At 39.8% G+C, this 62,500-nt stretch overlaps 4 protein-coding genes across 7 annotated transcripts; 2 read left to right on the forward strand and 2 right to left on the reverse strand.

Moving 5' to 3' along the window:
- The first annotated feature begins 10,340 nt into the window (after window positions 1-10,340).
- Window positions 10,341-14,366, forward strand: LOC105189354 (mini-chromosome maintenance complex-binding protein). 3 transcript variants are annotated; one of them, XM_019844290.2, is made up of 9 exons: window positions 10,341-10,404; window positions 10,487-10,562; window positions 10,818-11,092; window positions 11,687-12,058; window positions 12,196-12,521; window positions 12,602-12,781; window positions 12,880-13,123; window positions 13,200-13,370; window positions 13,504-14,366. In XM_019844290.2, the coding sequence occupies exons 2-9, from the start codon at window positions 10,556-10,558 to the stop codon at window positions 13,693-13,695; spliced, it is 1,767 nt and encodes a 588-aa protein (XP_019699849.1). In that variant the 5' UTR covers window positions 10,341-10,404; window positions 10,487-10,555; the 3' UTR covers window positions 13,696-14,366. The 3 variants fall into 3 exon arrangements, with proteins under 3 accessions (XP_019699849.1, XP_011149707.1, XP_011149706.1); XM_011151405.3 differs by having other exon boundaries at window positions 10,345-10,562; XM_011151404.3 differs by lacking the exons at window positions 10,341-10,404; window positions 10,487-10,562 and having other exon boundaries at window positions 10,808-11,092.
- A 240-nt stretch (window positions 14,367-14,606) lies between these two features.
- On the reverse strand, window positions 14,607-20,412 carry Ip6k (Inositol hexakisphosphate kinase). The gene is made up of 5 exons (XM_025298083.1): window positions 18,657-20,412; window positions 16,332-16,407; window positions 16,037-16,193; window positions 15,156-15,380; window positions 14,607-15,008 (listed from the first exon to the last, which is right to left on the reverse strand). Exons 1-5 carry the CDS (start codon window positions 18,728-18,730, stop codon window positions 14,779-14,781), a joined length of 762 nt encoding a protein of 253 aa, XP_025153868.1. The 5' UTR covers window positions 18,731-20,412; the 3' UTR covers window positions 14,607-14,778.
- Window positions 20,413-24,098: 3,686 nt separating this feature from the next.
- On the forward strand, window positions 24,099-36,306 carry LOC105189356 (uncharacterized). 2 transcript variants are annotated; one of them, XM_011151407.3, is made up of 3 exons: window positions 24,099-25,261; window positions 26,299-26,373; window positions 32,550-36,306. In XM_011151407.3, the coding sequence occupies exons 1-3, from the start codon at window positions 25,154-25,156 to the stop codon at window positions 32,841-32,843; spliced, it is 477 nt and encodes a 158-aa protein (XP_011149709.1). In that variant the 5' UTR covers window positions 24,099-25,153; the 3' UTR covers window positions 32,844-36,306. The 2 variants fall into 2 exon arrangements, with proteins under 2 accessions (XP_011149709.1, XP_011149710.1); XM_011151408.3 differs by lacking the exon at window positions 26,299-26,373 and having other exon boundaries at window positions 24,162-25,261.
- Window positions 36,307-39,095: 2,789 nt separating this feature from the next.
- Window positions 39,096-40,164, reverse strand: LOC112588375 (uncharacterized). Its single transcript, XM_025298076.1, has 2 exons — window positions 40,123-40,164; window positions 39,096-40,027 (listed from the first exon to the last, which is right to left on the reverse strand). The coding sequence occupies exons 1-2, from the start codon at window positions 40,130-40,132 to the stop codon at window positions 39,471-39,473; spliced, it is 567 nt and encodes a 188-aa protein (XP_025153861.1). The 5' UTR covers window positions 40,133-40,164; the 3' UTR covers window positions 39,096-39,470.
- Between the last annotated feature and the right edge of the window lie 22,336 nt (window positions 40,165-62,500).

Genomic DNA, 62,500 nt, shown 5'->3' on the forward strand with positions numbered 1-62,500 from the left:
TCTCCTGAGTTTAAGAATAAAAAAAGGAGAATGAATTATATTCATATGATACTATATATCTTTAGGAATATCTCATATATCATAAATGTAATTGTCCATATTATGTCCATATTACGTAATCTTGTGATAATCGTAAATTGTAAAGTTAATGACGCATTAAACATTCAAATTTATTAAATGAATGACAAAGAAAACACAGTCAATATCCTAGTATTTATCAATTCTCTTGATACGCTATAAGAATTTCGTAGTATTCTGATAGCAGTCAACGTTAGCGGTTACGGACGGCCGAATCAAAGGCACATGATTGGTCAGAACCTTACTGTTACGTGTGTGATAGCTTTTACTTTTCTCTTAATACGAGGTTACTCACCGATTGCTAAAAAAGTCGACCGTTATTTCGCGCAGCTTCTGCCGTTTAATTGTATTTGTCACAAGTCATCTTTATATATTGAAAACAGCCTTTCCATACAATTTTCTATTGACTCGTTAATAATCGCCCAGTAGATGGAAATACTATTTGTAAAGTTTTAGATTTTTAGCTTAAATTCGATAACTGAGTGAGAAATTATCCACTCACCTTCTGGTCTTTTTCGCATGACAACCAAATTGTATCAATGTGTAAATTTCTTTAAGACTCTTTCACCTCCTCGTGTCTTTAAAATTATAGCCATTGTACTACGAAAACACAGTTTGAACCTGCCTGACGTTTGCTCTCTCTCTCTCTTCTCTCCTCTCTCTCTATCTCTCTCTCTTCTCTCTCCCCTTCCCTATTTCCGTCCTTTCCCTTTCCTGCTCTCGCTCCTCGCTCTCCACTCTCACTCTAATCCCTCTCTTTATTCTCTCTCACTCATTCCGTCGCTCGTTCATTCTTTCTCTTTTTTCCCATACTAAAGCCCAGCGGCACACGTGTCCTGTTTTCGTGCTGGATGCTTGCTGGATGAAAATACTGCATTCTGATTTGGTACATTTCGAAGATGGATGAAATGCACCAATTCAGATACGCAGTATTTTCATCCAGAAGCAATCCAGCACGAAACAAGCACCGTGTGCCGACTGGCTTTAAGTTTTAATTTCATATGTTAATATTCGGTTGATGCATTAGTGTGCATTCTGCCAGGACGAACAATATTTATTCATAGTCCGCTTTACTTTTATGATTATTTTAAATAGAGAGAAACTCGAGAGTACGACGTATACTGTGGCCATGTTCCAAAATCACTTGCCAGCGCGAAAAGTTATGAGTTAAGCCAGTGGCACAGGTTGCTGTTTTCGTTGCTGGATTGCTCTGGATGAAAATACTGCGTTCTGATGGTGAATTTCCACCCATTCTTCAGAAATGCTACCAATCACAACGCAATATTTTCATCCAGCAAGCAATCCAGCACGAAAGACAAGCACCGGTTGTGCCCGCTGGCTTTATAGCAGAAAGAAAACGTTGAGAGCGCCAACATGTGTTTTTCGACGACATCGACTTTCCGCGCCATCTGCTATCTATTTTTGAAGGAGGAACTAACGATGCTACATCCATTTTCAGGTTTGGCGGTAAACCTGTATGTGGTGGCAGTCCGTGCTACATTCCATTCCTTAGGCGTTTTAATGTCGTACTACAACCATAAATAGCGTACATGACAAGCACGTGTCGCACATTGTACACGTTATAAACATTGACTTAACATGTTAACATGTGCAAAAAAAAAGAATTGACATTGTGCTATGATTCAAATATCATAAAATCATACGAAGTCTGTCCGGTAATTAAGCTGCCAACCACCGAAGTGTGGAGATAGATTGGGTTCAGACAAACAATAAAAAGTCCATACCATTTTACGAGAATTCGCTAATAATATCGAGTTATTAATGACAGAAATCTGAGAAGTAAAAGCGCGCCGACATAGATGACTCGAAAGCATTGGCAGCTGCTTCGGGGGTACGATCATGAATCTTTTCCCTTAGCGTAAAACTAATAAAAAAGTGAGAAGACTTCTGGTGAAAATCAGCTGAAAAAATTAAAAATTTTATAGAATTTGTGAAAATCAAAAGTTTTCACACGACAATTGAATTGAATCGTTCAACATGGCAGTTGCGCGTTCTCGATAATTCAATGAATACCAAAGAAATCAAAATGATCAAAATAATAATGTCCGTGTAGTTCGAAGGATATTACGTGACACGTAAAATCCGTTTGATATAATATCCAAAGAAAATGTTTCAAAATATGTATGTACAGGTAATATAAACCTTATGCACCGACGAGATATACTACAAAGACTGATGGCCTTACGGGATTTAGCGTACCAGAGAAATTTCCTGGTGAGGCACCCGGGCGAAAGAGACCGTCTCGCATTTAGCGCAGTAAAATTTAATGGAAACTAATACTTTTCAATCCTTTTCTTCGGATCAAAAAGATTCAGAATTCAAACATATTCAAAATGTCAATACTTTTTAATACGTTTCAATTCGACATTTTATAAAGGGAAACAGGACGAAGGGAATGGGATGCGGGCAACGATACATCATGCGTCTCCAGACGTGTCAAATCGTTTATTATAGAGGAGACTTTGATACGGCAACATGTATTCGAATATTTAATCGTCCCATGGACCACTTATATATAATAAAAAATAAATTAACGCTGATAAATGAACGACTCGTATCAATTTTTCCTTTTCTTATAGAGCAATGAAAGAGTAAATCAGTATCGAAAATCGAATACCGATTAATACCATAAATCAGAAAAGTGTCAGTGTCAGAATCAGTGTCAGAAAATTGTCCAATGACAATTTGTTCACATTTTTCAGGTAGTTACCGCTGTAATTTACACAACAAATTAACTCGGTTAAACGAACGATTCGTACCAATTTTTCTTCTTTTATAAAGAAATGAGAGAATAAATCAGTACCGAAAATCGAAGGCCGATCAATACCTAATTTATTCATCAAATTAACGCGGATTAATGGACGATTCGTATTAATTTTCTGTTTTCTTATAGAGAAATGAAAGACTAAATCAGTATCGAAAATCGAATATCGATTAATACCATAAATCAGTGTCAAAAAATTGCACACGTGCAATGATAATTTGTTCTTATTTTTCAGGTACATACCCCTCTAATCTTATTCAACAAATTAACTCAGATAAACGAACGATTCGTATCAATTTTTCTCTTTTTATAGAGAAATGAAAGAGTACATCAGTACCGAAATCGAAGACCGATTAATATCTAACTTATTTATCAAATTAACTCGGATAAACGAACGATTCGTATCAATTTTTCTCTTCTTATAGAAAAATGAAAGAGTAAATCAGCACCAAAAATCGAATATCGATTAATATCGTAAATCAACATCACAAAATTGTCCACGTGCAACTATAATTTGTTCTTATTTTTTAGGTACTTACCTCTCTAATTTACTCAACAAATTAACTTCAATAAACGAATGATTCGTATCAATTTTTCTTCTCTTATAAAGAAATGAAAAAATAAATCAGTACCGAAAATTGAAGACCGATCAATATTTAATTGTATGTATACTTTATTGATTCCCCTGGCGGGGTTACAAATTCCAATATAATCTCTCCTCCTTACTTCCTATCACAGTCGCTCCTCTCCCCTCGCACACACACACATACACACACTCTCCCATCCCCCGCCCCACCTTAAATCTACTTTACAAATATCTTACATCTACTCGCTCGCTTATCTCTTATAATTCATTGTTCTCTTATCATCTATTCTTATACATATGTATATATCTATATTTCTATGCCGCTCCTATAATTCTTATTTCCTACCGCCGATTTTCGCTTTCCTCCATTCATTCCATTCCTTCACACTTTCTTCCTCGCTCTCTCTCTCTCATCCTTTTAATCCTTCTCGTCCTCCCTCTCGCCCCCTCCACTCCTCCTACTCTCTTAACCCCCCTCTCCCTCCCCCCTCTCTTAGCAGTCTTCCTACCATCTATACCCATTCTTCTCCCTCTCCCCCCATCGTGCACGATCAATATTTAATTTATTCATCAAATTAACGCGGATAAATGAACGATTCGTATCAATTTTTCCTCTTCTTATAGTACAATGAAAGATTAAATCAGTATCGAAAATTGAATATTGATTAATACCATAAATCAGTGTCAGAAAATTGTCCAAGTGACAATTTGTCCTTATTTTTCAGGTACTTACCCCTCTAATTTACTCAACAAATTAACTCTGTTAAACGAACGATCCGTATCAATTTTTTTCTTATAAAGAAATAAGAGAATAATCAGTACCGAAAACCGAACACCGATCAATACCTAATTTTTTCATCAAATTAACGCGGATTAATGAACGATTCGTATTAATTTTCTGTTTTCTTATAGAGAAATGAAAGAGTAAATCAGTACCGAAAATCGAATATCAATTAATACCATAAATCAGTGTCAAAAAATTGCACACGTGCAATGACAATTTGTTCTTATTTTTCAGGTATATACCCCTCTAATCTTATTCAACAAATTAACTTAAATGAACGAATGATTCGTATTAATATTTCTTGTCTTATAAAAAAATAAATAAATCAGTACCGAAAATCGAAGACTGTTCAATATCTAATTTTTTTATCAAATTAATGCGGATAAATGAACAATTCGTCTGAATTTTTTCTTTTCTTATAGAAAAATAAAAGGAGAAATCAGTACCGAAAATCGAATACCGATCAATATCGAAATTATTCATCAAACTAACGTGGATAAACAAATGATTTGTATCAATCTTTTTTTCTTTTATAGAGAAACCAAAGACAAAATCAGTACTGAAAACCGGATATTGATCAATACTATAAATCAGTGTTAGAAAATTGTCCAAGTACAATGACAATTTGTTCTCATTTTTCAGGTATTTATCCCTCTAATTTACTCAACAAATTAACTCGAATAAACGGATGATTCGTATCAATTTTTCTTGTCTTATAAAGAAATTAGAGAATAAATCATTACCAAAAATTGAAGACCGATCAATATTTAATTTATTCATCAAAATAACGCGGATAAATGAACGATTCGTATGAATTTTTTTTCTTAAAGAAAAATGAAAGAGTAAATCAGTACCGAAAATCGAATATCGATTAATACCATAAATCAGAAAATTGTCCAAGTGCAATGACAATTTGTTCTCATTTTTCAGGTACTTACTCCTCTAATCTTATTCAACAAATTAACTCGGATAAACGAACGATTCGTATCAATTCTTTTGGTCTTTTAAAAAAATGAGAAAAAAAATCAGTACCGAAAACTGAATATCGATTAATACCATAAATCAGTGTCAGAAAATTGTCCAAGTGCAATGACAATTTGTTCTCATTTTTCAGATACTTACCCCCTAATCTTATTCAACAAATTAACTCGGATAAACGAACGATTCGTATCAATTTTTTTTGTCTTATAAAAAAATGAGAAAATAAATCTGTACCGAAAATCGAAGACTGATCAATACCATAAATCAATGTCAAGAGAATTGTCCAAGTGCAATAACAAGTTGTTTTCATCTTGCAGGTACTTACCCCACTAATTTACTCAACAAATTAAGTCGGATAAAAGAACGATTCGTATCAATTTTTATTCTCTTATAAAGAAATTAGAGAATCAGTCAGTACCGAAAATTGAAGACCGATTAATATTTAATTTATTCATAAAATTAACGTGGATAAATGAACGATTCGTATCAATTTTTTTTCTTATTTGAATCTTATTGATAAATGAAAGAGTAAATCAGCACGAAAAATCGAATATCGATTAATACCATAAATCAGTGTCAAAAAATTGTCCAAGTGCAATGACAGTTTGTTCTCATTTTTCAAGTACTTACCCCTCTAATCTTATTCAACAAATTAACTCGGATAAACGAACGATTCGTATCCATTTTTTTTGTCTGATAAAACAATGAGGAAATAAATCAGTACCGAAAATCGAAGACCGTACAATATCTAATTTTTTATCAAATTAACGCGGATAAATGAACAATTTGTATCAATCTTTTTTTCTTTTATAGAGAAATCAAAGACTAAATCAGTATCGAAAACCGGATATTGATTAATACTATAAATCAGTGTTAGAAAACTGTCCAAGTGCAATGACAAGTTGTTTTCATCTTGCAGGTACTTACCCCACTAATTTACTCAACAAATTAAGTCGGATAAAAGAACGATTCGTATCAGTTTTTATTCTCTTATAAAGAAATTAGAGAATCAGTCAGTACCGAAAATTGAAGACCGATCAATATTTAATTTATTCATAAAATTAACGCGGATAAATGAACGAATCGTACCAATTTCTTTTGTCTTTTAAAAAAATTAGAAAATAAATCAGTATCGAAAATCGAATATCGATTAATACCATAAATCAGTGTCAGAAAATTGTCCAAGTGCAATGACAATTTGTTCTCATTTTTCAGGTACTTACCCCTCTAATCTTATTCAACAAATTAACTCGGATAAACGAACGATTCGTATCAATTTTTTTGTTTGATAAAACAATGAGGAAATAAATCAGTACCGAAAATCGAAGACCGTACAATATCTAATTTTTTATCAAATTAACGCGGATAAATGAACAATTTGTATCAATCTTTTTTTCTTTTATAGAGAAATCAAAGACTAAATTAGTATCGAAAACCGGATATTGATTAATACTATAAATCAATGTCAAGAAAATTGTCCAAGTTGCAATGACAAGTTGTTTTTTATCTTGCAGGTACTTACCCCACTAATTTATTCAAATTAAGTCGGATAAAAGAACGATTCGTATCAATTTTTATTCTCTTATAAAGAAATTAGAGAATCAGTCAGTACCGAAAATTGGAGACCGATCAATATTTAATTTATTCATCAAATTAACGCGGATAAATGAACGATTCATATGAATTTTTTTTCTTAAAGAGAAATGAAAGAATAAATCAGTACCGAAAATCGAATATCGATCAATACCGTAAATCAGTGTCAGAAAATTGTCCAAGTACAATGACAATTTGTTCTCATTTTTCAGATATTTATCTTTCTAATTTACTCAACAAATTAACTCGAATAAACGAATGATTCTTATCAATTTTTCTTGTCTTATAAAGAAATGAGAGAATAAATCAGTACCGAAGATTGAAGACCGATCAATATTTAATTTATTCATCAAAATAACGCGGATAAATGAACGAGTCGTATTAATTTTTTTTCTTATAGAGAAATGAAAGAGTAAATCAGTAACGAAAATCGAATATCGATCAATATCATAAATCAGTGTCAGAAGATTGTCCAAGTGCAATGACAATTTGTTCTCATTTTTCAGGTACTTACCCCTCTAATTTATTCAACAAATTAACTCCGTTTTTTTCTTGCAGACATTCAAATCGGTATTTTTCTACAAGTTAGGATTTGATAAAAGAAATCTTTTCCGAGTCGAAATATTAATTCTACATTAATCCTGCAAATTGCATCCAATTTGAAAAATCAATGCAAAATATCTAGATGCGCAATAGTGAACAAACTTTGTCCTACCTGAACGTTACATCTTGCTACTCTTGTAGTCTTGCCCATGATGAGTCTTCAACAGCAACGTATTCCGCAGTTATTTAATACTCGTTTATCTCGATAATGTATATGTACTTAATCCTTATATTCTTAATTAATAAATGAGCAATTTTTGTTGATGTTGATTATATATTCGCTTAACAGCGTAAGAAAGAGAACAAAGATAAAAACGTAAATAGAACTGCCTTTTTTAGAACTTCGCGTGAGATAAATATATAAGGATTAAATAATCATATAAGAATTGGAGGAAATGGGGAGATGGAAAACACTTTTTATTCTTATCATTCTTAAAGTTCCTTTTCCTTTTTTCTTCTCTTTTTTTCTTTTCTTTTTTCTAATGAGAATGATGAGAATTGTAGCTCTCAAAAGAGCTGAAGCTGCAAAGGCAAAGACAACGGTTATGTCTAATAATGCTGTTTTACTAATAGAGATTTTAATTCAGATTCGGTACAATAAGAAAGATAAACAAGAATGAGAAACGGACATTCTAGCAGATTCTAAACGAAAACAGCAATCTGAGCATTATTAGACGAATAAAAATCAACACTTGCAAAATTTATATCAGATTCTAAGATCATTATTCATAGTTTTCTAAATTATGTGCAACTTTTTATTGAGAACATAATTAAAAATTTGTATTCATAAACCTTAGCTTGCTTCAGCAACCTTGCTTGAATAGACATTCATATTTTATGAGAAAAGAAAAGTAGAACTCATGTTACGTGAAATTAGGTGAACGAATAATCAAATCTCAAGCTATTTTATCATTTTTCAGATGATAAACTATGAATGCCGATCTAATTTCGACTCGGGTATGTCCTTACTTCGAGTAAGGTCCGTTAAAATCAGAAAAATCCTGCGTAATAATAATGACTCGAGGTACCTCGAATACCATACATGATGTATCGCTGTCCACGTCTCTCGGCGCGCTCCAAGTCCTCTCTCCATCCTGACTTCTCGATCCGACGTCCTCCTTCTGGTTATTCCGTCGCAGCACCCCCGGATACTCCATCGTAGCACTAGCGACGACACTGACTCTAGCTCTAACACTCGCGCAAGTAAGATTTGTACAAAGAAACGCGTATTAACCGACACTCGTACTACTCTGCGTCGCGATATGCGCGTCGTTCGTCGGCCCGAGGCGCAATGTCCTTTCCGCAATCACGGAATCATATATAAGCGTACGAAAACAAACAATCGGGAAGGCACGGTTACCCCCCATCAGTCACTGACCTTGCCGATCAGTGTTGATGCCTGCGTCGTCCGTTAGCTGAAAATGAAAACAACTCATGTTTTCAAAGCATGTCTGTGAGAGACTCGCTTTAAACTTCACAATACTTATTTACGTCTGTTCCAAGAATCATATTATGCCGAATTCAAACTGTCTCTATTGACATGACATACACGAGATCTGCGATCGCATCATTGATCTTTCTTTGGACAAGAAAATCTGGAGAGGAACGCTATTCGAGAATATCACATTTTATGTTTCAGATGCCTTGCGGATTATCGAATCCGATGTAACAGATCAGGGAAAGTATGAATGCGTCGCTATGAATAACACCGTGGGCACGGAGTACTCCAAGTCAATTACGTTATACGTGAAACGTATGTATATTTGATATTATATAAAACTTACCTTTTTAAACAAAAAGGTAAAAAAAGGCGCCAAGTACAAGCGCAACACGTATTGTTGTTTGTACTTTTTAGAGGTATCAAACTCAAATTATTTTTTTTATTTTATATATTATATGTGTACATAAGTTTTTACAAATAAAACTTATAACTATAATAAAACTCTGCAACACTTTTCTACTGCACAAAAGAAGTGATATATTAGAACAGTAGCGCCAACTGAGAAACCTAACATATATATATATATGATTATTGTATACTTAACTTAATATTTTTAGAAATCTCAAATTCAAATTATTTTCTTTTTTAAGATATATATTATGTACATAACATATATTTTTATAATATATTTACATAAACTTTTAAAAGTAAAAATTATATCGTGTTATAAAAATTTAACACGTTTGTTAATAGTGCCCAATATTTAAAAAAAATATCTTTTTTCAAATATCTTTTTAAATATCTTTTTAAATATCTTTTTAAATATTTTGTCGACTCGCGGGATATTTATAATCGGAGTCTCGTCGCGTTAATTAACATGTGCTCCTCCAAGCGGATCGAATGCTCACCGACGGCCATTGTCAGTGCCACGAGCGAATGTCCGGAGCGGACGGGATGCTGAATTGAGAAGCAGGACGAAGGGAACGGGACGCGAGCAACGATACATCATGCGTCTCCAGACGTATCAATTCGTTTATTATACAGGAGACTTTGATACGGCAACATGTATGTAGAGGATTTAATATTTAATATGTACTTTGATTTTTCCTGCTCCCCCCCCCGCCGCTCTTTTTAGTCCTTCTGGCATAAGGCCTGTTCGTTTTGTCTGCACTGCTGAATTAGTGCATTAAGTTAAAGTGAAACAAACGTAGATTTTCTCACTTCAACTTGTTGCACCAGTTCAGCAGTGCAGACAAAACGAACAGGCCCATTGTCTGGCATAGAGATAGTAACTATGGTTGCAGCACGGACATAAACCGCCTGAAAGTGGATGTAGCACGGACTTCCACCACATGCAGATTTTACCACCAAGACGTAAAAGTGGATGTAGCATCGTAGTTCCCCTCTCAAAATGGATGCAGATGGCGCCCTTTCACAGTGCGGAAAGTCGGTGTCGCCGAAAATGCCGTGTTGGCCGCTCTCATGTTTCTCTCTGCCGATACTTTCCCTCCTGTTCCTCTCTGCTATCTTTGGATGTTCTGTTAGTTTGTACGGTATGACAATTTTGTTTCTGTGAAAAATAAACATTAAAAATAGAAGGGAAAGTTAAAGAGTGATATTTTCTATTTCTGACAGAAAATACTTAAAGTAAGAATTCCAGCTGAAAGAAAGTGCTGATAAATATTAAAATATTTTATTTCTAAAATGACTGGTATGTATAATTGCATTTTATATATGCATAATATTTGGAATGAATATTTGAATAAATTTTGAACTTTCAATTATATTTTTTTATAATTTGTGTATTTTGTTATTAAATAAATGCACTTTTGAGCATTGAAGGAGGTTTATCAGAGATAAAAATGTACAATAAACGATTGGATAAAAGCTAATGAATCTTAAAAATTTTATGTATTGTTATGATTGTTTATCTGTTTATCATTTTGTTTTTGGTACATGATTTTAGCTACTGAATTGAGGGATTGGACTTCGGAATATTATATTACAAATGAATCATCTTGTCAGCAGATTTTAAAAAATTCTGATATATTGAGAGAAATACCTTTATTAAATGATGTTCAACTACACAATATAAAAGACAAGCAATTGGTCCGATTCCAAGGTATGGTTCAAGATATGTATGATCCTGAGTATTACTTTAAACAATATGAAGTAAAGAATATCAGAACTGGAGAAGGCAGTATTAGATGTGGAATGTATACAGATATAGCTTATTGCTTGGTAAGTTATGCTATATTTTTTAATGTTAAGTCTTGTTTTTACATATATAAGGATTTAGGAAAGTTTTAGAAATTTTTGAAAGTTCCTTATATACTTCCTTATGTGTATATTTATATGTGTATATGTATGTGTATATGTATATTTATGTAGTTTCTTTAAAAATTGCTTTTTTCTTAATTTAAATGTAATTGACCTTGCTATCATTACTGCTAGTTTTATTAGGTTATTTCTAGAGAAACAAATTTTATGGAAATTGCAAAATTTTAAAGTTTTCCTTCTGTATATTCAGTATAATTTATTTTGACCCTGTACAAATATTAGATATAAGACATTCGATATTACTTATGCATTGTATTTCGAATGATACAATTGATAAGTTGTATTTTGAATATTTATATCATTATCCTTGTTTCTGTGATATGAACAAATTGGATATAATATAGGGTCTAGATAAAAATCGTGCAGTACAGGTGTGGGATACTGTAAGAATAGTTTATCTCATGTATGATATTGCATACATTTATTCTCAGGAATTTAAAATTTATATGGCATTGTTATATACAAGATTCTTAACCTCTACTTTGTTGCACATAGCCACATGAAGAAATTTTATTTGAGTCCAACAAGAATGAAAATTCAGAAAGACAAACTTATATTATAATTTCTACACCTGGTCTAAACCAGTGGGCAAAGGAAAGAAATACATGTATAGAACAGTCTGATATGAGTACAATACACAACAATAGTATAGGTAAAAGAAGTCTAATTGATCAAGATGATAATGATACAGAAGAAATGGATTGCTCAGAGCCAACTCCAAAGAGAGAAAAAACTCTGGCAGATACTACTGATATAAATATAAGTGATGACAATGATTATAGTGCAAAAATTCAAAGTATAGTTTCAGAAGATCATATATTAAATTTTCCTATTCCAATCGATGGAGGAAAAGCTTGCATAGTAAAGGTATGATATTAAGGGAGAATATATCAGACGATATATACATTCCTTTTTCTTATAGATTTTAAGAGAATTTATTTTTCTTTTTTCTTTTTCATTGAAAGTCTAGCAAAGAATATTATGTTCTAATTTCTACTTTTTAGATTTATGATGGGACAAGTTTGAAGTTGAACCAGGTTGTTGATATAGTAGGTTTTGTATCATTAGATCCAATGTTAAGTACAATTCATGCTTCAGAAAACGAAATGAATGAGGCCGAAATAAACACTCATAATCCGCCAGCTTCTCTGGTACCTCGATTACACGCAGTAAAGATAATAGAACTTAACAGACTCGAAATCGCAAATGCTCCGGAAATTATATCAAAGGCACAGCTCATCAGGGGCGATTTACACATAATATTGAGTCAATTATTGTTTGGTGATCATTTAGCTGCAGATTATTTAATATGCCACTTGTTGTCCACCATGTATGTGTTTTTTGTTCGAATATTTCCTTTCTAAAGTTTACACGTATACAGAACACTTTATTTTGTAAAATTTTCTTCAGATATATCAGGAAAGATTACTTTTGTCTCGGCACGTTTCCATTAAACATAACAAATTTCCCGTCCAGCAAACTCAGGACATTCCCGAAAGAATTGTACAACTTTTTAACGTTATTTGTTAAGAAAAGTCATTTTTTAGAAATAACTTTGGAAAATTTGAACGAACTAGCCTTGATTCCCAAGTAAGTTGGTATCATTGCATGTATAGGTATATCATTGGAGTCATCTTTGTAATGTGATAAATAACTTTACATCGTTTTTGTCCTTTTTCTTTTTGTAGGAAAGATTATGAATGCAACAGATTGACAAGCGGTATCCTTCAATTAAGCAACAACACACATCTGGTGTTGGACGAGACAGGTTTAACCGCCGGTGAACTCACCGTGACTGGTAAAGAAAACTACAAAGCGCTCTCCGATCTACTTATATTTCAAAAATTGAAATACGACTTTAAGTATTACACGGTAGATTACGAAACGGATATTCCAATGTTAATCTTCTCTGATGTAAAATCTTTTGTTCCGGTAAATGTTTTCTCGTGTTTAAAATATATTATATCTTACCTGTGAATCTATTAAGCAGTGAAATATTTGTCCGCAGTGTCCCATGCAAGTTGTTCTAAATGTCGATGCAGAATCGGAAAATTTATACAGTCAGGTTCTTGAAGCTGCGTGTCAATATTTAAAAGAAGACGATCGATTAGCGAATATCCGTCAATATTTGGAAGTATTGAGGCACATGGAATTCGTTTTTGATGAACAAATCACGGAGGTGTGTTAAGTATCATTAGTTCCTGATATTATTTGATCTAATTAGCATGAGTTCGAAGATATCGCAATTAATATTACACTCTTCAATTTTTACATTTATATTATATTTTTTTCTTTTTATATTTATGTTTTAGGCCGTTCAAAATTATTTTGTAGAAATGCGAAGCTCAAACAGGAATATAAATACGGACGATCTACACGCATTGATTGTCTTCGCTAGACTGATGTCCATGTCATATGGGAAAACAACACTGGATACAGAATGCTGGAACAGAACTGTACAATTAGAAACTGAGAGAATGAGTAGGCTTCCGCAGCGCGGATGAATGTCGATGATGCAGTAAAGAAGAAAGCTATCATAACATCTAATCTATTTTAAGCACTGCACTGCAAAATGCAAATATTTATTTGGTTTAAATATCTCTGTAACTATTTTATTACCGATTAGAAAAAAAATTATACCATTTTATACATTTGTATTGTGATTATAAAGCAGGACGGATCAATTTTTATTTATACAGACAATCGTTACACACTTATATCTCGAAATATAAGAGTTCGCTAGTAGGAGTATCTTGTAAGTGTAATGTTGTTTGGACTGTTTATACATCGGCTACGATCCGTTTCACAAATTCTGAAGCTGGGACGTACGTCTGTTTGTATGTCTGTGTTCATTTCGTCCGAAATGGAAGTAGCACGCGTATCGATGTTCCTCTGTTTCTTTGAAGATATTTCCGGTAGAAATATCTCCAAGAATTTACACTCCTTTTGTGTTAAGTACGAAACATAGATGCTAGTGTGCGCACAATCCTAGTGAACATTGGAAGCTCAAAGCATGTTAAGTAATTTACGTACATTACATAGATTTATTTTTACGATTACATTTACGAACGAGAGCATTAGATACGCTAGTGTCTGATCTGCGTGTTTGTTGCCTAAAAAGAATTGTTAGACAACAATTTAGTGTAAAATATAAATTAAATTGTTTTTTCTCGTTTGTCATACTTCGAAATTAGTCAAAAGTCTATAATGGTTCGAAGATCTATTTAGACATGTTCAGCGAACATTCCTTCAGCGAACAGCGCGTTCCTTTTCTTTATTATAAGCATACTAAGAGAAAAAATATATAAAGAATAAAAAAAATATTCAGTAGGTATTAATAAAATACTTAAATTTAATTTTTTTTTTTTATTTAAATGGAATGAACAGTTACGGTTTCAAGATAGAAATATATATTTTCTAATTAAAAAAAATAAGCAAAATTTTTCACAGCAAAAATATGTACATTAGTTTAAGTAACTATGTTGATAATATCTATTGAATGAGTATTTCTTAGATATTTTTTCCCTCAGTATAATTAAAGTTGATTAAGAGAATATCAGGTTCGACATACATAGTAAACACGTAAATTATGCTCGTGTGTGTCCCGTCTCGTCGAGATGCGCATTATCGAGGACCCTCTGCACGGCTGACATGTCTTTAGCTCTGTTCAGTCTCTCCTCACGTTCTCTTTGAACGCGTTCCAACCCTTTCCTGGCGGCCTGAGCGTACCTCTTGGACAGCGCGACTTCTCCTCTCGCACCCGGGATGTGGCCTGTGTAACCAACAATCGGCGGTCTTTCCGGTGAGACATGATAATCTGCAATGACAACGAACAAATTTTATGCAGTCACGTCATAAAGCCAACAGCTTTTCTTTGGACTAGTGATGTGATTCTGTTGCAGTGGCTATATTATATCGAAAGCAGTTAGCGGACAACCGGAACGTGACTGTATGATGATAATACCGAAGATCTTTCTGTCTTCATCATGACCGTGATCGATTTCGATGTTCACATTGTCTGCCCTTGCTCGGGATAGAAGGTTTCTCGGATCTGTTCGTTCAGCATGGGCTCTCATCGCGTCTCGCCGCGCTCGCAGCTTCATTTGCGCCTCGTGCCACTCCTTGGCGCCGACTTCCACGGCTCTCATGAAAGGTAGCCCGTACTTGCTACTGAAGCCCGGGATATATCCTGGAGAGAGGCGCAATACTGGCTTCATCAAATCAAACGATCATTTCGGAAGAGGTATGTGCCGCATTAGAAATTGTTTTATCAGACACACAAATTGAACGACTTTTCATTATTATTAATATCTATATTTTTAACACAACCATATCAGAGATAATCTGTTTCTGCTAGCAATGTTTTATGCTTATCATTACTTTCAATGTTTTATGCTTATCATTACTTTCAAAGAACATTTATATAGACGTGGAGTTTTTGTTGCGCGCGCCGAGCAAACTGCTAATTGCAGGCGATTTAAGTTGGTCAATTAGTACTCACTAATCGCGTATGCTGAAGGTCGCGCCAAGGCAATCTCAGTTTCTAATGTCAGAATTTTTCATCGCTACTTCGTATTTTCCTTTTTTTTTCTTTTCTTTTTTTATCGCACACTTTTGTGTGACACTGATCGTTTTGTGACACAAAAATTAATGAATCTGAGGTTATTATTTGTCGAACATGCGGCGTATAATTCGATCGCAATTAAGCTTCAAATTGAATATTTTATGACGGTAGCAATGTAACTCTTGACGTTTCACAACGATCTTTATTCTTCGAAGTTTAGTCACTTGTTCATGGATGAAAGAATATCCGAAGGAAGTTTCAAATATTATCCTGAATATTACCGGTATATCCTAGGATGTAGGGAGGTGCCTTGTAAAGTCTCGCCTCGTTATTCCAATCTCTTTTAATTTCCTTGTCCCGCGGACTCAACAACTGAACTTCTCTACCGGAGTTTGGGCTGTACGGTCCAGTCTTAAGTATTTTCTTCTCCAACAATTCCTGTAATATATGATACAATATTTGCAAATGCATGATTTTTTTATGCATGCACTTTATTACCCGCGTTACCTCATAGTTGTTCTTTTTTTTTTTTTTTCTGAAAACAGCGATTTTTATGTTCCATGGGCATTTTTATACCTTCATTATCTCTTCCGTGCTCGCACCGAACCTCTTCCCAACGCGAAATTTGAGTGTTGGACAATGTCCGGTGTACCTAAAAGCAAGGTGCCTGCAGTTTCAATCCAGGTTAGAGTGCGTCAGATCGCAAAATACGACAAATTTCAATGTAATGTAATAAATATCTTTTGTGTGTGGAATGGGAAGATTTGATTCATTCTTAAGAAGAGAGCGACGTTACATTAACATGCGTACGATGACGCGCCATTTGGTCTTCACTGTTGCGCGTGTAGTACAACGGATCGTCGGTATAAGTCGATCGATTTGCAGCTTAGTGTTCCATGACCAAAATACAAAGGAACGTATTGGACAACACAGTGTGGCATGCTAAATTATGACCTATATTATACGAATGCGTTATAGCCGCTTTCCTGTTAGGTGAAGCGTATCTAATTCACGAGATTTATATTGTACGACACATACAGGTACGGTTTCTCTTTGTTATAGACCTATGTCTATGTATAATTATTCACTGTGTCGATATAAGATGTAGTAAAATTTACGAGGGAGAAATACGAATTTGCATGTGTACCATCGATTAGAGAAGAAGAAAAAAACATGTATCGTCGAATTTATCTGTCTATTTCTCTCATTTGGGTGTTATTTTGAGAGTTGATCCATCCTCTCATTAGGAAGTTATCTCTATCCAGTTGTTCTATCTGCAGTTCTATATCTCGTTTGGAAATTTCTCGAGTATCGGAATCGTACTTTCGGCTTTATTCTCGTCAACTCTGTTGATTTTCACACGATGTGAGCGACTGTGAGCATCGGCTTAATCGGCTGCGAGAGTCCGGCTGTCAGACCGGTACATCATGGCCGATCCCTAAATAAGGTAATCGCAGAACCGTAAAAGCGGACTACCGGTGACCCAGTAAATAGAACCTTCACTTTGCGGTGGTCACGGTGGGATGAGCAACGGCGTGCATCGCCGAAATCACTCCTATTCGGTTAGTTGTCACGTGTCGCCGTTACCGTGAGATAAATCGTAACTGGGTCGTTGCGCCGTCTTGCCGCGAGTCCATATTGCAAGATCAGTGTCAGGGAGGCGAAATATCGCGCTAGTATCTAACTGATCGCTTTGGACTACCGTCAGCTTTCTTGCCGGCTTTTAAAGTAAGCCATTGTGTTTCGTGCGATACGCTTCGCCGATAAGAGGGACGCACAGAGTCATATCGCACAGCGAGCAGTGAATCGTAAAATATCAACGCATATCATTGTCAATGAAAATTCTCTCTCTCTCTCTCTCTCTCTCTCTCTCTCTCTCTCTCTCTCTCTCTCTCCTCTCGCTTTCGATCCAGTTTCGATCCGCCTCCTTTTTCTTGCGCGGATCGATATCTCAAGGAGATAGAGTAAATCACGATAAATAGTTCGCGAAGTGATACGCCAGCAGCCGCGGAAGGCAGGGTAGTTTTGTGCGTGATAGACTCGCATGGACGTGGGGGTGTAAATTGGCACGGTACCAACCGCCGTGCCAGCAGTTTCATTTCTCGCATGACTTCGAGGTCAATACTTGAGGGGGATGCATGTTTCCGGGGATCACTCGGCGATCTGGTTTGTCGAAACTGACGTGGCGGTAATCTTAGAACTGTGACACCTTGATTCTCTCTTCTGTACGATATTCTGTGCGATCGGTAAAATACCGCAAATGCATAATAATGTAGTCGTGAAGTGAACGTGACATTATGCATCCTTATATAATGAATTCTTTACCACTATGTTAGAGGCGTTCGTTTTATTATCGAAGAAGCGACATGTATAGAAATTAGATTCTTTTTTGTGTAGGCGAATACCAGGTGTCTCATATATTCGTCAGTATATCTATCGCCGAAGTGTTTGTTAATTTTCGATTGCTCCAATTATATCTTGATATTATAAAAACTGTTTTAAGCCGGTGCGCTTGAAAAAACGGTCTAACGAGAGTAAATAATAAGATAAGAGTTGCTGCACACATCGCGTGAGCGATATGTGCAATCACATGCTCCCTTTTTTATCAGACACCGTATATATTTGCACGCATTACGCAGCAACAACAGGTGAAACTAAGGAGACATTTAGTGCTCGTGATAACAGGAGCTGTAAATCCAATTAGCTATTGTAGCGTATTCAGTTAGTACTAACGACGTAATCATGAGACTCTGCGCTGTTCTGGTTTCTCATTGCTCACCGGTTGTATCAGAGAGATTGACGGGTTGATCAGAGAGAAAGTCGATTGATGATGCCACTGATGCCACGTCAATAAAACACGCATAAAACTAATTTTATGGGATCGAATCCATATGCACTTACCCGGGTAAATGGGCGCCATAATTTTGCTTGAAGAATTGCTTCTTCTGCTCCTCGTACGCTGGATCAAACACCATTTTTCTCGTTAGTCTTTATCACGTGTAGTCGCACGGTCGAGTCGCACTATCGAGAGCGTTTTTTAAGGTCCCAGACGCAGATCATTTCATGGTTTCATTCGCTCCTCCGGTCTCGGTTCTTCTTTTCGCTTCTTCTTCCTCTCTTTCTTCTTTTTTCGCTCATTAGATATACATCTTACCGGAATATAATATCACTCTCTTCACACGTGATGATCACTTTCTTACGGCTCATCTGTCACATTTGGGCTCTTCATTCGTTCGATTGTTCATAACCGTCCCGATCGCCATCGATCAATATTGATTTCGATCGAGCAGAGCGTTCCGTTTATATCGCGGTTGGGTCAGCGTGCCATCTCCGATGGCAGGAACGATCACCGATCTGCAGATCAATCGAGACTATGTCGAATTCAGTACAACCTCGTTTCGTTTCGTATCTCGCACGACCGCACATCGAAGATGACCACTGATTCGAGCTAGCGATCGGCTAGCTGCCGCTCGCGATCCATGAAGCCACGAGAATCGATCGAGGGCCGAGGGAATCCAGCGATCGGTTCCAGCCGGTGATCAGCGGAAAGCTGTCGCACGCGGCCGGCGACGCGCCCAGTGGAACAGAACGGCGTGTAGTCGCGACCTGAAGATATATGCAGAGTGCCCTACTATACAATCACCCCTCCAAAGCACAGCGTTCTTGCCTCCCTTTACATTGAGGGATATTCAACGCTCACAGTCAGGCATACTCGTACGTTAGCGCGTGAACACCTTCAATCGCGTGGGATACCTTGGCTTCGGCACCCACCGCCACATGGGGAAAGAGGATTGCTTGAATTAACGTGACAATAATTGAGTCGAACGTGTTTTGAAGGAGACGGAGTTTCCGAATCGTATTCGAAGAATATCACATTTCTTCTCACCGAATTTTCGTCTGGTCCATGATACTCAGTTACACGAACTGAGAAGTCTTATTCCGTGTATCGCTTAGAACTGAAAAGAATTTGGTTTCAACAAGAATCAGAGATTCTGTTCGCGTCAAACAAAACAGACCAAAAGCGACCAATCTCTTTTTTCCCATACATTAGTATTACCGGTTATCTCCTTCTTCGTGATCGTCTTTGCGAGTCGTCTTTGCGCACTCGATCCGCGACTCGATGTTGCGCTCAACTTTTGAGCGTTATCACGTTGCGGTTTATGTAGCGATAATTAATTTACCCCCCCCCCCCTTACGACACGATACAGCGCAAGAAAATGAGAATTGAAGAGTTGGTAAATGTCCGCGGTTGTGAATCTTTGATGATTGCTTCCCAACGTCAATTCGGTGTGCGGCGGTTTACGGCAACAATGAACTATATTTGTGCCTGACCCTGTGCTCATTTCTCTAGCGTACACTTGATGTAGCGATTTACGGTAGCTCATACGCGAATATACTTTCTCGAAACACTCACATGTAGCAAGGAAGTGGAAGACGATCGAAGAATATGAATCAGTATAAAACATAACACTAGTGATGATAAAGTCTGTTTTTCTTCTTCTCTCCTTTTCTTTAGTGGGATAAAGTAAAGAAACTAGACGAAACAAAGAAACGAAAACGAGATCTTACGAGGAATTAATATGAAAATATAAAAAAAAAGTTGTGGTACATACCGATTACTTTTTTACTATAGTTTTGATTATGATATTATGTTCAAACTTTCTCACACACACACACACACGCACACACACACACACACACACACACATACACATGTTGAATCTAATATATCTTTAATTGAAATATATATACATCTATTAAGACGTATCGGTATGTCGTAATTCATTTATTAATAAAATCACAAATCACTTGATAAGGAAATTAACACAAGATTCATACACATGGATTTTTTCGCACATGTTCTTTAGCGCTTCAACTAGTTGTCTGTGTTGTTGCTATTCTTAAGAAAATTGCTTATGATTGTCGTTTGGTTCGTCGAGTATGGAAACGCGCACTTCCTTATTTCTTCCACGTTGCATCGGTAACTACGGGACACTTAAGCAGCGAGCGACGGTCTCCTGAGTAACTCTTGCCCCCTGTGAAAAAATCGATATAAGGGGGGTTGAATGCACCGGTCTTTCCTCACGAAAGCTGTTTCTCGACTAGCATATATCTATGCTCTGGACTGACTCGTTCAATTATTATGATAGTTAGCGATATTATCAGACGACCTATTGTATATTGCACTGCATAAAAACTGCATTAAGCAATAAAATATGAAAGGACAATTAACGTAGTAGAAAATCATTTACCGAAGCAACGCGCAATCAAACAATTTCTCATCATGAGTCGCATAATAATTGCGTAACAATTCATGTCACGATCGATCAAATAGTGGCTACTATCTGCTTCATAATTGTCAGGTAGCAAAGTCGATAAGATTATTTTAATTTTTAGTAAAAATATATATCTTTACAATATTGGCTTGGTGAAATATTATGTTAACAATGAGAAGAAAGATATACATTGATTTTATCAGTTTATTATTTGTACTACTTCTAACTACTACATTATCACGCAAGATTTATACACGATGTTTGCACAAAGAGTACAAGAGAGAATGTTACACATCTTCTTTTTTCGTACAAACGTTCATCATAAAAATTCATTATTCTATCATTCATTCATCAATTCATTATTGTCGACTAATAAATAGGTCGAATCTGGTGGGCGTAACTTAATTTCAGGATTGCTAAGGCGATTTATGTTACATGTCGGTATATAACTGACACACGACAAGTAGTGGACGATTGGTAAATGACCGACTCGTAAAGTTGATAATCGATGTACGATAAGAATAATTAACAGTTGGTAACCGACATAAAGCTATCACAAATAGCATGAATCTTGTTATTTTTTTTAACGATCTAAATTATCATTTGTTGTTAACTCTGACTTTTTTCAGCAACTTATAAACTTCATTCACCCGTAGAGATTTTCATTCTTATCTCTCATCAATGAACACGTTCGTGTGCGGAATATATTTTTGAGCTTTTATCTGCGTTCTGTGATAAATTCTGTGATAAATTGTGTGATAAATTACAAAGGTAAGGTAATATTTTGTTCGTTACGTCATGTTGTGTGTGCTTTTGTTTCCTTCTTGCTGCTGTGTGTCAATGCTACGCGATATAACTTAGAAAAGTGTATTCGCTTGGAGATACATCAATTATTTGCGACGAATATTCATCGAATATCATTATTCGAAAGCATTTCTCGTGCATGTTTTCACATCGTGTACCACGACCTATACAAAGCCGTGGCGCGCGAGTAAGTGTACGTAGAATATTGATTTCCGATTCATATCTGTTATACATATACTGTCGTCATCGTCGTATAACTGTATTTCTATAAATCTAAGCGAGTTTGTGAGCAGCCATAAAACCATCGTGAAATGCGCAACGAAATATATATCTACGCGCAAGTATGACCGATCGTCGTCTGCTCGATGCGATTTTAATCGCTTTTTCAACTGCGAGATAACCGCGGGAAACCGCAGAAGCCGAGTCGACATTTTTGCGGTCCTTCGTATCCTTATTCGCTTATACATGATATGAATTTTTTCGTAAGAATATCTCCATTATTGCCTATTTGTTGATTGTCAATGACTGTTGAAATAATAGCTTCAATTGACGAATGTCAATTATTTAAAACGTATGAGCTTATATCGTGAGCAAACAATCTTGGAGAGACTTATTGATCGTCAGCGCAAAATTTGTTAGCGTTGAAATGGGCATTGTAAAGCATTTAATTGTTGATTAATGTGCCATACACTTGTCAAAAATTCCGTTTATCAAGTCGGAAGTATTAGTTTCTCTCGCCAATAGGTTATAAATACGCCGTTAATTAATGTATCATTATAATATTACCGTTAATATATTGCTAATACGCGTTCATCCCTTTACCGAGTTTACGTTTCCACTGATAAATATGTGCTCGTCCAAATGAATAATTTGTACGTTGTATTGTAATTAACCAGTATTTCTTTGTGTTAATTTGAATTTTTTATTATTGCACCATTTTATTATTGATTCATCGAAAAATCATGTAAAACATTTTTACAAAAGCTTGCACCACAGTTTTTGACGCATGTCATCAATATGCGATATCATGATAAAGATATAGACAGAGTGAGTGAGTGAGTGAGTGAGTGAGAGAGAGAGAGAGAGAGAGAGAGAGAGAGAGAGAGGGAGAGAGAGAGAGAGAGAGAGGAGAGAGGCAAGATGTGTCATTGAATAGAATTCACTTTTATTGTATAATTTAACGCGTCCACATCATGGTATCATCAGTCCTGATGGGCTGGAATGGGACGAACATTTCGGGAGCATTGTTGCAGTATTTGCAGCAACAGCGAAACTGTTTCACCCTGCTTGCCCCCACTCGTCCAAGTCAACCTTGGACAGAAACACGTATTTTCGCACTGCATGTACAAAGGGTCGAGGACGGATCAATGAGGATTGATAGCGATATCCCTCGGCGAGGGTCCGGTTGATTTCTCACCATCCTTATTTGTTTCGATAAATTGTAGTTAGTTACGTTATCAGCTACATTACGCTGCGCGCAATATTGCATCGTGAGTATTGCGCTCAGCTAAAAAAAAAAGAACAGAATTATAAAGAAAAAAGAGAGAGAAAGGGTGCAGTAAAATAATATTTCGTTCACCTCTATTTTTTATTTATTTTATTTTATACCTCTTTATTTTTACCTCCTTGCAACCTATTTTTCGTCGCACAAGTGCGCAAAAGACCTAATCTATCATTTTAACCGAATTCTTATCTCTCGTGTTCGCTCACCTCACGTCTTATCGGTACAACTGTATCATTTTCATGTAGTGCATAGCATATCGCGCGCGCGCGCAAGTCAAGTACCAGCTTATTTGAGATATATTTTGTGTTCAAAGCATTTATGTACGGTAAAATACGATTTTTCTCACACGAGAGTGCACCTTCTCTCATTCTTCTAATCCATTCAACATATTTCGGTTTGAGGATCTATTTATTTATATATATATATATATATATATATATAACTCTCGTTGTTGTTGATCATTACTATCGTGCTCGCCGTGCCACGTGTCTCCTGTCGCTTTTTGCTTCTGTTTGTCCTTGGAGGGAACGCGCTTTAAAATATAACTGATAACACGTCACAGTCGCGCTAGTCACCGCGATGGTAAGTTGAAGCTAGGGAATTCTTATGCGCAAACAGCTGGTGTGCGCTAATCGCGATGTTGGCGAGCATGACTTTCTGGCGCGCGCACGCCGGCCCCGTGGGACCCGCGGATGGCCGAACATTTAATGGATCTACCGTTACCTTCCGTTTCCCATTTACGACAGTGTCGTGAGGTATCCGGTGGCGGCTCCGCGAAGGCGGCGAAGGCGAAGATGGTGGCGGAGAAGGAAAAAGGAGGAGGGAGGGAGGAAGGTAGGCGGCGGCGGCGGCGTGAGCGTCGCCAAAAATTCAATCCAGCACGTCACGCTGCTCTGTGTATCAACATTGAAAAATCAATGGTAACTCGTGACGTAGGTGTCCCGCCTCAACGGTGGCCAATAGGCGAACGCGCTCGCTTGCCCTGCGGTCCCCACTAGCCCGTCTGCGAATCCGTCGTCTACTCACACGACTGCCGGCGTGCTCATTCCGTAGCGAACTGCCGCAACGAGCGCACGTGAATCCTCGGACGGATATTGTAGAATCAAAAGCGAGACGTCGCAGAGCTAAAGAAAGAGACAGAGACGTACGCATCTCACGCACGTACAGTATAGTCGGAATTAACGCAAGGCGGGGGTGCATCGCACGCACGCACGCATACGCCTGTGAAAGCGCGACGTGAATGCAGTTTTCCAGTCGGCGTTAGCATCCGGATCCGATCGGTGACAAACGGCGGCGGGTGATATTGCCAGCAACGTCGGAGAGTCGAGCGGCGATCACGATACATCGATCAGCGACGTCAACGTTACGTCTCATTGGTCACCGTTCGTCATTGGCGCGCACACGACGAGTCGATCTTGATCGATATTTTGAAAGATTCGCGCGAGATCGAGACATCAGCGGAGAATCCTGATTCACGCGGAGGACCATCGTCCGGGAAGTGTCAAAACGCCTGTCGGAGCCACCGAGAGAAGGCTCATCTTCTCCTCTTGGCATTGCGAGAGCTGTACCGCGCGCCGATCGAACTTTCTAGAACCTGTGGGCAGGAAAGAACACGAGAGAGAGAGAGAGAGAGAGAGAGAGAGAGAGAGAGAGAGAGAGAGAGAGAGAGAGAGAGAGAGAGAGAGAGAGAGCGAGAGAGCGAGAGGGAAAAGGCTCGAAGCGTGCGAGGAGCGTGAGGCGAAACAGTAAGTGCGAAGAACCGACCAGAGGTAGGTGGGACAGAGCGAAAGAGTGTACACACACCAACGTACGAGATGGCGTTTATGATGCCCGTAGTGAAAAATGAGTGGGATATTTACAAGACGAACCGCAGCCGGCGCTCGTCCGAGTGCTCGAATCCGCAGGCCTGTCGCAGCAGAAAGGTGAGTCCCCCGGCCCCAGCCCCGGCCCCGGCCCCGGCCCCGGCTCGAAAGAAACGAGATGTTTGTCACGTTGCGGAGCGGTGTTTTTTAATTGCGTCTGAGTGCGCGAACGTGTGCGCGGCCGGTGTGAAGGATTAATGCGGAACTCGATAGACAGGGATCACTTTTCAAAGCATATGTATGTCCAAGTGTTTGTATAGAAATTTTAATTTATGCACATGCTTGTGCGAAACTTGAAGAAAGTCGTTCCGACGCGACTCGATTCGAAAATAGGGGGAAGAGGAGGAAAATAGGGGGTAGAAAACGCGTTGCGGGAAGTTCGCGCAGCGCGCAAATTGCAAAACACTCCGCTCCGGAGCAAAGTGCGCGATTACGATGCATCGTAAGAAAGATTTTGCAAACATTCAGATATTAATAAGATAAGAGAGACGGGGATTTAATTGAAATTCCTACGAATATATATATATATATATATATATATATATATATATCGTAAAGAGAAGCAAGCAGAAAGGAACACGAAATTTGTCACAAAGTTTAACGTTCCATCGTATCGTGATCTATTTGTCACATATGCACGGAAATGCATGGTGACAATGGACGAGCGTGTGATAACGCGAGCGGAAACCGACGAGAGACCGATGGAATTGAAAGATTCCGATTCGAGGTGGACACTCTGTGTGTGTTAGATCGAGGCACAGAAATCAGCGACTTTTAACAATGCTGGCGCCTGTCGCGCCTTGATGCGTCATTTGTAATCATTGAAATGTATGTCAGCGTGAAAAATGAAGTCCCACTATGCGCATAATCTGAATATCCGAGGAGGATCGTTACGTGCACGCTCTGCCGAGTACGTCTTTCGTTCGTGTATGTCGTTTCGCAGATTACGGCTCGGCTCGAAAGGCACGCGTACTGTGCGGATGTGGCCCATCGATTTCGATCGCTCCGTCGCGGTCGTGACAAAGACGCAAAGACAGTAAGAGAGAACGCGCAAGAGAGGATTGCCGCCGCACTGCATGCGCAACTTTTTGTCGCAGGTTTGGCCAACTAGCAGGCAGAATCGTCTCGTCAAGTACGGCACATCCGATCGCTCTGTCGTCTCGATCCTGATGGTAATCGGCTGTTCTAGCTTCGCGCAATTTCCTTTACACGCTGGCTTGCCCAAGATGCGTTTATTTTGAAAGTGAGCTTTCGTGAGGATTAAGAGCTTGTCGAGAAGCGAGACGGGATTGCAAACTGGCGCCGCGGACTGATGCTCGAGCGAGAATTTCGTTTGTCTGCATTTCCTTTTTGAAATAAGCGCTTTAGTCGGCTCTCGTAGTTCCTAAAACTGTGAATTTTTCAAGACAGAAATGCACAAGTTCCTTCAGATATTGTTAATTTATGTGTGAACGTGTCATTAATGTGTCTCTAATATGTTGCATGTCAAAATGTGCCATATTTTTTAACATAACATATTATATAAATACGCTAAAAATATATTAGGAGTTCAAAATATAATAAAAACATAATCGTATGTTTCTTCCATTTTTTCATTTTTCATGTCAACATTACCAGAACAGAAGAATGATAATTTTAGAGTACAAAAATCATTCCGATCAAAATTCAAATTCAAATTATTGCGTGTGAAAATAATCTATGTAAAGAAAGTGTATAAAGAAAGATTATATATATATATATTTTTTGCCTATTAATATGTAAGAATTTCTTTTATCTTTGATATCAATCTGGCATATCGATCAAGTTTACGTTAAAAAAGAAAAATATTTTACTTTAAATTGATCATAGGATTTCCGGATGTGTTGGAAAGAATAGTTACGATATACGCGATATTCGTAGATCGCGACGTCGATCTCTCTCTCTCTTTCTCTCTCTCTCTCTCTCTCTTTCTCTCTCTCTCTTTCTTTCTCTCTGTATGTGTCGGCAATAAGATAACGCGAAGAAAAAATAAAGAAAAAAGTATCGGAAACTGTTGAAGTGCCTATGAGATTGTTGAAAAATTGCCATGAAAGATCAACTCATCGCATGCGCACGCGCGCGCAAAACCGGTTTGCTTTGGGCATCGCTAAACGCACGGCAAAATTGTATTTGCAGATGCTGAATAAGCATAGTCAATGACGCTTGGCTGACGATCGGCGACCACGTGTCCTGCGGATAAATATATACGCCGGTCACGAGTTTATTTCTATCGGACGCGTGCAGTTATGCGCATTATAATGTCGAATTGCAGATGTACGCGTGCGTACTTATCGCATTCGTAAATATTACTGTGAATACGTCGCCGATCGGCGGACAGCGACCGACGGCTTTTGCAACAATTTACATGCGATTCCGGTAAAATTTGTAACAATATAGGCATATTCGTGTAATAAGACAATACCAATTTGTAATAATAGCGACAGCCATTAAGCGCAGCAATTAATTAGTATCGGCTACGATTATTCTTGATGTATAATTGACGTATTAATAAGCAATTAATTGTTGTGCAATTAGTAGCTAATTAATTACTTAGCAATCGAACGGTGTGCAATGATAGCAGCGGTCGGTCGAAAATATTGCTGATTTACATTTATATACGGGAATCGCTTTACGCGCCTCGGCTCTACGCTACGGTAAGCGATCGTTACACAAATGCTGTCACTTATTGCTGTCCCTGAATTGAATAAAAGCTGCTACCTCGCTCTCCCTTCCAAATTTGATTCGAGTGCGAGTCCGGTGTTTAATGTCGAAAGTTAGAACGCGTTGCGACGGCGGCGTTAGTGAACATTGCACAATAGGAAGAGGCATAGACTTTGCGTCGGATTATATCTGTCGTCGAAAGATGTTGCTGGAGGGTTTAGGACACCCTGTATACCGTGTGTATCTGGTATCTATGACGCGACATTGCGCAAGCTTGTCGTCGGTTTCGCAATATATCGTACGGTGAACTCTCATACGGATTCTTTTAATCGGAAGTTTTTTTATCTATCGTCCCAGTCTCCTCAGTCATCCTATAATCGCATAATTCCGCTGGTCTAGACATTCGGTGTACTACGCAGATTGCAATTGATCGAATTGATTTTCATCGGAGGCTTTATCAAATGCTGATATGACGAAATACTTGAATCGAATTTAAAACGAACTTGTATAACTTGATTAATCATTTTCCCGATTATGTGTTGTTGATTATGTATACGACGTGTACGTTTCGATATTGGATTTAGATTAAATTGTGAATTCGCACAAGTAATAATGCCGACGAGTGGGAATCAGTAACACAATCGTTCCTCCAGCTAAAGTGCGTTTTAAAATTCTTATCTTTGTACCACACGATTCTTTCGGCAAATTGTTCGTGATGTTTTGTGCACGGAATTATGATGATTCCGCGAAGGAGCTTTGTTGTTACCTAACAATTGCATTGTTACCTAACACTCCGTGTATATCGGTTGCATTTGCCAGTAATATTACGGTAATAATCCGGGTGTATACATATTTTGCTATCGTTCGCACACTTTTTTAGATTCTTTTTTCGCCGATATGTTGAAAATTTATTATCATTAACATAGAGAGGAAACATTTTATTATTATAAATTTGATTAATATTCATAAACGCGAAAATATTTTTATCAAATAGTCAAACATTTTTAATCGATATTAGGGCTCTGATGGACACCGATAGAATCCTTTCCGGCGCAGAGGATAAAACATTTTCTAATAATATAATTAATTTAAGATTTCAATTTATTAGGAGCCTCACGTATATATACAAAATAAAGTCATGCGTGCGCACTTTGAATAAGTCATACGCATTACGGATTTGCTTGGATCTTCTAATCTCCGTGAAAAATGTATGTAAATATTTCATTATAAAGTTTTAGTAGAAATGCGATGCGCTGTGACAAGAATATGTGAAACGAGACATTCGATATCGAGAATTACGATATCAACTGTTTGTTATTTTCACTTTCACGTGTAGATACAAGCAGTCCTCAGTGTTTCGCTCTGAACGTTTTCGCGGTGCCGTTTCATGAACTTGGCCTGCTGTGTTTAAAGCCATGTAACCGGCGGTCCGTGAGGATCGCTACGAAAGACGGCGAGTTGGGAATGACGCAGAAAAGTGATCGGCAAAAAGCGTAGATATCATCGTGTTTAATCGAGCATTCTTCGCGATGGCGGTTCTCAACTTGGGATATGTTTGTAATCTCTTCCTTATGTTCATTTGTAAAAAAAGGGAAAGAATTTCCGCTTCTTCGACGAGTCATTTCTACGTGACTGTATTCCGACACAATTCGGAATCTATTCGGGGTAGATTTTTTCGACAGATTGTTATTTATCGTAGATAAAACGATCGAAAACAATCATTTCTTTTTTACATCTCAAACTATATTCTTCTGTTCGTAATGTGAGATTCGCCATTACCGACTACAATTACACACTGCTCGAAATAATACATATACGTTAAATCATAACGTGTGATACAACAGATAGGGGTTGTTTTAATAGTGCGAGGAGTGATTTTATTTGGTTGACATGAAGGAAATGCAGCTAATTATTTAACTACGTGTGTAGTCGATAGCATAATTGCCAATACATTAACGCCAAATATTCATCACGGATATACGCGCGAAACTTGTTACAGCTGATAATACACGATGGAGAGGATTGATTTCCGCTTCGCGTATACATCTGATGAATCAACTTTGTGCGCATGTATCATTGCGTCAAGAAAAAGGGGCAGGCAAAAAAGTTGTACAGGTTATTTTTAGCCGGTAATTCTTTGTCCTTGTATGTCGATATTTAGAGCCAACCCGAGCACGTGACTCGAAAAAATGGCAAGTACGCAGTACGTCTGCGATCGTTACTCTGCCAGAACGTTAGTGCAATCTCACGAGAAATCATTGCCAATTACGTAACGCATCGCCATAATTCGCGTATATTGCGCATTTCTTCTTTTCTCATTCGTACTATCTACAGCCTGTTCTTATTGACTCTCAGTCGTAATCGTACACACATATGCGATGCTTTTCTCGTCGTCTCGCTGCTGGTCGCGATCGAGTCGTAGTGAGAAGATTCGTAAAACTTTTTTTTTGTTTCTTCTTTTTCGCAACGTCGGATCCGCATAATTTAATATCGATATTTCAGTGTGTTTGGCAACGGATTCGGTTATGTGACAAACAGATTTCCTAATACTTGCGCTAAACACCTGTTTACCCACAACCGTGGCTCGACCTGCAATCGATCGCGAGTGGATGCTCGCGTACTTCCAATACCTCTATTATTATCTCTTGTGACGCTTTGTTAAGACGCATTTTGTAAATATATATATATATACACACATACAAGCGCTTCCCTATTGAAGCGCCTTACGGAGAAAGATAAAACGAGAAATCATTTGTCGACAATAGACTTGTGCACATATTGACGCGTCGTGTGCCACACGTGTTGAATTATGTAATTACGCATGTAATACTACGACGAGGATTGATAAATCCGATTAGGTTAAGATTAAAAGCAGAAAAGTAAGAACCAATCTGGATCTGGAGCAAATTATTGCGTTTGTTAGAATTGAAGGTATAATTAATATTACAATTTTCCAATTTTACCTTGTAATTTTCTTGGTTAGCTACGACGAAAGAGTTGAGATATTTTAAGCTAATTTATTAGAAGAAATAAAAGAAAAAAGAAAGAAAATAAAACGATCTCTCATCAAAATATCTTTTCATATTAAAGAAGACACGGTTTCAAGTATCATCAGATTGTCTGTATGTGTATGTGTTTGTGAGAAGGTGTGAGAGTCACTGTACAGCCGTATCAATGTTATGTCGTCGCGATCTGATCTTGCATGTGGCCATTGTATGCGCGTGGAAGGTTGGCCACACATGAAAATGTATCTAATCTAATCGGCGGCACTTGCCTGATTATACCACGATGACAATGTAGGTGGTCGCGAGCACGATGCATCTGTACGTGTGAAAAAACACGTGTACACATGCAGACACCTTTCTGCGTACAGTTTCTGTCGTGTTCTAAGCTAAATTACACTCGCGATCGATCGGTCAGTCAGTTGCTGAAAACTCTCTCGCGGAAGCGAATTCGCGGAAACGATCAATCAGTTGTTAGATATATCGAATTCACTAGGAAATGAGCAGGCTGTGAATTACCTCGCGAATTAATTACGCGCGTTCGTTGTGATCGATTGATATCCGAGATTTTCTACCGATTGATCAGTTGCCGCAATTAACGCAAACTGTCGTAGAGACAAACTCTGGTTTTCTGTGGTGAACGGTCCTCGGTCTCGAAAAAAGAAGAAACAGGGCACACATTGGAAGCACGGAACGCAATCTCGAATCGCGGATCGATCTCGACCGACAGATATGCAATGCGCGTAGCGTAGCATCGCCAATAGAAAGGCGTGGTATCCTAATCGCAAGAGGAATAAAAAAGGAAGGAGAGAACGAAGGATGCTGATTAAGAGGATTTCATTTCTGCCCTGTTACTCGCGTATTAAAGTTGTTTCGCGAACTTAGCTCGCACCAAGATCGCCGTAGCTTTCACCGTCCAACCGTACAACCGTCGACGAGGCAACGAGCGAAAAACGTACGACTTCGTAAGCACTTGTTATCGCGACGATGATTGCATTTCGCCGTGATTTCGCTGCGCGCGGTGAATATTGAGCGGAATCTGACGCGAGGATGAAAGCCGGCGCTTTCGAAAGGAGGTTGATGATGAATCATTACGTTCAAAGATATGTAGAAGAATGTGATGATTGTGCACGCGCGCGCGCGCACACGAGAGTTGTAATTGATAATTCGCAAATTGCAAATTTACTAACGACTTAACTTAAGTAAGTAAGTAAGACATCTAAGTAAGTTGGTCTCGTTTGATAGATAGATTGACTGATAAAGTATGTATTGAAGTATCTCAACGGACATGACGTTACAACATGCAATAATCGCTAATAAATCGGCGCATTCTTGACAGATCGCACAGATTTGCACAGATCGCGAATAAGCGAACTTCCAAAATTGTTTCTGATCGACAATTGTTTTTTTACTTGCAACAAACGCTTGCAGTTTTGACTCTCGTTGCGTCGATATATATTTTTTCGTATTTTGATTTGGTATCTTAATCATTTATATGAATTTTTTTTTAAAAAGAAAAGAAAAAAAATTGTCACCCATAAATATACTGTGGTTGAGCCAGGCTAACATTTTCACGGCTAAACATATTTTTTTACGACAATCTCTCGATTCTTGGAAAAGTTCTTTTTCCACGCGTATAACACGAGATTGCTTCCTTCTGTTCGTAGGTGTCCGAGTGCTCCAAGTCGGAGGGTCCATCGTTGTCGACGTCACCCGGTTCCGACTTTCTGACCTCGCCGGCGCACCGGTCCGTACCGCTGACCTCGCGGCACTTCTCGAGGACGTCTTCAAGGGCGTCTCAGAGCTCCCTTCAAAGCCCGAGCAAGAGCACGGGCACATCACCGCCCAAGACCGGCAGCTCTAACTCCCTCAATAAATTTCACAATCGACTGGTCGATAAGCTGAAGCGCTCGTTGAAGAAGGCGGAGGACTGCGCCGAGGATCAGCGGAACCTATCGTGAAACAGTCAAGGGGTTTTGGGCCGGCCGCCCGTGTCCGGCTCGAAACCGATCGAGATCCGACGCACTTCGGCACCCGCTACCACATCCGAGCCGAGCAGCAATGTGGCGGCACGCTCGTGTCCGGATCCGACTTCAGCTTGGTAGAGAAGAGTGAAAAAGGGGGAAGAGAGAGAGAGAGGGGGGGGGAGGGGGAAGAGGAAGAGGAAGAGAAAGGGAGAAGATGTGGAGACCAAAGCGATGGCGAGAGCGAAAGCAAGAGAGAATACGTGTGTGCGTGCGCGTGTGTATGCATGCGGAGAGCAAGAAGGATCTGGACAGAAGCAGGAGAGAAGAAGGAGAGAGAAAGATGAAGGAGAGAGAGAAGAGGTCAACTTTCGGCCGTCGCGTGCTCAGCTCGAAGAGTATGTCGGAGAACGAGCATGCTCACGAGTTTGTTAGTCTGGCAAGCGAGATGATGGTAGGACGACGGGGGGGGGGGGGACGGAGGAGGCTAGAATGATCCTCGAGTCATCGTATAGTCAGTCGGAGATGTCGGCAGTCAGTCGTATCAAGGGTCCTCATGGATCGAGAGACACCTCGGGCACCGAGCGATCGGAGAGTAATTTCTCTGTGTTCGCTCGAGAGGAACAAAGAGACACGGTGCTTGGAACGTTTCCTCGGATGGACCACAACGTTCTTCAAATCCAGTATCCAGTCGCGCAAGATGTATGACAAGCCTACCGATTGGCGTCGAGGGTCATTTTATGGAGGTGCTGCGAGGTGCTGCGATCGCAAGAAAGAGGTATCGCAGAAATTTTCATATTTCGGAATCATCGTAAGATGGACATACTCTTTTGGCATGAACATCAATCAATAGTAGTAGTGTGTATCCGGATGATGAAAAGGCACGAAGAGAATTCGAAGAAACGCGATGGATTTTCGCGATGTACTTTGGGCTACTTGTATTATCCGAAGAGCTTTAGAAGGGCTCTTTGAAGGAACAACAGGTATTCGAGAGTTTGGGCCAGTCGATCGGCTAGCGACACGTGAAGATCTGGCCGCGCCAGATTATCACTGCTGGAAGCTTATTCGGACTTCTCTCTTACCGAGCAGTCAATCGCCGGAACATGGCGGTCACAACAGAGGAAATATTCACCGGATGGTAGATTGCCCTATAAGTAGATTGCTCAACGGCGTCTTATACGGAGTTTTCTTTGATCCATCGCCGCCATTTTTTCTCTCGTCTAGAAAATCATATCGCTAAAAAATTCACTCAGTTCACGGCTCAGTTCTGTCGTCATCGGTCTGAACTACACGCTAAATTGCACGCTGTCGTGAAAGTTTTTCCAGATAATCCTGAAAATCTGTTCATAAGATGGCGAAGAAGAGAAGGAGGAAAGGGCCAGTGACAGAGAGTGATAGAGAGAAGAGAGAGGGAGAGGTGGAAGGATAGAGAGAGAGAAAGAAGAGAGGAAGAAACGGCTGGATCAACCCTCGACGCAACCGGGCCGATCGATGAACGAAGCACTCAGAGTCGAGTTCCTCTCTCGGAGGAAGCGTTTCGGGGTCGCCAGAGGTTAAAGAGGGGCAGGTGTTGGACGTGGGCAACGACAGCGGAGGAAACGGAAGGTACATCAGCGAGCATAACCGCGTGTCGAGATTGCGTCCATTCGTACGCGTGTTGCGCGTTGTCACGGTCAGTTGGCTAGTGGAGTAGTCGTTATGATTCAGTTCAATCAGACCTAAAAGTTAAGTTCCTTCGTCGCGCGCACGTGTCTAAAGTCCCGTACGTGCACGTCACGCTCTAATGTCAGGACTATGTCGGCTGTTGCTAACGTAGGAGATGAAATCGAAGAAGGAAAGAAAAAAACGGAAAGAAAGACATTTAACACATACACACATACACACACGCACACACATATACATGGGTATACGAGGGTTTTTCCGCGAGGGGACAATCGCGACGGTCGTGATGTTACGACGCGATCGCATCAACATCCCGCGAATCTATCTCTGTACGTGAAACACCAGCTCGAGCGAAACGATGTAGTCGTGCAAAGTCGTTCGAGGATGACTCGCAACGTTATGACGTAGGCGCATTTGCAGTCGTATTTGCGACAATCAGTCCGTACGAAAGAACGTCCAAGAACTGTCCAAGATTCTTCGGACGTTCTCTACGGACGCCCTTTGACTTTTCGTGGACATCCTTAAGACGTTTAGAGCGGTCTTTTGATCGGTGTTTGGACGTCCTTCGGACGGAACACAAATCTTCAATCCAACCAAGAGATCCAATTAGTTTTCTCGCAATCTAGACTGCAGAGCGTCAGATCAGCGTCAACACGTCAGCGATCGGTACGTCGCGCAAAACTGTTTAAGAATAGACTTGTGTTCTCGTTGCGCGCGCGCGCGCGCGCTTGGCGCTAAGGCGCACCAATTGTGTCTCAAGTTCGAATATATCTGATGGCCGTTTGATGGAGAGTGGTGGAGAAAACAACACGAAACCGCTGAATGCGCGCTGAGAACGGAGCGTAAAAAAGAAAAGAAAGCGGCTCGCGTGAGAAACGTCGCGAGTATTGTTGTTTTATTGGTAGAGCACGAAATCGAGAACAATGGCACATTCATCCATGTTGTGCGGGATTAAGGTCGAGTTCTTCGCGTACCGGGAGCGGCGGTTCCTCTCTCATCTTTGCGGGATTGCGCGTTGCGCCGGCGGTTAGTAATACGCAAGGACGTAAGTGTGAATACGCACGTGTACGCACCGCTCTAATCAACTTGGAGTCAAATCACGAGAGCGAATGAGAAGCCTAAGAAACAAGAGAGCGACTTATTTTCATGTGTGTCCTGTGCGCCATTCGAGCGTTCATAAAAGTAGTCGTACTTGTGTATTTGCGTGTTGTGCGTTACTCATCCCCTCCGTAAGAGGGTCAGTTTTTTATGCCCTCTTGCATATACCCCATCTTCCTTCTTCTCCAAGTTTACAATTCGCTCCTGATTTATTCTGCGCATTATCGGAACATTTCTGCCGGCCGAATCGCGGCAAAAAATAGACAACACAAACGGTCGCGACAAACAACGTCTTTCGTGTAGGATCAACGTGTTTTAAGTAAAAGTCTGAACGAACTTTGTTCGATGGTGAAAAACAAGCCGATATAACACGACTCGTTTTATCGGGCGACTTTCGCGATTTGGATTTTCGGCCTGCTAAATACAAACGAAAAATGACGTATAGGGTATCCCCGATTTAAATTTATGTCCTCTAAAGTAAGTTTCTTTACATTCGTCTCTTTAAAATTCTTGGTACTTGCTATTGCGAGACAATATAGTCATGTGACCATTAATCGATCATAATTAATTTCTTTCGACCAAGTAAAAGGAAAACATTTTGAACAGTTTGTAATTATCGACTGTATATTGTTGTTTTATCGGGAGATATATTGCTGTCCCTGTTGTCGATGATAACATCTGATTAATGCGCGAGACGAGATCTACATGAAGAAGCCCGATGAACACATACGTACGATATTATTAAATAAATCTGCAACATACGATGTACTCGTTCGTTGCGTTGCACACGAAAGACGCGAAACTCATCATCATTCCGGAGAGTTCCTGTTTTCCTAAATCGCGGCCACCACACGAATCGAATGCAGATATTTTCTTAAACGAAACGTCATTCGCGTCGTATTCGTCATCGGAGATGTAACAACGTATATTTTTTTTCCGATAGTAACTCGCGCCCGAAGTGTCCGTATTTGTTGCTTCGCGTTGTCGCTATAAATTAAGGGCTTGTTAACTTTTTTTCTGTTTAATATATGGATATAGTGTATTATTCCGTTGTAAGTCGAGTCGAGTTCGAAGAGAGAGAGAGAGAGAAAGAGAGAGAGAGAGAGAGAGAGAGAGAGAGAGAGAGAGAGAGAGAGAGAGAGAGAAAGAGAGAGAAATGTATGTCCTTGCGGATGGTACGTGCATAGGACGTCAAGTGTCACGAGGAAGAAGAAGCGATGCTTCCGTCATGAGAAAGATTTCTCTCGTGTGAAAGGTATCTTCCTTTCTTATCTGAAATTTACCAATCTAAAGTTGTTCGATTTTGATAAATGAGGGAGAGAGAGAGAGAGAGAGAGAGAGAGAGAGAGAGAGAGAGAGAGAGAGAGAGAGAGAGAGAGAGAGTGAGAGAGAGAGAGTGAGAGAGAGAGAGAGAGAGAGAGAGAGAGAGAGAGAGAGAGAGAGAGAGAGAGAGAGAGAGAGAAGGAGGGAAGAGGGTAAAGGGGAGAATTTGTTCTTCTCTCCCCCCTCTCGGCATCAATCATTCGATTAGTTAATCGAATGATTGATACCGAGATATCGGTTGCTTTTCAATAACCAATCCGACCTAGAGATATCTCAGTCTTAGAGCCAAACAATCTGTCTATGTTATATAGTATCATCTGCAATATAGAAATATATCGTCACATACACAGTTGAACATACATAATTGAGTTATAAATTATGCGTCGGAGAAGTTTACATTCATTATTACAAGGTCGTGAATAACACTTGTGAGAAATCTGTCACAAGCGTCTACAACAAATTTTGATTTTTTTTTTAAATGTAATATTAGGTACAAAAATCCAAGAGGTGTGTACAACTTTTTATATGAGCTACTTTTGAAATTTTTACGGTGGAACAATGTCAAAGTTAAAACGAAAGGTTAGAATATTTCGATAATTTTATTCGATGTCGAATACACTGAATTAGCACTTTGTAGAGGGGTAGTTTTGTCTCGTTCAAATTGAGGAGATAGTTCTTACGAAAAGATACCTATCTCTTAGATTTTTATAGTTTGACAATACATCTGAAAAGAAACAGAAAATGAAACCGGTTCCAGTTGTTTGACGTCCTTCACGTTTGTCTGCAACGGTCCTGCTTCTTCGCGGAGAATATAATTTGCGCGCTTTCTTTCTATCCCTATGCGTGTCGGAGATTACGAACTGGGAGCAATTAAGCGATACCGCGTGTAACTCTGTGATACCATAAGCTATAAGATAGAATTACGTCTGCAACGATTAACGGATTAAGGGGGAAGCGTTTAAGGGAGTGAGGAGACATTATAGTTAGGACGAGAATTCGTGCGAACACTTCGATTCTCCGTCGCAGACTCGCGATTTTTCCTTTGAAAACCGAATCGACAAGTTTCCTCTAGATTGCACTGAACAACAGTGAAATATAAAGCAGAACTCCGATAGTTTGTTTTCCCTCCGGAAGGACACGAAGATCATTGTCTTCGGACCTTTCCGAAAAGTAAATGAATAAAAGCGAAGGAATTCTGATAGGTGCGCGAGCATTTTGAAGTCGTGTTACGTCCGTTTTAACGTATATATAATATTAAGAGAGGCTGAGGCTTTGAAAGCGTTTGTCGACTGTGTCCAAATCTGAACCGTGAGAGCAAAAGTAGTATATTGGAGAATTTTAATTTCTACCAAAATTCAAGATAGATTTCACACGGCAGATGCAACTGAAGAACGTGTGGACCCGATACACACGTCGATGAATATTCCTTCATAAAAGAGAATCACTCTCTTCTACAGGATTCATTACAATTCGAGAGAGAAATGGTTCCGATCAGCATTCGTCGATTCGCGCTTTCGGACATTTACGTTGGATCTAAGAGAAAGCTTAAAGGGAATTATCAGGGGAACTGTCCCTCACCGATTTGATTCTCCTTGAAATATATTATAAAACAAACAAATCAAAGAGACACGTATTTTTTTATATCGGCCCAATCTCATGTTTAAGGGATGAAACAACCCTTTGAAAAAAAACGGTCTTTTTCTTTGAGATCGAATATTGTCGAAACTATAAGACATACAAAAAAATTGTTTCAACAAAATTTTAATGGTTTGAAGAGTACTTTGAGGTTATGCAAAGAAAAATTTTTTTTATTAAATATTTTTTTATTTAACCATCACCTCCATCCCCCCTTTTGCAAAATTAAAAATTTTTTTTCACCAAAGTAAAGGTTATTTTTTTCCAAATTCAACCATGTATAATAATGTAACGTTACGAGAAATCATTTTCGAGAATTAATTGTTATCGCCTCCGTATATACGCTTATCTGTGCTATGTGCGCAGGTAATTATGGTTCAACCAGTAAAACATATATAAAAAAATGCTTCAAATAAAATTTTTAAAGTTTTCTATATAACTTACAACTTTTCTTTCTTTCTTTCTTTCTTTCATTTTTTTCTTTTCATTTACGCACCCCGTCGTCCTAACGCGTTGGGGCTCCTGAACCTACTAATAAGATTCGAAAATATATAATGGCTTTTGGCGATTCCCTGGGAAAGACATTACATATTAAGCGCACGTAATATGAAGAAGACAACTTTAGAGTACTAGAGAAGAATTATTTGTTTTAGAAGAGCACATTAATGGCCAAATATATGACCGAAACGTTTGTGAATTATAATAATAAAATATTTCTAAAAAATCACACGTACATCCAATGAAGGGTTTATGGCTCATAGGGATTAAGGACTGATGTTGTTGTATATATTTTCGGATATTTTCGTACATATTTTTACATATTTATGCTTTTATATTTTGTAGTTTACACAATAATTCATAAACATACTTAATAATTAAAAGAATATAATAAATTTATATTTAGAGTTATTCGCTCTCATTATACTCATTACAATAATGATATTTGTGGAAAAAGTGTTTCAAACATAATGACTTTTTACACCACGAACATCTTATTACCGCTATATTGTTACAACCTTCGATGTCACATGTAATTGAAGTTTCGTCAAAACTAAACTGTACAGGGTTTTTAAAGTCTTCTGGTCTTTCGTCTGTATAACCGCTTTTAAACCACGAATATTTAAACAAGTTGTGATATCGTGGGGATGACAACTGATTATGTATCAGTGATTGCAACTTTATTATATTATTTCGTTCATGCAAATTTATATTGCTTTCCAATAGTAAAACAATATCTGAAAATCTTTTAGCAAAATTTTTCCAAATTCTAAATCCATACACATCTAATAGTTGTATTTTTCTTGTAGTGCCTTTTGATATTATCATAGTAATAATACGTTTTCCCGAAGGTGTTAAATCCGAAATGATATTAGGGCAATGTCCAGTCCATGAATCGATAAGAAGAACGCTATTAGAACCAATGTTTGGAAAATAAGCTTCTTCTAACCACATTTTAAAATGATTTGTAAGAAATGTAAATGTTAATTTAATAGCTTTTTCATGACGCCTTTTAGATTGTTAAATAAAATATGAAATAGTTATAAAAGGATATCTATACCTGATGTCATTTTGCCAGATTTCGATGCTTTTACAATAACATTTATTGGTTTAAACAAGTTTTCTTCTACTCTTGGTTCAAATCTACCATGAACTTCTTTTAACACAATAAATAAAGGTGACAGCAATTTGCCATCACACGATATTATTGGTTGTATCGTGTATGAATGTGTTGTTAATGATATAGACTGCACGACACGTTCTGTTTTCTTTTCTCCTTCGTTAGACAATGATCTTCCAGAATGAATTTCCAATTGGAAACCACTTTGATCTGAATTATAAATATTTTCAAATCCAAACTGTTCAATAAGAGGCTTTACTGCTTTCAAAAAATCATCAGTTGTTTTTTGCAAATCAACAGAATCTTCCAATGTTCTTCTAGTGACAAACTTCGTAACTTTTCTTGAAACAATTCGGTGGGACTTTTTGAATTTTGCTACCCAACTGAGAGATGCTTTAAATATAGGATGTAAATTTCCTATTTCTTCCTGAGCTTGCAAAGCCCATCTTTTTATATCAATATCATGAACCATGAATCCTGATTCAACAGCAGCAGTAAATTTATCATGTGTAAATTTGGAGATGTAAGATAATTTTTCTACACGATTTCCACCTGATTGCAATTGTTCTTCCCACCGTCTTAACTGACGTAGAGATGAAACTCTTTTAAATGTATGTTGCACTGATTTTAGAGAACGACTCCTTGTTCTATTGTTATTATTTTCTTCATTATCTCTATTCCGCCAATACTCAACAGCCCGTCTTTTATAAGAATTGTCAAAATCTTCGTCAACATTTGAACATTGAGGTTGAGAATTCAAATTATCTTCACCCCATGCTTCTTCGTCATCTTCAATTATTTTCGGACTGTGTAATTTATAAGGTTCTTCATAATCGAGATATATTTCTTCCGTTACTTCCAACCCATTATAATGAAAAATGCTATCCAGTAATACTTTTTGTATGTTTTCTTTTAATTCTATTTCTGCTTCAGTTACTGGCGTTTCTATTAAGTACATTGAATTTATTGACATCAATAAAACGTCTAACAACGTTACGTGGATTAATAATCATTTCCAAGGATGTTAAACTTTGCTGTCTGTTGTAATAAAAACTATTTACTCCTAACTTCAACCACTTCAAAATTTTTACGTGCTTCCGATAATTGGGTAAAAGCTATTTTATATTCAACATTCAACCTAAAACAATACAAAATATTAACCGATTTTAATTCTTCTTTTTTTCATCGATACACCAGACATTAAGGAACATATTTATGTCGAGAAAAATATGTAAAAGACAGTAGCTCGTAGAATATTTACGTACCTCTCACATGAAAGTTCTCGTATTCTCGTGGTTTAGCAAGTTCCACTGATGTGAGTATAACAGAAGATAGAATATAAAGATGGTGTATAATAGAAGAACAGAGTATAAAGACTGTACTGACTGTGAATATTATATGCTCACATTAGATACACGGTCGCCTTATTACTAGGCGGTGCACATTTTGTTTCCACGAACGTGACGAACTGATAGATAAACGTATATACGGAGGCGATAACAATTAATTCTCGAAAATGATTTCTCGTAACGTTACTTTATTATACATGGTTGAATTTGGAAAAAAATAACCTTTACTTTGGTAAAAAAAAATTTTTAATTTTGCAACAAGGGGGGGTGGAGGTGGTGGTTAAATAAAAAAATATTTAATAAAAAAAATTTTTCTTTACATAACCTCAAAGTACTCTTCAAACCATTAAAATTTTGTTGAAACAATTTTTTTGTATATCTTATAGTTTCGACAATATTCGATCTCAAAGAAAAAGACCGTTTTTTTTCAAATGGTTGTTTCATCCCTTAAACATGAGATTGGGCCGATATAAAAAAATTCGTGTCTCTTTGATTTGTTTGTTTTATAACATATTTCAAGGAGAATCAAATCGGTGAGGGACACCCCTGACAGTTCCCTTGTTAGTCGGTAGATATCACGCGGAAAATTTTGAAAATTTGCATAGCTCAACCTGCATTTCAGATCGGGTGCAGATGGCAAGGGGACGAGAAAAGAGAGAGAGAGAGAGAGAGAGGGGGGGAGGGGGGAGTGAGAAGGAGGATCACTCGCGAACGGCGGTTAGCATGGATAAAAGCTGAGTCGGAGGGAATTATTTTGGAGGCGCGTACTTGAATAATTTCCAAAAGTTGCCGCTTTTCGTAAGACTGCTTAAAAAAAAAACAAGGGAAACAGAGATAGAGACAAAAGTTTAAATATCGATATAGGGCGAGATACGCCGTGGTGCTGGGCGAGACATTGGGATGCGAGGTGAAGGATTAGTTTTGAAATCAGTTGGAAGATTGCGCAATGTTATGTTCCCTTCAGAAAGCTTTGAACGTCTCGCGTGAGTTCCCGTTAACGAATAGGTTGAAAGCTTTTTGTATCTGGACTATCCTCATCGCTTCTCGCGTTTATCTTTTTATTTTCTTCTTTTCTTTTTTTTCAATCAAGGAGCGTTTTTCCGCTCGTACTGCCCATTGTGGCTACACAATCGGCCGTCATATGACTTTCTTCGCACGCGTCCCGATGTTTCGCTGATTGATTCGTACTGATTAGAAGAGAAAAGATGTTATTAGAGTTTAGAAATTGACGAGATATAATGCGATCTATTTATTACGGCGGCCTCGGACCGCGGAGTAAACGTGGATTGGGACTTTCTCTCGCTTCGTCTTAATGAACGCACACGTGCGGAATAAAAAATTTGTCAAGTCTCTCTGTTAAATGTTTGTTGCATCATACTTGATCTTCGATCATCTTTGAAAATATAAATCGAAAGAGTAAATATTTCTTAATTAATCCTCTGATCTCTCGATCCACTTTCATTCTACGGTCGCATCGCGATTGCAAAAAGCTGTACACATGCAGATATATATGTATACATATATAGTAAATAATATATATGTATATATATGTGTGCGCGCGTATATATGTATATGTATATATTTATTACGCGACGATTTGACTATTTTTTGTATTACTATTACTGTCTTATGGTTATTTGTTATACCTCATTCGGGACATTTTGAGCGGATTTTTAGCGTGTGTTTGAGGAGAAGCATCGAGACTTTTGCGAGTTCATCGAAACGAGATTTCCCCGTTTCTTTCCTTTCCTTCTCTTGCGGCGACGTGTGACCATGCGCCAATACTTTCAGCAAAAATCAATAAACCGTCGAGATACGCGCGTTATGGCACGAATAAAAATTTAAGGTTCCTGTTAATACTCGATATGCGACATAATGACAGGAAAATGATTGATTCGTCCATTTTCATTTCCTTCAACGTAATAACGGATAAAATCAAAATTCCCTTGACTTTGAAAATTGACTTGATTTCTACTTCTGACCGAGCGTTTTATTAAACAGAAAAATTGACTTATATATATTTCAAGAGACAAGATTCGTCTTGCAAAAGCAGTACTTGCTAACGTGGTTACTTGGACGTGATTCCAACACCGTTCCAACGTTGTCGCCGATTGCTCAAGTACTTTCTCCTCATTCACGACGATTGAATATCACTGCCAAAAGCCCACGATTATGATAAAATGACAAGAAAAAAAAAAAGTAGAATAGTAGTGGGGCCCAGTCAGGCGCCCCGCATTTTACGTGGCGGCGTACTTAGGAGAGATTACGCCGCCTCATATATTTCTCGCCTCTTTACCTACACACTATCTTTCGTGTTTACATTAACATATTTATTTTTTGACGGATAGCGGCTTTCGTTGTTGAGAGAATCCGTATCGCTCGCTTTTTCTCGCAGGACCTTCTCGCGTTGGTACATCTTAACTTGCCGATATGGTCGGCCGCGAGCATTTCCAGGATTCACACGTTTCCGTTCGGATTTCATGAAGTTCTTCAGTAATTAAATATTGAATCCTGGCGAGTGAGGAGTGAAAAGAAATTTCATACAAGGTCAGTTTGGCGAGTAGAATATTTATTTAGCGCTTGAATCTATGAAAAGTTTATCGTTATTCCGTCTATCGCTTAGAACAAGTTTAGAAGTTGATAAAATATTAAGAATATTTAGAATAAAATATTAAGATATGGGCGAAACAAGAGAGCTGAGCCATCCGTATTGTCGAATTGTCCATTAATTATCCGGAAACTTTGTGACGTGGATCGAAAACAGATGCGAGGAAAAGCGAGACGGTAGACGTACATTCCATGCGTAACGATTATACATACATGTATAAAGTAACCGTCTGTTAGGGTTTGATAAGGAGATTACACACACATACACACACATACGTACACATACATACATACACACATACACACACACACACACACACACACACACACACACACACAAACAAACATGAAATATTACGCTGAGAAAGATTACAAATGGATAATATATCTAAAGTTTTCGAAGCGCGCACGCGCGCGCGCTTACAATAGACTTCGGTTTATCATTATTATGTATCGTGATTTTTATGTCATGTTCAATAAATGAGTTTTAAATTATAGCTATACGTTGTGTGTGTTTGTTTAATCGCCATCGTCGCCACGTTTATTCCTATCCGATGCTTCCTATCCGAGAACAGAAGCTGAAATTGCGATGATAATTATGCATGAGGACTGAAGTCAAGCCGTCCGGCGGCGCCGGTACGAATAAAAAAGCGCCCGTAATATAAGCCACTGATACAAGCGGAAATTGAGATGTTGGTTGCGACAGAACTGGAGATTTTCGAGAAAAATACCGAGTAACTGCGAAACTTGTGCGAATTAACGGCGGTACGAGCAAAGGAAGAAAAATGGTTACGAGCATTCATTATTTGTCGTGCTCGCGCGGTTCTCTGTGCGGGTACAACATCGTAATCTCTCTGAGGAGCAGGAAATGGGAAACGTTAAATGGCCAATTTGCGTGCGCGAACGCGCGATGCGATACGATCTCACGCGATTTTTCGCAGAACGCGATAGATCACTCGCTTGTTGATTTCGAAGCTGTACTTCGCTTCTCTTTTATTGCCGAAGAATAAGATGCGTGACTCGCTTTGGACACGTAACACGATCGGATAACGAGGCAACAGCGAAGTATTAATTTTTCCCGATACCGATAACCGCGACTGATTCATTGTCGGACCATCTCAATGGGATGAATCACCGATGCGTATCGTTAAAGAGAAGTTTGTCTCCTTTTTTTCATCGTCCGAAAATACGTAGCAATAACGTTCAGTTAGGAATCAATGTGTATTATTCGTCTTATAAATAGGTGTAACGATTACGATGCACCTTTTTAGCATACGATTAAAGTTCACATTGGTTCGTTTCGCGTTGTAACGCTTTGTAAATAATGTCGCTTACGTACAACTGCGTTTCAACAAGTCGCACAGTCACGCTCGAATTTTAACATCACGATACGCGCGTGCGAGAGCCACCGACAAATTTATTACCGTACCAAACTATGTCCGTCATTCGTCACGAGTAGCTTAAAGTGTGTCTTTTAAACAACGCCCGCATATATACATGACATCATTTACGGTGCACGTGTGTGTGGTTATCAATTTTCATTTTGGCCAAGACTTCTGAGTCGTGAGGATAGCAATGTAGCGTTTTCTGCGTTTTCCCTTTGCGATGTATATGCGAGAGAAAAGAAATTACATTATCGCATACAACCCCATACCTATGGAAGAAGGGGAAGTAAGGCGATCCTTCTGTTATTTTCTTCTCGAGCATCGGGACGAAGCACAGGAAAAGAAAAATACGGAAAAATTTCTTCGTCGATTCTCTAAGACTCGTAGATTTGAGGATTAATTTAGACAGACTTTCGAAAAAAGAAATTGGAAATGTAGTTTATAGAAATACATTTTTTGAAGAATGTATCGATAAATAAGGAATATTTAATAATCTAAATACTTTTGGTTACTATCTGGGCAACCGAGAAGTTGATGGCGAAATCTAGATTGTCTAACTGAAATCTAAACATTTGGCAATCCTAGAAAGAGCTCAGTTTGATTCTTTTATAATTTTCTACGATATGCTGAGTTGAAATCATTTGTCCTGATTCAAGTTACTCGTGCATCCCGTGCAGCACGAAATATTGGTAAGGTGTTGCTCAACAGGATTGTACAAAAAGGAAAAAAAAGATGTATGATACTGCTAACGTGACGCGCGTGACGCAACAAATGTGCGATCGTACGCGCACGTGAGTCATTATGCGCAGAGTGTCAAGTAACTTCCGACGTTTTTGTACTGTGAAATAAGTAAAACGATATAGACGCAAATAGTATACTGGCTTTTTTCCACTTGCAACACAACACGCAATATGCATACCAGAGAATTTGTTATCACTTCGTAACTGGCTGCTAATGATGAGGCTTGGCGACGCGGTGCGGTGCGATGTGCGATCGAAGCATCTCAATATTTGATCGTCTCGAGATTGTTTCGATCGACGACGACGAAGACGACGATGACAACAATGATGGTAATGATGATGCAACATGTAATAATTTTGGAGTAATCTGTCGTGTCAGAAGTGTCGGTCATTGTTTAATGGTAATACATGACGCACTGCAAGATGTCGAACAAGTATTGAGATACCGATACGTGTGAATACGATACGCTCGAGAGTACCGCGAATTGCGAAACGATATCTTGCATCATGTACATTCAGTAATGTAAGCGGCAGTAGCCAGTTTTGATGGATAAGAACAAATTTTGAAATATAAATAAATATATATATATATATATGTATGTATATATGTACACTCAAGTAAGGGAAAGAATGCATGCACAGAAATTTAAGCACAAATTTAATTTGATGCAATCAGTGAATATTTTTAATATTGTAAACGAGAATTCAAAGATCACGAATTGAAAAGTTGTGCCTACATAGATTTTTATTGTAGAATTCTCGAAGCATTTTGTATACTTTGAACATATTTCCAATTTGATATATTGCAATATATACATTTCTTTTTCTTTTTCTTTTACACTATATTATATCTAGAAAATATTAACTCACACGATTATTTTGATGTTTTTATAATAATCTTTAAAGATATTTGTATTTGTCCTTTTTACATAAAACTGGCTTTGTAAAACTGGAAGATGAAGTCACATAGTGTGTGTGAGTCGTGAAGCGCAAGTTGCATCGTGTCGCGAGAAATGAGCGGAATTGCTTACGCCAATGGTTTCGCGAATGGAGATTTCCGCCGCGAGAAAACTGGCGCCCACAATGATGTGTCATTGTCTGAGTTATTAGCGGGAAATCTACGTCGGCAAAAATAGACACACATATACACACGCGCGTGAGATGTACGAGGAAAAGACAGCAGGATGACGCGCAGACTAACATGTGAGTCTTTCGGTTTGGTGATCGGCTATGCGCAGGAGATTGTGCGACAATGAATGTTCCCACAGGTAAAATATCTCCTTTCAGTGTTTCGCTTACATCCAACGCATTCTAACGATTCCTTCAAAAGAAAGAAGCAACTCGGAAGAGCCACCAGCAATCTAGAATCTGAGGAAAGAACTAAAATAAAGATAAAAAAAAAAGAGAAAAAAGATGAACCTTTGCTCCTTCCTCGACTTCGAAAGGACTAATCGCGACTGCGGAGAGTTTCGCGTCGCTACTCGTCACGGCGATTTTGCGGTAATCATCATTCGATGCTAGCTCCTCACTTGAGGCTGCATCCGCCGGCTGGCTGACTGGCAGGAAGTTCATCAAGGTGCACGGACGTCCCGCGACGCCCACGTCTGTTTATCAAATCTCATTCTCGAGCGCGCCCATTCAGTGCTCCCACATCTGGTATATATCACGTCGCCGGTAAGCCTACACGCGGCTAAGTTTTTATCACACTCCCGATCCATGCGTGGGGTGTCCTTTCGTTCCTTGCTGGCTTTCGAACTCTGGCGCGTCGCGAGCCTTTTTCCTCTTCCTCTCCGCGCATAACATATCGGAACAATATTTGGACATTGATGGATAAAAATTTTAATAACCGACTTCAATAGTCGGCGAATCAATAACCTGAATTAGTCGATTGTCGTATACATATGTAATTATGAATAATTCAACTGATAAAAAAAAACTGACAAAATTAATTATTAATCAGTCAACTATAAAATCGATTTCTATTATTTTACCAAGTATATAGCCCACACGCACACACTAAAAAAGCAGCTGAAAGATAAAATTTTGTCTCTTCTCGAAGTGTTTAGAGCCGATGATCGAATCCGCATCTGGTGCACGCATTGCGGCATCTCTGGCAGACTCGCTCGCTTTCTAGGCAGCAAAACATGCTTATCGCCGCGCGGAATATTACGTGGGCAAATGGACGCGTTGCAAATTTTCACAGATAATACCGTGAACTCATCGATATCGTTCAAGGTCAACGTTTTATCGCCAATGCGCGGTTTCTTTCGTACCGACCATGCTAGGGAAACAAGCCCCAATGCACTTTTTCCATTCCTAATGTACTCGCACGGTCGATGTGTTCGTATGGTTATGATGCAGGGTATGATCGGATGCATCGACAAAAATACTGCGGACGTAAGTAATATGCGTAACATTTGAAAGAGAAATTCAAGTCGAAGGACCTACCTGCCGGCGCGCGGAACAAGGACGCCGATCAATACGCCCGCGTTGTAGTTACTATTTCTGATTCGTTGCGGGTTATTAATAACGGCTGTCGCTTATCCGCGCTAATTTGATTAATTCTCCTGCAGTACGATGATATGCACGGCATACATAAATTAAGATCGACCGTGAGCAATGTTCGCGCAAAGCTTCTTTACGCGCGTGTGTGTTTGTGAGGGTAACAAACGAATTATGCAATTACGAGTTTTCTGCAGCTGCCGATTAATTTTTATACGCGAGTTCGCGAGCGTGATCTCGATTCGTGATTCGTTCTTTGAAATTCCTCGTTAATAGATTTATTTATCAAATTGGACTGAACCAGTTGTGAAATTTGGAGATTGTTTCGACTACGAGTCGAAAGTTTTCCCTTTGCCAAATTTGCGTGAGGTGTCGCGAATCTTCGGGAATTCGCGGGTCGACGAACTTTCGTCGCGAGTCCTCGCGAGTGCGTTTATCTGCGTTTATCTGCATGCGAGTATAAACACTGATATTGCATAATGATATGTGCATTTGCTGAGAAAGTTTTGCGGAATTAATTAATAGACGAGATGTGAGAGAGAGAGAGAGAGAGAGAGAGAGAGAGAGAGAGAGAGAGAGAGAGAGAGAGAGAGAGAGAGAGAGAGAGAGAGAGAAAGAGAAAGAGAGAGAGTAGGCACATGGGAGGAGGCTCGTGGTACACGAGAGGCGTAACAGATGCATCGGATCGATTGTCTCGCAGGCTGCGGGCCGCGTCGTCGTCATCGCCATCGTCTATCCTTCACGAAATTTTCCACTGTCGGCGTCGGCGGCAGGTCGACAAATCGCACCGATAGTGCTCGCTCTCTTTCCTTTTTCCGGTTTTTCTCTCACGCCTGGCCCACGGCGTCGAATATCTCTTTGTAATACATAATATTGTACGATAGCGTTATGCACGGTTGCTTCTCCGGGTTATCATTTAGAGTTTATCACGCGCCGTACATCCGCCACGGGGGGAAGAAGATGATGCGCGCGCGCGATGGGCCGGATCGTCGGCGGACTTACATGTTGCGTTAAATGGGGAATTATTATTAATGACTTATTGTATCACGACTGCGTACGACGGATTATTTTTTCTTTGCACGTGATATGCGCATAACCCACTTTCTGTACTGGCCATTATCGTTATTATTTTTTTCACTTGCCTGGGTAACGCTATTGTTTGTTTGAGCATGGTTCGCATGATAGAAAAGTGTATCAATATTTTCATTTGCCTGGGTAACGCTATTGTTTGTTCGAGCATGGTTCGCATGATAGAAAAGTGTATCAATAAAAGTACGTGTAAAATACGTAAAAATATTCCAAGTTGTTGAGGTAGACGAGAAACTTCCTCTAAATCAAGTATTCCTGACTTTCGACTTGGATGTACATTTATAGTAGTAATTCATTAATTCATTAATGTATTATCTGCAGGGTATAGCAGTCTAATTGACGGATGACTAGGATGGATGAGGGTAAGGTTAGATAGTAGGCACGTATTAAATATCCTCGAGTATTTCGTTTCATCGTATTGTGTGCGAGAAAAACATAATTAGTTAATTAATTGATATAATTGATATAATATACACTTAAGTTAAATTAAACTTTAACAAATATAATCCAATTTATTCCGTCCGACTAGATTTTCGTTTTTTCGTAGAATTAAATTAAATTTTCTTGACACGTTAATTCTTAAGTAAGTCTTCATTGGGTCCACATTTTGATGCGATAAAATTTTTGCGCTTTATATATTTATTATATAATTGATCAATGTTTATCAGTAAGAGTTGAGAGGATAGTACATATCACTTTCTATTGTGAAGGTTATTCTTTCTTTGTAGAACACGATAAACTTATCTGTCCCTCCTCGCGTCGTTCTAATTTTCTTTGAAAGTAATTGCGCGTCAAGATATATGAAATAAGTTGAATGTGCGTCGCGCGCGATGAATAGAATAATGGTATGCTACAAGTCTCTTATTGCACTACCTTTCCCATCGACGAAGCAATAATACGGTTGAAGAAACAGGGATCATCAAGGATGCATGATACTCGTAATTGAATTCCTTCATATTACGATTCATACCCTGTTCTGTCATTACGTGATTCTCTGCTTCTCATCCACGAATACGATGACAGATGATCACGCACATGTACAATAATACACAGACGACGAATTCAGCACGAGTGTGTGTCATCAAACCCATGCTCAAGTGAGCACAAAAGTAAAGTTTTCTCTTAGTCTCGACAAATACGTTTTGCTTCAAAATTAGTTTACTAGACGTACAGTTTCCGAATAATTAGCGATAAAAAATAACGGCCGTGCCTTGGCACATGCGCACACGTGCGCGTGTCACCGCAGCGCGTATATTTATAGTGGTAGTCTTCTCTCTTTGCTACGAAAATAAGCGCTTTTCCTGTTGTCCATGCCAGACGCGTCACGTTTTTCCTTGGGCCGCATGCACTCAACGTTCACGCGATGCGACGCGTCGCGTCGCGTCGCGTCGCGTCGCGCCACGCCAATCTGTTTACGTTTACGTTTTTCCGACTCGGCTGTTGTTGGCCGGCGATTACTTGCGTTATGCAACAGAGAAGAATACTGCACCGTGTCCGCATCGTGGCTCGTAATGACGATCCGATCTATCTTAATTCCACGGGCGTTCCGCCACATGCGCCGTCGCTTGCTGCTTTTGCGCTTCGCCAAATTTATGGCGCTGGATAAATTCCGCCGATAAATTCCACCAGCCAGGAGAAACTGCCAGTCCGTCCGTTCAATTGCGCGTATCTTCGTCAATTGTGGATTCTTCTCGACATACGTACACGAAAGGAGTCCGCGATTGCGCTAAAGAGAGATCATCACTTGGTGAGGCTTCCAGGGTTACTTTCCGCGTTAAAATATATTGTTATTTTGAGAAGCGCTCCATTTAGCGGCGCGTCGGCGAATAGGCTCGATCTAACAATATGTACGCCGGCTTACAACCGGCCGAGACACCGCACGTTGTGCCAAGGGTACGAGTGTGTGAATTCGGTATAAACACAGAATGTACGTTCCGTTCGCGAGTCCGCGACGGAATTCCTACGAATGGCTCTGAAAATAGTACGTTCTGATCCGTGCAAAGCGCCAGTGAACCCCTCCGAGTCGCGCTAATCACATCCTACAACAGGCTAACTATATAACACATCACTCAATAAGTTCGTAGGATGACATATAAATGGCGCTACTATTGACAAATCCATATGATTTTTAGGAAGCACTAACCTTCAAGTGATACGTGTCAAAATTTCGTGACAGTCGGACGTTTAGTTCACAAGTTATAGTGGTTCTAGTGACGCACGACATCGACTCGTTTTAGCAACGCATCGACGATTCAGCGGGCTGTTTGGAGCCGTTTCAGCGCAATAAAAAGGATCTTTTGATGCGGTATGTGACAATGGATGAAACGGATCCATCACTACACTCCAGAGTCAAATCGGCAGGGAAAGCTCCAGGGAGAGAGATTTGGCTCCAATGAAGAAGTGATTGCCGAAACTGAAGCCTCGCTAAAACGAGTCGACGTCGTGCGTCACTAAAACCACTGTAACTTGTGAACTAAGCGTCCGATTGTCATGAAATTTTGACACGTATCATTTGAAGGTATCATTTAATACTTCCTAAAAATCATATGGATTTGTCAATTGTCAATAGTAGCGCCATTTATATGTCATCCTACGAACTTATTGAGTGATGTGTTAAATCCACGAGTCCTCGAGTCCTCGCGGCTATGTTACGCTGTATTACGCGCAGCGTCGCCGCTTCGAGGATATCTCATCTTTTTCTGTTTTATTTTTTTATTTTTAAAATTTTTATTTTGCTTCTTCCTGACGCGGCATCGCAAGTACCACCACGGTGGCAAAGAGAAGGGAGAGTAAAGTAACTCGAGAAAAGTTCGGCGCGAGCGAGCGCAAAGCTCTCGCTTCGACGGACCATGCTAGAATACCTGAGCGGAGTCACATCGCGCGCGCGCGCGCGCGCGAATCCACTTTGTTATTTTCGGCGTAACGGCGCCTAACGCGTAACGCCGCGCCGCGCCGTGCTGCGTCTTGCCGGTGCCGGCGACAGCCTCGTGAACATTTTTGCCGGCGGACGTGTCGCTGCCAAATTGCAAATATATTACACACGCGTGAGCGCGCTCGCGGGGAATAACGGATGCGTTCGCATGGATGGCGCAATTGTGTCGCGCTCGCAAGGGCGCGAGCGTCGCGGTGTGGATGGACGCTCGGACGTGCTGTCCGATACAGAGATATGCTCTTTTGTGCTCGCGGCACGATACTTACCAACTTATCAGCCGCGAGCGGGATTGTCTCCCCTCTCGCTTTTGATAACCTTTGCGTGTAACTGTGTAGGACAACCGGGAATAAAGTGACACACCGTGGACCGTGGGTTATTTTGCGACGCGATATGACACAGGAGGGTAATTTGGCACGTCGCCTTTTCGTCGCGACGTGCATTGTGTCGCGCCGCATGAGCCATTGGTATTTTATCGGCAGATGAAAACGCGCGCAGTATAGAGACGGAATGTCTATCCTAAATACAAATATATATATGTATATATATAAATATGTATATATATATATATATATATATATAAATGAGGTTTGTAAGAAATTTATAAATTATCGATAAGATTGATTTCCAACAGATGGATAAAAAGGGATATTTTGCTTCTGTCTACGGTGTGAAACACTGTTCGCATCTGTATTCTTCTTCGAAATTTAATGTTGCGCTTTGATTTATATTGCAATGTCCATTAGCGACGGAGGAGAGGAGAGATGCGACGGTGAGAAATATCATAAACATTTAACTCTTTAACTCGCCCGAAATCGCTGAGTTTATATTGACAGAAAAGTACGGGATGCAATCTGTCAGGGATATATTGTCATATATTGTCTTTGTTGCTCGATGTGGAATATCAACCGGAGTGTATTCGAATCAGTACAGTCACGTACTGATTAGATTATGCACACGACGAGGATTGGGCGGAACGCTTTAATATTAAGCGCGCGATATGTCTAATCGTAATGTATGTAATGATCACAATGCTGTATAAGATCCTTTTTATCCACACTTGTGCGAAGGTAAGATGCATCTATTTTCGTGCGTTCATTCGCACTGGACTACACGTTGGTGTTAAAACATCGTGCATGACGCGCGGCTATACGTAATAAAAAGATCGGCTACCGCTCTGTTTTATATCGCGGGAAATAACTTGTCTTCTTATGAAACCATATTAAGGCGATATTAATAACGAACGCATCGGTCAATCGGCGCATATTTAGTCGGCGAAGATCGAGCGATCCGGACGACCAAAATTAGACTCGCCCATTTAAGCTTTGATCTGTTTACTCTCAAATTCGTCTCAAAAAGTACGTGTCTTTGGAAAGGGAAGACGACAAATCTGGAGCGGCTCGATATATTCGAGCTTTCCTTCGCGTGTAATCGTTCACGTGCATCACGTGGATCCCGCCGATGTGATTACGGGGGATTACTGCTGCGCTAACGCTAACAATAAGCCGGGAATCACCTTTCGCCATGTGCCGTGGATCACTGCCAATGGCAGCGTATAATCGTGCAATCGTCACGGGATCGAACGGTTCTTAAATAAGTCGTAGTTCCTTTCGGACTTGTAGGCGTGGTCCCCTGCAAATCCGCTCCATACATCACAATCGTTTATTAACATTGACCCTTGTCCTATATCTGTACATAACATTGACATTGTCGCTTTGTCCTATATCTGGTCCAAGTCCAACGGACAGGACCAGATGCACTCGGTGCACCCGGTGAATCATCATCATCATCTGTGCGATTATATCGCGTTTTACGTCGTGCAGCGATTTGGCGTTAATGGCGTCTTTCTCGGTAGAGGCGTTAGGCTTCTCATTACGTTAGTCGTAACGCGTACTTTTGACACGGACGGAAGACTCCGTTCGTATATCCAGCGACGCGATCGCGATTCGAAGGAGTTGAGAGAGAGCCCCGTTTTTGATTATCATGCGGAGCCGTGCACGCGCATGCTATTGACGTATGTACACACACGTACTGTTATTCACTCGGACGTGTGTGACTTTTGAAGATCCAATCGTGCAAATTGCAATGCGTACAGACGCGTCTCGGCTCGGCTCAGCTCAGCTCTGCTCGGAGCACATGTGCGCGACGAGGTATATAGGAACTATTTAGTCGTCGTTAGTTCTCATTCGGTCGACGTGACGTGCCACGAAGATGTGTCTACCGAGAAAATCTATTCGTCTTCGTTTAGCGCCGGCGAGTGCGGGGTCACGACATCTGCAATCCACCCTCGCATGTTTTCATCTATCCTGGTTTTTCGACCGAGAGGGAACGTACAGACTCCTTTGGATTCTCTTCAGACCCGAGACTCGGTCTTCTTCATCGGACACGCTGATTTCGCGAATGAGAAATTAGACTTGTTCCGTTTATTATTCATGTATTTATTGAGCGTATTAACTGCGTTATTCTCACTGCGCTGATATTGACCAATGACGGATCGCATATCATTGCGAGAACGCGCCGGATTGACGTCATGCAAATGAACAATACGTACGTGTGTATTTGCAAGCAGCGCAAACACCACCCGCTGATTCTCTCCTCTCCTCCCGATCTGTACAGACTTTTGCGCGACGTATTGACAATGTCCGTCATCAGGAGAAGAATCGCGGACAAGCGTATCTGCGTAACTCATTTATATACGGCATATAAATTGCTTCGAAATAAGATTTTGCGCCTGCCACGCTACTGAGAAATGCACCCGCATGTGCCCGCCATGTGTGTACCGTCGCGGATTTGTCGTCATCGCACTTCGCAGATACACTATGAACGCATAATGAATGTTCCTCGGGTTATGATCGTTTTACACCTGGTAATTAGCTAATTTTTAAATAGTTTAGACGCGAAGAGAAGAAGGAGATTCACCAGGGAGGAAGGGAGAAAGATGTATCTTTTCTAGTGAAACTCTTCTGGTGAAAATCTAATTAAATTTAACACACACAGAAGCATCCTCCTTTGTTTCAATTGCACAATTGAGATTTTAAAGTTACACGTCCGCGGAGAAGTAAAAGATCAAATTAAAATGACAGTTTCGCACAGTCGTGATCGTTACGCCACGGGACCTACAATATGCTCGTAACAACGTCGAGTGTATCGGATTATCTGTTTGTAGTCACTCATTTCTAAGTCACGGTACGTTACTCAGCGTACTAATAACATGCAAGAGAAACTGTTCCACATTACCTGTCTCGCGAATAGCTAACGTATACTCTACGATATCGAAGAAATGGAGTATTTTGCTTGAAAAATGCAAAGAGGATACATTCACCTTTGCTTGCTTCCTCCCATATCATACGTGAGGAACAGTTAATTTTACTCACTATAACGGAAAAACTGCAAAGACGTGTTCCGTACATTTTTATCCTCGCGTGACATATTTATTCTTTTTATCAAAAAAAAAACCTGTTATTTCGACTGTTCATCGATCCGATAGTTTCGATGTTAAACGACTTATTTTTGGGCGACCACATCACACAGAAAGACCAGCCGTTGGATGTTTTGCGACGTAGTTTTACGACCTCGTGTCAACATCAATGACTTAATCAGGGGAGATCAGTGGAGAGTTAAATCGCAAATTACCAATTGTGCGACGCGAGGTAGCAAATTTCTTCACATCCGTGTGTTGATCCGACATGACAGTCCATCTAGACGAGCCATGCGAACGTCTGTCGTGCTCACGATTGTACGATGTACGATGTCGAGGGGGTCTCTCGTCTCTTTAGGTGTGTCCTCGAGCGCGATCTCAGAGCCGCCTTTATCGATTCTACTACAGCGGACTAAATTCATATTTCTATGTTAATCACGCGATTGGGAAATGCGGCGGACAGTCCGCGACCCCTGTGGTAATGAGAAACCCGCGTTCATGTCTCGTGGCTTTAAGGAAGCTTCGCTTTACCGTAATTAAATGAGATAGCCTAGCGAAGTGTCGACCAGAAGAGACCAGCGCGTAATCGACCTTGAGGCTCGAGGTCTGAGATTCTCAGCAAGGACGACACAAGCTCGCTCGTTTTACCGCTGCTATGCTCTCATTCGCGGCTGATTTCGCGTGCTCAAGGGAAACCAGTCTAAGCTGCGACCTCTCTGCATCGGTTCGCCGCACCGTTCTTCGCGTGGTGCGCGTCGAAGCTCGGCGATAACCGGTTATCGGCGAACTTTACATTGCCTCGCGAGCCCGGGACTGTCCCGTACGCGACGTTGACTGCGAGCTGTCTCGTGTCCTGGAGACTCGCGCATCACGTGGTAGCTCATCATTAAACCTACCTCTGATAGGCGCGATATGCAAATTGGACCTGCAACTTGGCATCGTTCTTTTCGCCAATATTTTTTATATTTGTTGACTTTGTGAAGTATGAGCTACTGTAAACACTGATGTTATTGGCAAATGCAATGTCAACAATTGGGACAGGAGAGTTGATTCTAAATGTTGTATAATTTTATTCTGGGATAAAATTAGGAAAATATAGCCGATGTCTTATGTTGGAACGTCACAAAAATACGATGAATTATCTATCACTTCTTTGTTAAAGAAGTGTATATCAATGCGCATATGATGATTTAAACGTCTAAGGGTCTTATCTTTGCGATGATTTTATCTTATCCTAAAGTAAGGCTAAAAAACTGACGTTCAAGCATCAAGCGAGTTACTCGAGATGCAAAAATTAAATACAAGAGATTTCGAATTATCGTGGATCCTTGCGAGCAAATCGAGTGACTCAGAGAGAGAGAGAGAGAGAGAGAGAGAGAGAGAGAGAGAGAGAGAGAGAGAGAGAGAGAGAGAGAGAGAGAGAGAGAGAGAGGGGGAGAGAGGAGCTGCTCTTTTATCGTACGTGTTCCTATCGTCGTAATTTGATCATCTGTAAAAAGTAGATTGTCATTCCAGATTATTTCAACAACTTTACGATAAGATACCATTGTGATTGTATTTCTTAGACTTGTACTTGAGCATTCCAATTAGTGTATATAATGTCTTTGAGGAAGCCCAAGCGCGATTCGAACAAGCAATGTCGTTCCAGGATCAAGCGGAAGTGAGACCGTTTGTTCCGACGTTACGCGCTTTAACAAAGTTCCATCAAGCGTATCCAACATCGGCGGTCTAGAACAGCCGGCAATTAGCAGCGGTTCCCGCGCAACAATGGCAACGATATAAAGCCACAAACAAGTTCGGTGGTCAGTCGTGACACCTTCTTTACGCTCCCTTTACATTCTTTCGATATATAGCGAACAACGAGAGGTGAAGGAAAGGCGGAGAGAAGAACGTTCATCGGCGGATCGGCGGATCGGCGGATCGGCGGAAGTTCGATGAGAGAATTGGCAATGCGCGAGAGAGACTCTCGGTGGCCGTAGCTTCCGCTGTTCGCGTCGCATTCGCTGGCAGTTGAATATGAGTCTATTGAATGAGAGTGAGCAGGTCGTCCCTCTCCGCGCCGCACCGCAACCCTCTAGGCCGCCCCTTCCTGCTGCGTCTACACCGTACTCGAGTGACACTGAAAGCGCGGATGCAGAGAGCTCTCCGGCGAACCGAAATCAATACCACGCTGGTCTACTACGTCGTGGCCTTCTTTTCAGCTAAATCCATTCGCCGTCGCGCGGTGTCTAAGACGCACATCGCGCAAACGACGCCATTGGTATCGAGTGAATGTAAATACTAAGGGGACAAGTCAGCAAGGCACCATCCCTGCTAATAGGTGGAGGATTTAACGATGGGGTGAAGTACAAGATGCGGCATTAAAATCATGCGATTCCTGACTGGTACTCTCGATTTGAAAAATTGAAGTTAGATTAATTAAATTGAATTAAAAGCAAATACAAAGTTCGTCAAAGCGACGTGCAGGATATATATCTGAAGTAGCCATTCTAGATTTTTAGGCGATTGATTCGGAAACGATTTTTCCTTAGTGAGAAAGTACAATGGTACCAAATCTCTCTCCAATTTATGAGCGATTCAGGGTCAATTCATCGCTATGTGCTATTTGAATTCAATTCAAATTTAATTTACATATCTGAATTATATTCGATTTATATTCATACGTCGTAAAATGGCGCACGATATCCTATCATTCATCCTGTCTATCGTCGAGGAAAGATGGACTCCGTTAAAAAGAATTTGCAGGTGAGAGAAAATGCGTTTTATCCGTCTCTCGCCTTCTCGGTATTTTTTCCCGTCTAGCGAACGAGGAAGAACATACCTCCATCAGAACTCCATATGTACGTACATAGCGGCGGTTATTATCCTTTTCCGCGCTATCGATCTCGCTCAAAGAGTTGGCTCCGCGCGCGAGCGACGCAATTGCAGTAACGTCGACGCGACGTCTCGGCGCCCCTGCCACATGTATATAGTATATATCGTCTTCTTTTATACTTCGCAGATTAACATCGACGAATTCGCGCCGTTTCTCGTGCCAGATATCCCTTTTGTCGTGGCCTGAAGCCTCGAGACTTTACCTGTTCGCTGGCTGCTCACGAAATGTCGCGCGTGTGTAAATCCTCCCAAAAATAGTTTCTTCATTCCTTCACGATGAGAAACTGAAGCGTCACTTGCCCTTACCTTCCGCGCGACGCAATGTGATATTTTAAGTCAATTTTCCATATGCGAATTGTGTTAAAATAATGTGCAAATCTCACGTCGCAAATTGCGAGTAAAAGAATTCGATGGCGTTTAATCTCGTGGCAATGGATTATGACATTATGCAAAGCTATTCTTTGATTACAGTGCGTCTGACACTTTCAATATTCGGTCGAGAGACGAGATAAGGAACGAACGATGAAATTCAAGCGGGAAGAGCAGAAGTGTCCGCGTAAACATCATATTCTGTTGCAACATTGCGTAGTCAGCGGACTGTGGTATTTTCGTTTCTTCGTGCGAGTCAAGTGAGGTCTCACACCTATGTTTCGTCATCCACTGTAGACTTGTACTTATGAAGCCCGTGTGTTTCACAGAAAACTAGGTCAAACATCGCGATATTTTCGCGCAGGTTTGGCAGAAAGATGCACTTTATGCGGCGCCATTTAACTTCGCAATCGATTGCACCGAGACCTGCTTGTGCACGGTGGTCGATAGTTGTCACAGCGTAAAAAAGTCGCGAAAGAGAGAGAGAGAGAGAGAGAGAGAGAGAGAGAGAGAGAGAGAGAGAGAGAGAGAGAGAGATTAAGGAAAAAACGATACATGTTCAGTTGTATTCCGTGACGTCAACGATTTTAATGTCGTTTGAGTCAGGCACATTAGTGAGTTAGTGAGAAGTCTACGTGCAGTTTCTGCTATATATTTTTGCACCTCGTTATCGATGAATTATCCTGCACAATTAACGATGCAAGTTTAATGTACTCACATTATACTGCCATTTTTCGCGCGTCTCCGTAGAGTTCAGTGCGAAATTTCCAGCATGGAACAATGGAATTTTTTATAGCGTAATTTATGATGTCACTCAAGGCTGTACAAGCTATTTTGAATATTATACTCTCATAATCATAATCTCTTACGTAAATTCTGCAATTTATATTATATAATTGAGATGCCATCTCAGATGTGTAATTTTCTACAAATCTCTCAGAGGCTTCTTTATTCAGAATCAAAGAGCTACAAGTTCATCGCGTGAGAAAAATTTAGACGTTCGTGTTAATTGTACACGTGCAATGGATCATGACGCTACGTAAAGCTACTTTTTTACTAGAGAGCTATCTTTTTTATAGAGCGTTTGATTTTTTCAATATTGAGTCAGAGAATGAGATAAGGAAACGGGAGGGGTGAAGTTGTACATTTTCGCTAATGGACGCGAGGAATATTTTTTAAACCAAGTTTCTTGACTTTATAATTTATATAAAGGATGAGACGGAGAAATCAGTTTTCAGAATTGTTTAGCTAAATTATCCCCGTTACTCTTTCCCAGCCCTAATTTTGATAGATTGATAGCGCGTGAAGTATGCGCAAAACATTCGATTACACCGACACGGCGTATTTGTGCGATGCAACGCTCGTGCAGCAATGTATCGCGTACCAGCACCGGCGACCGGCGACGCATCCAGACCTGATTGTTTGCACAGCACCGGCAGCTCCAGCTGATTTGTGTAGATCCACGTGGGTGACAATCGGCCATGCGGTCGTCCAGCGATGACAGTCGCGAGTACACCAATTAGCTTGATGACATCTGTGAATGATTTCGAGCTCTTCTATAGAATTTCAGGCGGCCTGTGTTACCGACGCCGACGAGAAAGCGAGCAGGCGAGCGAGCGAGCGTCGGCCGTGCCACGCCATGCGGCTCGTACGATAAAACCCACGCGCGCGCGGCGGTCTTTCGCTCTCTGGAAAGACGCCCTTCCGCCAGCAGTGTTTTATCGTTGCAGACCCGCGCTTTCGAGTTCTGGTCGCGCTCGTAGACGAGAGACGTAGTCGCTTATGCTCACGTGGGCCTCAACGTGTGTGTAAATAGATACCACGTGGTGTCGGGACTTTGAATCGGGACGGTATGGCACGAAAAAGAAAATTTCACACATTATTGTTTAATTCATCGATATATTTAAGCGGGGAAATATCCGTACGCAAATCTGAGAACTCGAAGAACGTGACTTTCCAAGTTACCTTTTTTTTCTAACTTCCTTAACTTAGTAATTAACTTAGTTAATCACGAGAATTCTCAAAATCGTAGGCGTGGGAAAATCTGCAGAGTCAAGTCCACGCGGAAATGTCGCGAGCGATTTTCGTATTTCGCTTTCGAGATACCTTATGCGGAAAATAAAGTTATATAATTACGAGACCTTGTGCGCCACGAGTTATCCACCGTGGCGAAACACATTAAGTCCGAGTCTTCTCACTCACCAATTCTTTATTGCTATTTTCATTTTTCTTTTTTTTACTTGCGAACACACAAAGGAGTTTAGGAATTCTTCGTGTATAAAAAATGACTCCGACGAACGGCCAAAGTCAAAATGCACGTGGAAAATATCAGATGCGGCTTGTTGTGACTTTGAGATGGCAGGAGCCAAGTCCGTAAGTGGCTGGTGCGGTTTACTCTATTAAGGCCATAAAGCAACTCGCAAACACACGGATTTTCGCCTCCATGGACGGTTCGCTGTCTTTTATTCCGCGCTGCGAGAGGATAACGCGCGCACAAAATCGCGCGCGCACAAAAATACACGAGCGAATGTATCCCGTGTGCCTTTTCCTCTCCCTTTTTCTTCTTTTCTTTTTTTTTTCGCGCGTCAACATGTGCGAAAAGTGTGTAAACTCGTAACTTTTGCGAGACAAGGCGACGTAGAAATTTGCGGGTGAGATACGCCCGTCTTTTAAAAATAGCGGGACTTTAATCGGCTCACAAATACCCGCGATCTGGGCACAATTTCATTTCCACGAATCGCGATATCGAACTATCGCCGCGCACAAAGTCATATATGTGCGATCGATGGTATAACATGTTTTTACACGGAAACGTTGATAAGCTATGCTTTACCAATGCATGCTCAGTGCATGTATGTATGCAAACACTTACATTGGTGTGCGACGACTGTAGGAATATTGGCGCCGCGTTGGTGCACTTCGTGATATTTTCTTTCGCAGTGTAGTTTTATCCTACGGCGTTTTATCTCGCAGTTTTATCAAGGAAACTTTTCCATTCTTTTTTACACTTTATCATTTTCTAATTGTATCAAATGCCCAGCGAAACCGGTTCTCTC

Source organism: Harpegnathos saltator, unplaced genomic scaffold, assembly GCF_003227715.2.
Source record: "Harpegnathos saltator strain DR-91 unplaced genomic scaffold, Hsal_v8.6 scaffold203, whole genome shotgun sequence".
NCBI classification, from domain to species: domain Eukaryota; kingdom Metazoa; phylum Arthropoda; class Insecta; order Hymenoptera; family Formicidae; genus Harpegnathos; species Harpegnathos saltator.

Coding starts and splice junctions, on each gene's coding strand:
- LOC105189356 (XM_011151407.3), top strand. CDS start 25,154: ATGGCGTTTATGATGCCCGTAGTGAAAAATGAGTGGGATATTTACAAG. Junction 25,262..26,298: donor AGGCCTGTCGCAGCAGAAAG/GTGAGTCCCCCG, acceptor TTTTTGTCGCAG/GTTTGGCCAACTAGCAGGCA. Junction 26,374..32,549: donor CTGTCGTCTCGATCCTGATG/GTAATCGGCTGT, acceptor TTCTGTTCGTAG/GTGTCCGAGTGCTCCAAGTC.
- LOC105189354 (XM_011151404.3), top strand. CDS start 10,808: ATGATTTTAGCTACTGAATTGAGGGATTGGACTTCGGAATATTATATT. Junction 11,093..11,686: donor CAGATATAGCTTATTGCTTG/GTAAGTTATGCT, acceptor TGTTGCACATAG/CCACATGAAGAAATTTTATT. Junction 12,782..12,879: donor GAACTAGCCTTGATTCCCAA/GTAAGTTGGTAT, acceptor TTCTTTTTGTAG/GAAAGATTATGAATGCAACA.
- Ip6k (XM_025298083.1), bottom strand. CDS start 18,730: ATGGTGTTTGATCCAGCGTACGAGGAGCAGAAGAAGCAATTCTTCAAG. Junction 16,408..18,656: donor TATGGCGCCCATTTACCCGG/GTAAGTGCATAT, acceptor CCTTGCTTTTAG/GTACACCGGACATTGTCCAA. Junction 16,194..16,331: donor GCACGGAAGAGATAATGAAG/GTATAAAAATGC, acceptor CATATATTACAG/GAATTGTTGGAGAAGAAAAT.